The 72,089-nt window shown below is 34.2% G+C and overlaps 1 protein-coding gene and 1 long non-coding RNA gene across 3 annotated transcripts; both read left to right on the top strand.

Annotated features, from left to right (window-relative positions):
* Positions 1-16,107: 16,107 nt before the first annotated feature.
* On the top strand, positions 16,108-18,911 carry LOC131806504 (uncharacterized). 2 transcript variants are annotated; one of them, XM_059130644.1, is made up of 5 exons: positions 16,108-16,215; positions 18,075-18,206; positions 18,263-18,480; positions 18,578-18,731; positions 18,791-18,911. In XM_059130644.1, the coding sequence occupies exons 2-5, from the start codon at positions 18,104-18,106 to the stop codon at positions 18,907-18,909; spliced, it is 594 nt and encodes a 197-aa protein (XP_058986627.1). In that variant the 5' UTR covers positions 16,108-16,215; positions 18,075-18,103; the 3' UTR covers positions 18,910-18,911. The 2 variants fall into 2 exon arrangements, 1 of the variants encoding a protein (XP_058986627.1); XR_009344062.1 differs by lacking the exon at positions 16,108-16,215 and having other exon boundaries at positions 16,233-18,206.
* A 42,018-nt stretch (positions 18,912-60,929) lies between these two features.
* On the top strand, positions 60,930-62,165 carry LOC131806505 (uncharacterized). The gene is made up of 2 exons (XR_009344063.1): positions 60,930-61,814; positions 61,907-62,165. It is a non-coding gene; the product is annotated as an uncharacterized LOC131806505 (long non-coding RNA).
* Positions 62,166-72,089: the final 9,924 nt, after the last annotated feature.

Below are 72,089 nucleotides of genomic sequence, written 5' to 3'. Positions count from 1 at the left end.
ACAAAAAAAATCACACAAAACCAAAACAAAAAAAAAAAAAAAAACTTTTCATGGATAGAGTTTTCCTTTTAAATTAAATTAAATTAAATTAAATTAAAAAAAAAAACTTAAATTCATTTTTAGAAGTTGAATGGAAATGTATTTTTTGATTGAAATTTATTTTGCCACACCGTTTGCTATTGAAGTAGTTGTTGTTAAAATTTTAAATAGACATTTAGAGAAGTACCTTGCAATGGGCAAAAAAAAATAAATAAAAAAAAAAATAAAAAATTACAGCAATCTAAATAGAGGATGAAAGTAAAGCTACAATAAAAATAGAAGACACCTATATCCGCATTTTGAGAATTTTAATAACAAAGTAGCTCAAATGGTTGGATCAAGTTTGCCTCTCATCAATTTTTTTTTTAAACTCTCGTATTGAGATTCCTTGGAATTCGTATACTTGGTGGCTTCGGCAGTATTACTAATAACAATACGATTGGAAGATACGGCCAAGTCCATGCAACAGGGCTATCTTGATAAAAGGACTGTACCAAAACGGGGACATAGCGCTTTTACATAAGAAGAAATAACATACAAAAAAATTTCAAAATTGAATTAAAAATATGGAATAATATATTGAATGTAAAGAAAGTCTGCTGGACCGACTTTATGATACCCTACACAACTTGGCTAAGTTAGTAGAGCTCCACATAAAAATTAAAAGTTTTTCTGGGAGAATTCAATCGTACATCATACGCTGTGATTATAATTATAATTTAAAGTTCAAAGCACTAAATATGCCGAAGCATTTGTATCTTTTAAACTCGGACTTGTATTGCCCATATGATATACATGGGAGCTATATCCAAATATGAACCGATCTTTATAAAATTTGGCAAAGATATTTCTGAGCTATATTTCATATATTACCCTGAATATCGTTGTTACGGAGTGCATATTACGGCTGTGGGTAACAAATATAACAAATCGGATGAACAATATATATGGGAGCTATAGCTATAACTGAACCGATCTTCACCAAATTTGACATACTAGCTTCTAGACTCAATTCGGTCGTGCCAAGTGCCAAATTTCATTCCATTTGACAAATATTAGACGTTTGGTGCAGACGAATTTACTTATGGGAGATATATCCAAATCTGAAGCGATCTCTATAAAATTTAGCAAAGATATTTCTGAGCTGTATTTGATATATTTCCCCAAATATTGTTGTTACAGAGTGCATATTACGGCTGCGGAGGACAAAAATAACAAATCGGATGAACAATATATATGAGAGATATAGCTATATTTGAACCGATTTCAATCAAATTTGGCATATTTATTTTCAGGCCTAATTTGGTTGTATGGACGGACGGACATGCATAAATCGACTCAGAATGTGATTCTATGCAGATCATCAAACGGAACTATGGGTCTATCTCGGTTCCTTTTCCCTGTTACAAACAAATGCACAATGCCATATCACCCTGACCACCTTGTGGTGTAGGGTATAAAAAATGACATCAATCAACGTAAAGTATGAAAGTAGAGCTAAAAATAGAAGACACGTATATCCGCATTTTGAGAATTTAAATCAGAAAGCAATCTAAATCGCTGTCCCTCTTCCATTTTCTTTTTCGAATACCCTCCACCATTTGGAAATAATTTGGAAATTTTCAAAAAATAAAATCAGTTAGAAATTCTGTTAAAATCTTAGAAATTCCGAATATAGCCGTTATAGTAGGGTCTATACGACGTGGACCTACAGGTGAATAATTTCGCTAAAGTGATCGAAATACCGAATATCAAGAGGTACCGTTATATGGGAGCTATACCAAAACGCGGACCTATATGGCCCATTTTCAATACCAAAAGTTCTGCAGACATAGCATACATTTGAGTAAAATTTTATCAATCTACTTCAATTCGTTCGGAAGCTAGAGTGATTTCCACAGACGGATAGACGGACATCGCTAAATCGACATAGAATTTTATGCTGATCAAGAATATATATACTTTGTGGGGCTTAAAATGTGTATTTCGAGGTGTTACAAACGGAATGATAAACGTAATATACCCTCCATACTATGGTGGAGGGCTATGAAACGGGACCTCCCAATATTCGGTATTTTTTTGATTTTAGCGACATTATCTGCCGGAATTATTTTACATTTTGTATTTGAAGTTCGTAATGGATATTATAGCCTTATTTTTATAACCCCCATAGTACCTCCCTATATTCGGCATTTTGATGATTTTAGCTACATTATAAACAGATTTTTTTTTAAGTTTCGCATTTGAATATTGTAATAGCTTGTGACACAAGTTGCCTATGCAAGTCCATGTCTTCGTATAGACCCTAATATAGCAGATACATTCGGTATTTTGAAGATTTTACCAGAATTTTTAACGGATTTTATTTTTTTGAAAATTGCCAAATTTGTACCAAATGGTGGAGGGTATTCAAAGTTCGGCCCGGCTGAACTTACAGCTTTTTTACTTGTTTTTATAGTCAATTTTAAAAGTTTGCGTTATATTTTGAAAATTCCAGAGAATATAATTTTACCTATTAGTAACTTGAATTACATTACACAGCTTAATTTCAAAGAAATAGGAAAAAATTCAAAAGAAGTGTAAACTCCTTCCTATTTCGCACTATCGGTGCTATTTCTAACATTTACAATGTGGACTTGTTTAATTAAATTTCGCAAAACATGTTAGCACTGGCAGAGAAAACTATATTACAAATTTAGTACTAAATCCCAAGGCCTGCATAATGTCAAAATTATAACGCCAAAAGAATAACATATGGGCTCAAACATCCAATTATGACAGCATTATCATATTTAGTACTGCTGCTTTCTTACTTATTTTTGACCATTTATACATAACCCGAACAACTTTAAAGAGTTTCAAATATTTTGGAATGGCTTCACAATATTCAAGAAAGAGCATTAAAATTAGGGTGATTGTCATTGCAGTTAAAAATAGCTCCACACATTACTCATGTTTACAAAGCAAACAAACCCCAATAAAACTTCATAACAATAATATTCGAAATGGTTTTCATGTTTTCTCAAAAGTTTAAGTTTTTGGGATTTTTTGCATAATTCTTTCTTGATTGCTTTCAAATCCGGAAAGTCGTTTCTAAAAGTATTTATTTGTTATCTGTACAATAGTTGAAACTATGTGCGACATAATCCATAGATTATTAAGTTTTTAATCCTCAATGTAAACACTCACAATTCGAATTCGAGAATTGGGAAAAAACAAATAATATGAGGAAATTCTAAATTCCATTGTTTGTGGTTAAATTGAATGGAATTAGTCAAGTAAACAATATTTGATATGAGTAGTTAGTGTATTTACTTTATTTAATTGTTCATTATGTGGAAATGATCAATCGATATGAGATGGAATAATTTGTTTACTCGACTGCGGGGGGGAAAGGGTTATCATTTGTAACAGTTAGATTAGTTGATGCTGGTGGGTGGACGGCCAGACGAAAAGGCTGAAGCTAGAATCTTGAAATTGTGGGTGAGAGTCACTCTTGGTCCGAATGGGTACTTGAACGGTACAAAAAGTATTAAAATATAATAAATATGGTAGCCTTTGTATTTTAGGAAGTAATAGAGCTAGAAGTTTAAAATGAGGGTCACTGATGGCAAGTATTATAGACGTACCAAAGAATTTTTGGAAATTCACACTATAAGTGTACGAAATGTACTACATTTGGTACCAATTTGCATCAAGTGAACGGTTAGGGCTAAAACAAAAACTTGAAATATGGAATGTGGATCAAGATTGAGGAGTAGAGCCGATGTAAGGAGGTAGTTTGGGAAGAGTGCACTCATGTATGCGAAAAGTGCTAAACGGTACTAAATTTAGTACAATTTGAATTTGGAGAAACGGATGAAGCTGGAATCCTGAAATTTGAAATTAATATTACTGGCGGAGTGTAGGATTGGGATATGGAGGAAGTTTTCGAAATTTGTACTTATGTGCACGAAAAGTACAAAATGGTACCAATTTTGATACAATTTCAATTTGGGCGAACCCATAGAGCTGCAATGCTTAAAGTTGGAAATAAGAATACTATTGCATTATAGTACTGATAAATATGGGTAGTTGTGGAAATTCGTACCTATGTGAACTAAATTGTGCTAAATTTTGTAACATTTAAATTTTGGGAGAACCAATAGAGGTGGAATCCTGAAATTTGGAAATAAGAAATAAGTTATGCGAATTTGTACTTATGTACACTAAATGGTACTAAATTTGGTACCATTTAAATTTTGAGAGAACCAATAGAGTTGGAATCCTAGTTCTGAAAATTTATTCTTCTTATTCTTTATACGTATGTACTAAACGGTACTAAAATTGGTACAATTTGGATTTAGGTGAACCAATTAAGCTGGTATCCTGAAAATTGGAAATAATATTACTGTCGGAGTGTTGGGTTGATATACGTGGGTAGTTTTGCAAATTTGTACTTGTATATATTATAAATTTGTACTTATATGTACTAAATAAGGATTGATGCACAAAAAGGTTCTTGGAAATTCGAACTCTAAATTTTGGAAATGTTCTTCAATGGTGCCATTTGGTATTATATGAACGGATAAATCTAAAAACTTGAAATTTCGTAAGAGAATTAAGCTTGCAAAGTAAGTCTGATATATGAAGGTGGTTTTGGAAGTCTGTAAGAGTGAGAACTGTACTAAATGTAAATAGAACAATATTTGAAACGATTATCTGCAGGAATGAAGTTGGACATTTTGTATTGGAGTCCATATTCGTGGTATTTTTGTGATAACAACGTGGGTTTGAAAATTTGTACTACAAGTGCACAATATGTACTAAATAGTGCTATATTTGGTACAATTTGTTATTGGTACTAATTGAAATATGAAATTTGGTTGTTAATGTGTATCATGGACATTTGGAGGTGATTTCGGAAATGTGTACTAGAATTGTAAGAAAAGTACTGAATGGTACTGTATTTGGCATTGGGTGAAATGATAGAGTTGAAATCCTGATATTTGATATACGGGTGAAGCTGAAATTTTGAATTGTGGTAGGTTTGTTATAAAAATGAAGTTTTGGGAATTTGTGCTTCAAGTTCACGAAAAGTACTAAATAGTACTATATTGGTACAATTGGTATGGGGTGAAGAGAGAGTGCCTGAAATCTGAAATTAAGTATTAGGGTCGCTGTCCATGTATATACTGGACATTTGCAGGTGGTCATACGTGAACAGCGACCCTAATACCAAATTTCCGGAAATGTGTACAAGAATTTTAAGAAAATTGCTGAATGGTACTACATTTGGTATTGGATGAAGAATAGAGCTGAAATCCTGATACACAAGTTGGAATTTTAAAACTTTATATTGGGGTTTATTATTCTTGTGCAGTCTGGACATTTGGAGTTGTCTTCGGACATGTGTGCTAGAATTTTACGAAAAGTACTGAATGGTACTCTATATGGTATTGGGTAAAGGGAAAGAGCTGAAATCCTGATATTTGATGTAGATGTCACTGTTGTTGTCTGTGGTCAAGGCATGGAGTTGTTTTTGAAAATATATACTGAAACACGACGTTGGCGTAGATTGTACGGCTTCATGCAATAAAATACCAACGTTGTTTATTAAAAAAAATATAGAATCATTCTTTATTTGTGATTATTTTCTGCTTATTATCAATTCCATCAACTTGGGCAAGCGTGGGTAACTTGATGTTAAGCATTTGATGATCACTACAAGAATGGATGATTTCTTTTAAAATCATTCTCCTTTTATACACATTTTCTCTGCTTACAATTAGAGTAGCTTAAAAAGGTAGTAGGGATTAGAGATGTTAACTTATTGTACTATTTACATGGTTACATTTTAACCGTAGAATTCAAATATTTACACAGATTAGTTAAAACGTAATGTAATAAAATATATAAACTAAGCAATTAGTGGAATTCATTGTTGAAAATATAAAAGTAAAGTGAGATAAATAACTATAATTGTACGAATTTTGAATCACTGTTGGTGTCTAGGATGGAGAAATGTAGATTGTTTTGGATATGCTTACTAAATGTTACTTACTTTGATTTATGTGAAGATAGGCTGAAATGAAATTTGTAATTAAGGTCTCTGCTGGTATCTGGCATTAAGATATAGAAGTGGTTTTGGAAATGTGTACTATAATTGTGCAAAAAGTACTAAATTAAGTATTGGGTGAAGTGATAGGGCTGGAATCCTCAAATTTGATATTGAGGTCACTCTTGGCATATAGAATGAGATATGGAAATGAATGAATAAATTGTACTAATTTTGGATCACGTTGGTATCTAGGATGGACAGGAAGATTGTTTTGGATATGTACACTAAATGTTACTATAGTTGGTTGAAGGGATGGAGCTGAAATTCTGAAATTTAATATTGAGGTCAATGTTGGTTTTTGTGGTTTACACATGGAGACGTTGAAATAGTTTTGTACAGAAATTGGATGTGTGTCCATTGTGCAATGGGAAGATGAAAGGTTTTGGAGACTTTTCGGTGTTAAAGTTAAATATATTCCTATTACCATTTCCGGAAAAGGAAACAACTTGAGTATAATAAAAAAACTTGATAATCTAAGTATTTAGTACGATTTATTTTTAAGTACTGTTGGAACAAATCTAAAATTTTAAGATGGACTTTTCGCTGACGATAGGGCACTTGCCCTAAGCCCGTTATTGCTACCTGTAGCAGGAATACAAAATCAACCCAAGCAGTTGCATATGGGCTGTTTTATTGAAATTAGCTCTAAATTCCAAATACTTGAAACCGAGTGGAATCCTAAGACGAACACCCATGTCAATGCATTTCTGTAAGAAGGTGAAGAATAGCAATTTACGTGGCTAAAACCTTCAAAAAATATTAAACTAGGATTTATGTTGAAAAATTTTCGGAGAAATATTTTCTATTCGCCAAAAGTCCATAACTCCAAATGGTAGTTCATTTCAAAATGCCAACAGGATTTATTTCGACAATCATTAAGCCAAATATACAATATTCCTGAAAATCATTAGCAGTTTGGCAACCCTCTCTGCTCTTTAAAATTTTCGCTTTAATATCAAAACATTTATTTTTTACGGTGAACTCTGACCAAATACTCACCCACAACCTTCGATGGGATTAACGAACGTTATGTCCCATTTATTTAAACATGTGTATAAACGCAAAATATTAAATGCAAATATTCATGTAAAATATTTTATCTCTCACAGTCAGAAAAACAACCCTAAAGCCTCTAAAAAAAAAAAAAAACAAAAAACCCCACCGATGAGTTTTTACTTTATTTACCGTTCGAATATTCCATTTAATATAATAAACCACCAAATCATAGTAAATTTGTTTGTTCAAAGAGTCCAAATGACCTCCATTTTGACACATCCGACGAAATTTGGAGGAAATCGGTTCAGATATTGTTATAGCTCCTATGTTTATGTTTCATCCGATTTGGTGTTTTATGTCCCTCACATACGTGATATGCACTCTACAACAATGATATTTCGAACCAGATATCTCATAGAGCTCGAAAATACCTTTGCCAAATTTTATCGAGATATTCTCAGATTTGCATAGCGATTTCAGGTTTATTGTGCAAATAATCGCTAATATCAGCCCAAATGGAGTGAAATTTGGGACGTACGTTTCCCTTTCATAGAACTCGGCTTTTCTATGGAGGGTATATTAACTTCGTCATTCCGCTTGTAACTCCTCGAAATATTTATAATAGACCCTACAAAGACTATTATATTCTGGACCAGCGTAAAATTCTAAGACGATCTAGCGATATCCGTCAGACCGTCTGTCTGTTGTAATGACGCTATCTTTCGAACGAATTAAGATAGAAGGCTAAAATTTTGCATACATGCATACTTTACCAGTAGGCAGATTAAGTTCATAAATGGGTCATGTCGGGCCACGTTTTCGTATAGCCCCCATATAACGGTTCCTCCCCATATTTAGTATTTTCATAATTTTAGCGACAGTATTTACCGAAATGATTTAAAATTTTGGTATTTGAAGTTCGTAATGGGTATGTATGCTGGTTCACGTCTTCGTATAGCCCCCATATGACTGTACCTCCCAATACTCGGTATTTTGATGATTTGTGGGACATTATTCACCGGAACAAGTTTCGTATTTAAAGTTCGTAATGGGTACTACAGCCTATGACAAAAAATTCGTAAGCTGACCCACTACTTCGTATAGTCTCCATAAAACAGTTTTCATTTAAGTGGTAGTTTCCGTAAGTTTTTTGAAAATTTTCAAGTTCCTTTCAAATGGTGGTACTAAAAGTGCGAGCCGGCCGAAATTAGCAGCTGTTTTACTTGTTATACCCTACACCACATAGTGGTAAGGGTATTATTTTAATATAATACTTCACGAAATGATATCATGCTCTGTATAGCTATGTTATTTGATATAAAAGATTAATGTCTCCGTCAAATTTAATAAAAATCGATCCAGAATTGGATATAGCTCCCCCATATTAATTCCCTCTGAAATCAAATGATTACTGATCTAAAACCAAGAATTTACTTCAAATAAATTCTTTTGTTACGGGAGCTTTACTAAATAAGTATAGTAGTGCAAGGAAACATTAGAACCCATTGTGACCCACAAATACCAATTTTTAGACACATTCGTGGGAAAATGTCGCAAAAATCATCGAAATATCGAATATCGGGAGATACCGCCATATGGTGCTATACAAAACGTGAATCTATACATACAATGTTTCGGCAACAGAGCTAAAACCCATTAGGACACACAAATACCAATTTTTAGACAAATCCGGAAAGAAATGTGGCAGAAATCGTCAAAATACCGAATATCTGGAGGTACCGTTATATGGGAACTATACCAAAACGTGTACCTATACATACAATGTTTCGCCACCGCAACCAAAACCCATTATGACCAACAAATACCAATTTTTAGACAAATCCGTGAAAAATGTGACAAAAACCATCAAAATACCGAATATCGTGAGGTACCATTATATGGGGGCTATACCAAATCGTGGACCTATACGTGCAATGTTTTGCCAAAGGAGCTAGAACCCATTATGACCTACAAATATCAATTTTTACACAAATCTGTGAACAAATGTGGCAAAAATCATCAAAATAACGAATATCGGGAGGTACCGTTTTATGGGGACTATACCAAAACGTGGACGGATATATCTCATTTTCAGTACCAACCATCCTAGACATAATGCAAATTTTTCTGCTAAATTTTGACGCTCTACGTCAAATAATGTGGTCTGTATCGTGATTTCAACAGACAGACGGACATCGTTAAATCGACTTAGAATTTTATGCTGATTATGAATATATATACTTTATGGGGTAAAAGACGAATATTTAGGGATGTTACAAACGGAATGACAAAGCTAATATAACCTAATCCTTTCAAAGGTTGAGGGTATAAAAACGTGGTAATATTTCCTATTTCTTTTGATATTTTGTCCTTGGGCTTTTTCCGAGTTGATGTAAAATAAATCATATGTCTAGAGGCATTACTTTTTAAGAAAATTGTATTCCGAAATTTATGTGCTACAAGTGAAAATGATGCTTCTAAATGTTTACTCATAATTTAACATGTTTCCATTCCTCTATAATTTTTTTGCAGAAAGTATCAGAGAAAAAATTTTCTATATCAATTTTCATTGTGAGTCTCTCAACGAAGAAAATGAAAATGAAAAAAATTATCACCCTTTAGTATATTATTACCCTTTTTTGAAAAAAATAGTTTTTTCTCTTATAGCTTCATTGATCAAGGTATTTTACTTTTTTCTGTTAACGAATTATGTATATTTAAGGGCATCAGACTAACGATTTTTTAAAAGGAAGTCGGTAATCCTTTAAAAAAATCGTGAGTCTGATGTTATTTAAAAACTTCCTGGCCTTAAAATCGTGTACTAATAGAATTGTCAGGACATATTTTAAAACAAGTAAGCAAAGGCTATAGTCGTGCGGGGCCGACCATGTGATACCCTACCACACTACACTTGGTTCCAAGTCCCCTAATGTCCAAACCCATTTTGGAAGATTTCGTTTTCGAAATAATGTTAAAAATAATGCCCCTGTCCTTAACTCTCTTCTGGTGCGAAATTCCGTGTCGATTAGTTTTCAATTGTGGTCTATAGAGCGACTACAAAATTAGAATTTTTTTTTTAGTCCATTTGACCCCTAAATGTACATATTAAGAACAATAGGCTTCAATTCTGACCCTAACCCTAAAGCCACACAAAATTTTGTGAGGATCGAACGATAATTGCGACATGCATAAAATACCCTCAAAACGTAGTGTTGCGGAGTGTAAAAATTCTAAAAATTTACAATCCAAAATTGGAATTCAAATTGAAAAAATTTCATGCGATAAAAAATGTGACAAAAATTAAAAATAAAATGGAACAAAAGATATTAACTTTTTTATTGCTATATTTTTTCCAAGATTTTATCCTTTTCTGGCAATAAAAAATTCCGAATTGATGGGAATTGTGAATATCGGCCCAGCGGTTCTTGACTTATAAGCAGAATAAATAAGATCTATTCTTTTACCTACATAGTTTGCTATATATCCGATTTCTTGGCTATTACCATCACTGTAATGGACAGAAGTGACCAAATTGGTAGGCTTCTGCCCAGTCCTAAACTGCATAATCGTCAAATTTAAATATTGTGCAATCATCTCCAAAAACAGGAGGGTTCTATTCTGACCATAACTCCGCCTCCATTTCCAATTTCGTGACGATCGGGCCATAATTGCGACTTGTATGACTTGATTACCTTCCTTTTTCTTATCAAACTTAAAGTTTGCACGGGGACCAACGTTTCTCCCTAGAAATCCATCTTCCTCCTTCCCTAAACCAGAAATATTCACCTCTAATTCGTGGATATTAAATAAACATTGGAGTGAGTTACTTTCCCTTTTTTAATTTATATATATTTATTATTTGGAATTTTTATTAACTACTGAAATGCAGTTTATTGAAAACAATGTAAATATTTGCCAATATTTAGGGTTTTTTGCTGACTATTAAATTCATAACAATTTGTGTGTAAGAGTCAACCCCTGCCGTTTAATTGAATTTTTCATGTTTTTATTTTATTGTTTTCCCACTCGGAAGTTAATTACTATTTCTGAATAAAACGTTTAATATGAATAGTTTAATAAAAAATAGGTCATTTTATGCATTGAAATTCCGTGAAAAAAAGATAATCATAAATATTAAGGTTTTGGAAATTGGAGTGCATTTCAATAAATATATACAATACAATAAATTATAAATATATTGAAATTATTGTTGTTTTATACTGGTCCGTCAAAGCAAAGATCTCATTTTTATATGCTGCCTTAATTAATATTCATTCAGGTTAATATTCATTCAGGTTAATATTCATTCAGGTTAAGAAAATATGACGCCATCCCAGGACTCTCATCCTGATTTGTTTGAGGAATTTATTAATCAAATGTTGACACATTCGGACTTATTGCAGACATATGTGTAAACTTTTCGAACACCATAAACTTCATGAAGATGTAACGATAACTTTTTAACTAGGACCTCTAAAAATGTATGATCCTAAACGACAACAAATATCAAATTATTTACGGCATATCTTTGCTATTTTGCTATATACATTTACGTAACTTACGCTGCAGTTAAGAAATAATTTTCCCAATATTTGACGATAAATTCACATAAATATGCCTTGTGTGATCAAATCCATAATTTTTGGATTGGGGTCCTTAAAATAAGATTTCTTTAAAATCCGCAATTATGCCATGAAATGCAGGAAGAAAAATATGATTTATTTTTACCAGGAAGTTAAAAAATCCACAAAACTTTGGTCAGAAATATCTTTACTAGAGACCTTTTGGTAAAGATTTTATAAAATCCAAAATATTTGCTAGAAATATTTTTGAAAAATTCAGGACCTGTGCAGCTCGTTTTATATTTTGGTGCAGCTGGTCAAATTGTCGGATAAAAAATACTGCTAAAACTGTGCAATGATGAGGCTATTACGAAGACATAGACAATTACAATATCAAATATGAAACTTGAAATGGTTCCGATGAATAGCGTCGCTAAAATCATCATAATACCGAATATAGGAAAGTATCAATATATGGGTGCAATACGAAAACCTGGGCTTGCTTATGTAATTTTTGTCATAAACATTCCCATTAGGTTTTCATTAGGAACTTTAAACAAAGACCTAAAGTGGTAAAGACTAGACAAAATGCATTTTGAGCAAATGGTTTGTGTCTACAATATATACGATAACAGCTCATGGCAGTGACATGTTAGTATAAAAACCACAATTACAGAAACGAATAACAAATAAAAATTTGAAAAATCCAAAATTTTATTCCATAGACCTTTCCAAAAATGTGCATATTGCCTTAGCGGTTTAAATCACTTAACATTGGTAGCTATGTTGTTACTATATCGTCAGAACAAAGGCATTTTCACAGGGTTGCTATATTTTGACTCTGTCTTGTCCCATCTTTATACTTCTATGTCTTTGCTTTAAATACAAAATTTGAAACAATTCCGGTGAATAATTTCGCTAAAATCATCAAAATACCGAATATCTTGAGATACACTTGTATGGGGGCTATACGAAGACCTGGACCTGCATACGCAAATTTTTGGTCTCGGACTGTTGCATCCAGTACGAACATGCATCAAAGACCTAAAATGGTAAAGACTAGACAAAATTCATTCTGAGCAAATGGTTTGTGACTATACTACCTTGAATAACAGCTCTTGACAGAGGCATGTTAATAGAAAAAAAAACACAATTATAGGAAAGAATGACAAATAAAAGTATGGATAATCCAAAATTTTGGTTTCAAAATTCTATTCCATATACCACCCCAAATAATTGCATACTGCCTTAGCGGCTTAAATTGGTTAACATTGGTAACTATGTTGTTACGATATCATAACAACAGAGGTATTTTTCACAGGGTTGCCATATTTTGACTCTGTCTTGTCCCATCTTTACAGGGATGGGAATCTTAAATTAATTATTTTCTAAAGTGTCAAAAATAAGAGTTTCCCCGTCTTATTTTATTTACCTTCAGATAAAAATGTTAAAAAGAAAATAATAACACTGTGCAACACAACGAGATTTTCGGATTTTCAAAGTTATTCAAAAAGAACAATAGGAATTTGTTTACCTTTAACACCAAAAAGTCGTTAAAATCTTTAATTTTGAAGCTTTCCGAGGACAAGATAAGTAAAACCATTGTACAATGGACCCACATCGAATGTTCCTGCCCACAACTATTTCAACGTCTCCATATGAAAACCAGTAAAAAGGTCCAAAAGTCGGGCGGAGCCGATTTTATGATACCCTACACCACTTTGCTAATTTACTTGAGCTCCACATAACAATTAAAAGTTTTTATGGGAGAATTCAATCATACACTCTATGATTATTATTATAATTTAAAGTTCAAAGGACTAAATATGCCGAAGCATTTGTATCTTTTAAATTCGGAATTGTATTGCCCATTTGGTGCATATATGGGAGCTATATCCAAACTTGAACCGATCTCGATAAAATTTGGCAAAGATATTTCTGAGCTGTATTTGATATATATCCCTGGATATCGTTGTTACGGAGTGCATATTACGGTTGTGGGTAACAAATACAAAAAATCGGATGAACGATATATATATGCCAAATTTGGCAATTTACCTTCTAGGCTCAATTCGGTCGTATGTGCCAAATTCCATCCCATTTGGGCAAATATTAGACGTTTGGTGCACAATAAAAGGTAAATCGGACGAAGTTATATATGGGAGCTATATCCAAATCTGAACCGATCTCGATAAAATTTAGCAAAGGTATTTCTAAGTTGCATTATATATATTTCCCAAATATTGTTGTTACAGAGTGCATATTACGGCTGCGGAGGACAAAAATAACAAATCGGATGAACAATATATATGGGAGCTGTAACTATATCTGAACCGATTTCGATCAAATTTGGCATACTTATTTTCAGGCTTAATTTGATTGTATGTGCAAAATTCCATACTATTCGGGCTGATATTACACGTTTGGTGCACAATAAATAGCAAATCGGACGAATATATTATCTTATTTCAAAATTTTAGAATTCCAATCGCCCAAATCGAAATCGCACCAAATATAGTACCATTTAGTACTTTTCGTGGACATTAGTAAAAGTTGGATCTCCCAAAAAGTCATTAGTACTAAATTTAGTATCGTTAAGTATACATAAGTACCTACATTCCTCAGTCCTAGAATGCAACAGCAATCTTAATTCTAAATTTCAGAATTCCAGCTCTACCGTTCTAGTACCAGTAAGGACTTCTCGTAATAATTTCGAAAACTTCCTCCCAATATCCTAATTTCCCAAGCCTAATTTAAAATGTCAGCATTCCAGTTCCATCCGTTCCTCCAAATTTGAAATTGTTCTAAATTTAGTACCGTTTAGTACTTTTTTCATGAGTATACATGAGTACACCCTACACCCTAACTCGACTCTACTCCTAAACCTTTGCTCTGTTCCAATACCTTTAAGAATCTACTAGTTTTGCAATTTTCTTCGATATTATAATGGGAGAAACGGTTATCGTAGTAAAAACTTTTACTTTCTTGGAGTTCTGGAACATACCAATTTGTGTTGTTTGTAGTGTTATCGGTTTTAAATGCTCTGAAGTCGCTGTAAGGGCAAGAAAATTGTCAAAAACGATTGGTAAGGGTTGCAGCTTTAAGTTTTTTATTAGGATTACTCCATTTTAGTATATTCGGTTAATAGGGTCAACATTGATGTAGCCGGCCTTGCTAGTTAATTTTATTTCCCAATATATTACAACTGAAAACTTGGTTTTTATACCCTCCACCATTCTATGGAGTGTATATTAACTTTGTCACTTCATTTGCAACTCCTCGAAATATTCGTAATAGACCCTACAAAGTATATATATTCAATATCAGCGTAAAATTCTAAGACAATCTAGCGATGTCCGTCGGTCTGTCTGTCTGTCTGTTGTAATCACGCTATCTTTCGAACGAATCTGTTGTAATCACTCAATTTTTCGAACGAATTGAGTTAGAAATATAAAATTTAGCATTAATGCATAGTTTACCAGTAGGCAAGTTTAAGTTCGTAAATGGGTCATCTAGATCATCTCGATCTCGTATAGCCCTCATATAACAGTACCTCCTGATATTCGGTATTTTCATAATTTTAGCGACAGTATTTACCGGAATTATTTCAAATTTCATATTTAAAGTTCGTAATGGGTTCTACAGCCTATGACAAAGGTCCACGTCTTTTTTTTTTTTTTTTTTTAATTTCGTATAGGGATATCCTAATGGTTACTACAACTTATAACAAAAATCTTTGTATGCAGGTCCACGTCTTCGTATAGCCCCCATATAACGGCACCTCCCAATATTCAGGATTTTTATGATTTCATCAACATTATTCACCGGAATCGTTTCAAATTTCACATTTAAAGTTCGTAATGGGAACTACAGTCTATGGCAACAATTTTTGTATGCAGGTCCACGTCTTCGTATAGCCTCATATAAAGGTACCTCCCGATACTCGGTACTTTCATGATTTTAGCGACATTATTTGACGGAATTATATCAAATTTCGTATTTGAAGTTCGTAAAGGGTACTACAGCTAATGACAATTTAAGTGGTAGTTTCCGAAAGTTTTTTGAAATTTTCAAGCTCCTTCCAAATGGTGAAAGGTATTAAATGTTCGGTCCGACCGAACTTAGCTATTTTTTACTTGTTATTACTGAATTAGAAATTCTCTCCACAACAATTCTACGAAACCCAGCTATTACAACTCATTATGATTGCTATTACAAGGTCCATACTCATTCAAAGACAACCCAACATACCAAATAAAAATAAAACTACAACACAACTTGAGAATAATATTATTAAAAAGAAATTTCACAACAAATTTTCAACAATACTTTAGAAATGCTTATTTGTACAAAGGTTTCGCAAGTGTGTCTGAAAATTTTTTGAACACACAACCATTTCGTAGTGAGTAGGCATTGCATTTGTAGATAAATTTATTTGGTGAAAATAATTTGTTTTGCATTTATTGATTAATTTCAATGTAAAAAAAGTTATTCGCTGTGTCTTGCAAAAATTAATTGGTAATATTTTAAAAATGCCTTATAAATATAAAAAAAAGTGTTAGAAGAGAAGCAAAAGAGGTAGTTGAACTTCTTTTTAGTGATAATCAACACAAAAAAATTGTATCAAAAGAACGGTCGGAAACTAGTGAAATAAATAGCGACCCAGTTCCTGTGCAATGTGAAAATGAAAGTGAGAGTGAAAATGAAAGCGACGAAGCTCCAACTATGTCTCCAATTGAAAAACTTAATATTCAAGATGAGTTGGCTAAGTGGAGTGTGAAACATTTAATTTCGAACTCTGCAGTGAATGAACTTTTAACAATTATGAGGAGGATGATACCAAGCCTACCAAAAGATGCTAGATCATAAAAAAAAACCCCTAGAGATGCTCCAGTTATGTCAATTGCAGGAGGTGAATATGTGCACTATGGACTGGAGGATTGCTTGACCGATTTTTTTTCAAACGCTAAATATGAAGGTGACACTATTGAATTAAATTTTAATATTGACGGTCTTCCAATTGCAAAAAGTTCATTGGCACAAGTTTGGCCTATATTGGTAAACGTAAACGGTACAAATCCTGTGTATACAATCGGCGTTTTTTCTGGAAACAGTAAGCCGAAAGACGTCAACGCGTTCCTAACACCATTCGTTGAAGAACTTAATGAAGTTATTAGTTCAAATTTCTCATTTAAAGGCAAAAGTTATAAGGTTAGCTGCCGGTCATTTATATGCGATTCACCAGCAAGATCCCTAGTTTTGGGTATAAAAAGCCATACAGGTTATAATTCCTGCCACAAGTGCACACAAACTGGGAAATACGTTCAGAAGCGCATGGTGTTCACACAAGAAAATAATGATTCTCGAACAGATGAAAATTTCAGAACACGTCACTGTGCAAATCATCATATAACAAACACCCAAATGGCAATAGAAAAGTTACCAATAGACATAGTTCAATCCTTTCCATTAGATTACATGCACGTAGTTTGTCTTGGAGTTGTAAAGTCATTAATGAAGTCTTGGATCCGGAAAAAAAATTGTTCGTTTTCGCTATCTCCAGCACAAATCGAAGTGTTTGATGATCAGCTGCAGACGCTTAAAAGTCAAACTCCGAGGGAATTTTGTAGAGCACCACGAAGTTTAAAGGAATTTGAGCGATACAAGGCAACAGAATTTCGGCAATTCCTTCTATATACTGGACCTTTTATATTAAAAAATATATTGGATGAAAATCGTTATACTCATTATATGCAACTAAGCTTGGCTTTGCGCATATTATTAGATGAAAGCAAATGTAAAACATACAATGAGTGCGCACAAGCGTTGCTAACCAATTTTGTAATGAATGTCCCAGTGAATTATAATGAAGCTACAGCAACATACAACTTCCACTGTCTTACACATCTAGCAAGTGATGCTTTATTATATGGATCGCTAGAAAATATAAGCGCCTTTAAGTTTGAAAACAAATTAGGAAAATTAAAACGACTTCTTAAAAAGAAAAACCACGTATCCGTGCAGTTATATAATCGATTGGTTGAACAAAGTATAAACAGTTCACTTTCTGAAGAACATGTAAAAGTGGAAAGAAGTTCAAATACTTTTATTCAGAATGAAAACATATACTTGTCAATTTTTGCGCCTAACAACTATTATAGTGTTGGACAACATGTTTTCAAAGTTTCATCAATTGGAACAACAGGAACGCAGAAAGTGTTTGGATCAAAAGTATTGTTTTTGGAACCATTATTTTTCTATCCACTTAATTCCTCTCTCTTGAATATATGGGAGACAACGGATTTATCATTCTCAGAAAAAATAGAGACACACTTTTTACATGAGATAGTTAAAATGGTTTCTTTCTCTCAAAACAGCAAAACTGTCTTTCTTCCGCTAATTCACAATGCCTGAAGACTTCACAAAACTATTCTTTAGTCAGAAAAATGTTAACATGGGAGCTCCGCCAATAAATGAAAATTACCATAAACTTATAACAAATTCTGAAGGTAAAAATAATATTTTTTAAACATTTCTCCATAAATATGATAAAATCTTATTTTAGTTTTAGATATAGCTAACCAAGTAATAAGTGCAATTCAGCCTATGTCCATAAGGCTAACAAGCGAAGTGCAAAGCTTGCGTAAGGAGTTGCAGGAGCTCAAACCAGAAAGAAAGAAAACAAAAACTTTAGTAATGCCTTCCGTTCCATTCAAGGATATTGAGCCGTTTCTGGAATTTGAAAAAGGTCTCCAAGAAATAAACGAAGCATTTATTTCTCTTGTAAGTTTCATTCTATAATTTGTTCAGGAAATGATTTAGTTCAAAAACACTAACTAAAACAAAAATAATAATATCACTATGCTTTCCCTAATTTCAGGAAAGCGAACTGAAACTTGTTGCCAAGGCACCAAATTTCGTAAAGAATTGCTGGAAAAAAATAATAACAGATGAATTGGGAGAACGACTCTGCTGGAAAGGGACGGAGACAAAGAGAAGTGTTCGCAATTTTAGTACAACAAAAGCAATACGAAGTATTTCTATTTAACAATAGTATCTGAAAAAAAAAACGCTTAATTTCTATATTTCATAGATGCAACTTTATCATTGGGCTACACGGAGGACACATTCATTAAGGACACGCGCACTTTCTTTCAATTCGCTAAAAATCGCATAAAGCTGCGAAACGATTACAAAAACAAAAAAAAATAAAATGTAAATTAAAAAAACATAATAATATTATAACTTTCACTAATATTAGTTGAACTAATTATCTTAATGTAAAACACAACTGAATTAATAACCAGTAAGGAAAGCTCAAAAGTCGGGCGGGGCCGACTATATGATACCCTACACCACTATGCATATTTAGTAGAGCTCTCGTAAAAAGGTTTATACAGAGCATTTCAGAGCTCTATGAGATATTTGGTACGAAATCAAAATCTATCTAATTCTATCGTGCATTTTACGAATTATAGCTATATCTGAATCGATTTTCACCAAGTTTGATGTATTTGATTCTAGGCTGAATTCGGTCAGATTTCCAAAACCCAGGACATTTGGGCTGATATTGGACATTTGGTGCGCAATCAACACGAAATTGGATGAAGATATATATAGGAGGTATATCCAAATCTGAACCGATATTTGTAAAACTGAAAAAGAAGATATTTCTTGGCTGCATCTGATACCAAATATTATTCTTGTATCGTACATTTTTCGAATTTGAGGGACTTAAAGTACAAATCGGATGAAAGGTATATATAGGAGCTATAGCTGTATCCGACCGATTTTCACTAAATTTGATGTACCAATATTAGCCATTTGCTGCACATTTAATCCGAAATCGAATGAAGATACATATGGGTGCTATATCCAAATCTGAACAGATTTTGAGAAAATTAAAAGCGACTACTTTTGGGCTTTATCTGATATCTGGTACCAAATATCATTCCTGTGAAGAGTATGCTATGCTATACTATATCCAAATCTGAACAGATTTTTATAAAATCAAAATCGACTATTTTTGGGCTTTATCTGATATCTGGTACCAACTATCATTCCTGTGAGGAGTATATTACGAATGTTAGGGACTAAAAGAGCAAATCGGATGAAACATATATATGGAGCTAGAGCTATATCTGAACCGATTTTTACTAAAATGTGTGTACTTGCTTATAGGCTGGTTTCGGTCGGATTTGCCAAAATTCATGCCATTTGGGCTGATATTGGCCATTTGATGCACAATTAACACGAAATCGGATGAAGATATATATGGGAGGCATATCCAAATCGGAACAGATTTTAATAAAATTAAAATCAACTATTTTTGGGCTTAACTTATAACTGGTACCAAATATCATTTCTGTGGAGTGCATATTACGAATGTGAGGGATTTAAAGACGAAATCGGATGAAACATATATATGGAGCTATAGCTATATCTGAACCGATTTCTACTAAAATTGGTGTACTTGCTTCTAAGCTGGTTTCGGTCGGATTTGCCAAAATTGATGCTATTACGGCCATTTGGTGGTCAATAACCCGAAATCGGATGAAGATATATATGGGAGCTATATCCAAATCTGAACCGATTTCGATAAAATTTAAAACAGCTATTCCTGTGCTCCATCTAATACCTGGTACCAAATATCACGGTTGTGGAGTGAACATTACGAATGTAAGGGACTAAAACACTAAATCGGATGAAACATATATATGGTTGCTATATCTATATCTGAACCGATTTTCACTAAATTTGATATACTTGCTTCTAGGCTGAATTTGGTCCGATGTACTAAAATTCAGTCCATTTGGACTTATATCGGCCATTTGGTGCACAATTAACCCGAAATCGGATGAAGATATATATGGGAGCTATATCCAAATCTGAACCGATTTTCTCCAAATTTGTTGTATTTACTTTAAGGCTAATCTCGGTCACATGTGCCAAAATTCGGGCCATTTGGGCTGATATTGGCCATTTGGTGGTCAATTAACCCGAAATCGGATGAAGATATATATGGGAGCTATATCCAAATCTGAACCGATTTCGATAAAATTTAAAACAGCTATTTCTGTGCTCCATCTAATACCTGGTACCAAATATCACGGTTGTGGAGTGCATAGTAGGAATGTGAGGGACTTAAAGATCAAATCGGATGAAAGATATATATGGGAGCTATAGCTATATCTGAACCGATTTTCTCCAAATTTGATATACTTGCTTCTAGGCCGAACCCGGTTGGGTGTGCCAAAATTCAGGTAATTTGGACTGATAGTGGACATTTGGTGCTCATTTAACCCGAAATCGGATGAAGATATATATGGGAGCTATATCTAAATTTGATCCGATTCTCACCAATTTCAATAGGGTTCGTCCTTGGGCCAAAAAAATATTGTTTGGAAAATTTCATCTCAATCGGATAATAAATGCGACCTGCATTTTGTTCACAAGAATACATGGACAGACGGACGGACGGACGGACGGACGGACGGACAGACGGACGGACATGCATAAATCGACTCAGAAAGTGATTCTATGAAGGTTCTCAAAAGTAACTATGGGTCTATCTCGTTTCCTTCTCCATGTTACAAACAAATGCACAAAGACATAATACCCTTACCACTATGTGGTGTAGGGTATAAAAATGGAGTAAATAGTTTTGAAAAATATGTACACTTTTTTATAAATACATAAGCTTACGAAAATATTAGTTTTGTAAGCTTATTCTAAAATTGCACTAGCAAGCTTAATATAATATTACTTTCGTAAGCTTATTCTACAATTACAAGAATAAGCTTATAAATAAGGGTTCCCTTTCGATTATTATATAATTGTTAAACAAGCATTTCTCAATATATTCTCAAGATTTTCTCAAGCTTAAGGCTTATGTTTGTAAGCTTGTTAAAATATTATTCTCAAGTCAATTTGGTATGTTGGGAAGTATATGAAAATGTTGTGCATGTGTGTGTTTTTATTAGCTTGAAATTCAACAGAACTCAAAATAATTATTACCATACATTTCTGTAGAAGGAATTTCTCAGTTTTTTAAATAGAAATTTTCAGAAGAAAACTTGTGTGCTTGTTGTTGTTATAGAATTCCAAAGAAACATTTAGAATAGCAAGTAAATAAAACAACTTGTTGCATGCCATTCAGAGGACACGGTAATGATATTCGAATTTTTTGAACACACACATTGCAGTTTTTTATTTCTTTTTTTTTTCTCAGGAAATTCTATACTACCATTCATGGGAATTTCTGTCTCTTGATTTATGGGATATTGAAAATAAATAAAACAACAATGCAGCTTGAGAACAATATCATATAAATATCATATAAAATTTTTATAACTCTTGAGTAACACTTATGGAGCACAATATTATTAGGTATCGCCTTTGATGACAAATGTAGGACATTTTTAACCCAAATTCTTGAGGTAATAATAATACTGTCTAATAAAGTGTAATTTTTGTAAAAGAAGGAAGGAGATATAGATAATGGACATGTCTATCAAAATTAATGAATAACACGTTAAAAAGTAACATTCGGTTTTGTCGACAGATGTATACCCTTCTTTTTGATTATTTAAATTGTTGACCCTCTATGTAGTAGATTCCCAAGGATTGGGTCAATACTTTTCTCTAGTCGGAACATAGACGTATGATCCCATAAGCAATTCAATTAGAAAACGTAGCATTGTTGGAGTGACACTTACCTCAATTTTGAGAGAAAGAGATGGGAGCTATGTATTAGAACTTAATTGTTCAGTATAGATATACATACGTATCACATTGGGTGTGAAGAGTGAACACAAATGTGTACGAAAAGTACTCAACTTGGCGTTGAGTGTTGAAATTGTGGTATAATTATGATTTTTTGGTATACGGGCTCACTAAAAATGTGTAGGATTTAAACAATTGGGTGATCTTAGAAATTGCGAACTCTCTGTGAATTTTTGTATAAACGTCAATGTGGATGTTTGGATTTAGACAATGAGGTAGTTTTGAAAATTAGTACTTAATGCAGAGATAGAGCTGAAATTATGAAATTCGATACGATGATTCCGTTTAGTGTGTGGGTAGACATTGGGTTGAAAATGGGATGTCATTTAAATTTTTGAGAGTGTAAATATTTTACATGGCACTATATGATCCAGAGCTGTGAATTTTTCTATGCTAAGCTACTACTTCATATCGAGATCAGTTTATTTCGTTAATTCTGTCCGGAAATATTTGAAACAAATACTAAAAAAAAACACATTTTTCTTTTGAACTTTTTAGTCCGTGAAAATTGAGCATTGATCATAACGCCATGCGAACATATAATCCGAAATTGTAAAATTCCGGATTCCAGCTTTATAAGTTGACATTTCTGAAACATTTAATCCTAGTAACTAATTTTCGATCCATCCATAAAATCGATTTATCCCAAAACAAGACACCAAAGATAATAACTTCCATCCATGCACATAATATTTTCGTGCACTTTTAGCACCAATACGATTTTCACCAAATTTGAAGTATTTGCTTTGCCATATTGGGACTGATATTTTGATTGCTACCGTCCATTTGTTGCGTAATAAACCTGAAATCGGTGGAAGTTAAATATGGGAGCTATATCTAAATTTTGACCAATTCTCACCAGTTTCAATAGGGCTCGACCTTGGGCCAAACAAATGATGTCTGGAAGATTTTATCTCAATCGGACAATATTTAAGTGCGACCTTCGTTTTGTTCACAAAAATATATGGACATACAGACGGACTGACATGCATAAATTGACTAAGCAATGAGAAAACGGATATAGGTTGAGGGCAATACTGACTGATACTTTTAAACTTGTTATATGATTTATTTCACATACAGGGTGAGATGAAACAACTGCAACCAACTTCAGACTGCTGTCATTTCTAAGCCACTCGTCGGACAGCTGTTAAAATTATTCCAGTGGCAGCTCATTATATTATTAACAAGCGTACAAAAGCATTTTGGTGAGCAGTGGATATCGTTAGAGCACTCCAGCATTTAAATGTGAATAAATCTTTTGTCTCTCGTACCATCGTTCGTAACCTTGTTTCTGGTAGCGTAGCCCGACGTCAAGGAAGTGAACGGAAGAAAACAGCAACATCAGCAGAAATGGTTCGAAAAGTAAAGAAGCGACTTGATCGAAACCCGCGTCACAGTGGCCGAAAAATGGCTCATGAGCTGAATATATCGCAATATTCCATTCGGCAAATATTGAAAAATGAGCTCGGGGTAAAGACATTGGACATTCCAACAGCCAGACCTTAGACATTCCAACAGGACTCAACACCATCGCACTCAGCACGCGCCATCCAAGAATGGTTACAAAATGAGGTTCCTCGCTTCATTTCCAGCAATGGCCACCAAAATCTCCGGATACCAATCCGTTGTACTATTGTGTCTGGAGTATTTTGGAAAGCAAAGTTGGCACTAAAACATACCAAAGAGTCGATCACCTCAAGCAAGCGATTTGCCGGGAATGGACCACAATACCGCAGAGCAATATTCGGGCAGCTTATGATGGTTTCATTGGCCGTTTGAAGGCCATAATTCGCTCCAAAGGTGACCAATTCGAACAAATCTAAACTAATTCTAAAATATGATGCTATTTCCGACATTTTTTGCTTTCATTCAATTAAATAAAAAAAAAAATAAAAATTATAGAGTTTGACTTTATTACAGTTTCTTACCTCAACCTATAAATTCCAAATATTAAAATTTTATTGTCCACTGATGGTTGGTTGTCAGCGATGAAGCCGTGTATTGTTATTGTTGTAGTTGCTGTTGTTTGATGTTGCTGCTGTTCTTTCCGTCTTTCTTTCGTTCGCTTGCTTTTGATTAACTTTAATTAAGTTAATAACACCACTCACTCACTCATTCACTCGCTCGCTTGACGGCATGACGCTTCAATTCACAACGTTCATCACAAAGCTCAAGCCGACGAAGGGGACAGGGCCAACGACGAAATGTATCAGCAATGAACACCAGCACCACCACCATTGCCGATGCCGCCTTGAGTATCGGAACAGCCACCACAGATGCATTAGTCCTGCGAGAACACGTAGGCTTTGTGTACTCCTCCATGGAGCAAGTGCCGTGGCGGAATTGTGTTGCACAGCTGCCGGTAATTCACCTGCAAAGAATGCGAACAAAAGAAACGATAAAAGCAGAAGGCCAATTTGCATTTCGAGTCGAGTCAACCACACCGCGCCAAACATTTCTTGGCGGCACATTTTCCTAACCTCAGTGCAAACATGAATCGCGGTTAATTAAAGCCAAGAATTAGCAGCATGACTAGGCCATGCCTTCATCAAAATGAAGGTAGGGTAGGGAAAGGAGGGTTCGGAGATGTAGTTAACAGATGCTTGCAATGAGTGGGAAAATATTTCAAAATTTATGTAAATGTTAATAAATTTGGATTCGACAGATAAGAGTATAACGAGAGCTTGTTGTGAGTGAAAGCAATGAAAGAGGATGTTTGCAGTGGGGGGATTTGAAGTTAAGTATCTAATCTATCTGTTTGTGGCTAGCCAATGGGGTGTAGTAGTTATGGGGAGCGTATGAGTTATGTGAACGAAAGACAAAAGCGTTTTGTATACGCAGTGGAGAACCTCTGGAGGGATATTCAAATAAAAAGGGGAATTGAGTTCTGTGGAAATTTGAAATTAATTTATGAAAGGCAAATTGAATGCAAAAGTAATATTCAGTGGAAGTTAATGTATGATGAACAACAGTCAATGGGGCAGAAGTATATTCGAAAATTTTAGGCATATCTAATGCTAATAGAGATACGATTTTCATACTAAGTAAAAAATCTAAAAAAATTAAAAGCAATTTTGCTCTTGGTTTAATATTTGAATTTTAAGAAAAGAAAATTGGAAGTCAGCTACTTTAAATCCAGATTAAAATTCGACTCAATTTAAAAATTTGCATTCAATAAATGCCCTTGGTCAATGTGAACCAGTAAAGAAAGTCTTAAAGTCGGGCGGGACCGACTTTATGATACCCTACACCACTTTGCTAATTTAATAGAGCTCCACCTAACAATCAAATGTTTTTATGAAAGAATTCAATCATACACGCCATGATTATAAATTAATGTTCAATGGACTAAATATGCCGAAGCATCTTTTAAATTCTGACTTGTATTGCCCATTTGGTGCACAATTAATTTGAAATCGGATAAAGATATATCAGAGCTATATCCAAATCTAAACCGATATCGATAACATTTGGCGAAGATATTTCTGAGTTGTATTTGATATATTTCCCTAAATATCGTTGTTACGGAATGCATATTACGGCTGTGGGTAACAAATATAACAATTCGGATGAACAATATATATGGGAGCTATAGCTATATCTGAACCGATATTTACCAAACTTGACATACTTTATGACACACTGTTGCAAATTGTTTAGATAGTTAAGCTTTTAATTGCATTAAATTCAACGTCGAGCGAAAATGTTCATTCTTTTCAGCAGGGACGGGCTTCACTTCACTTCGCTTCGGATCAGAAGCATAGTCATATTTTTGTGACTTAACAACTAAGCCGGCATTTAAGTTTATTATTTAAGTGTGTCAGTTTGTTTCATTTTAGCCCAGCGGAGGGGAGGGTTCTGTAACAATGGATAAATTAAGAAAACTTACATACCGTTATTGTGCGGCAGCGTCAGCCGTTGTTGTTCCTGTAATTATTGTTTGCCTACACTGATGGTTGGTTGTCAGCGATGATAGCTTTTAGACTCAATTCGGTTGTAAGTGCCAAATTCCATCCAATTTGGACAAATATTTGATGTTTGGAGCACAATAAAATGGAAATCGGACGAAGTTATATATGGGAGCTATATCCAAATCTGAACCGATCTCGATGAAATTTAGCAAATGTATTTCTGAGCTCCATTTGGTATATTTCCCCAAATATTGTTGTTTCAGGGTGCATATTACGGCTGCGGAGGAAAAAATAACAAATCGGATGAACAATATATGTGGAAGCTATAGATATATCTGAACCGATTTCAATCAAATTTGGCATACTTATTTTCGTTTGGCATTTGGTTGTGTGTGCAAAATTCCATACTATTCGGGCTGAAGATATATGTGGCACATATATCTAAAATTTGACCCAATTTCAATAGGGTTCGTCCTTGGGCCAAACAGATGATCTGTGCAAATTTTCATCTGGACAGGGCAATAAATGCGAACTGTACTTTGTTTACAAATAGACGGAAGGACAGACAGACAGGCGGACGTATGTCCGTCCGTCGACTCAGAATGTGATTCTATGCAGATCATTAAAAGGAACAATGGGTCTATCTCGTTTCCTTTTGCCTGTTACAAACAAATGCACAAAGACATAATACCCTGACCACCTTGTGGTGTAGGGTATAAAAATTGAGTTAATATCAAATGCTAGTTAAAATAGAAATTGGGTTAAAGTTTTTTAAAATTTCAAAAATTTAATCGTTCATTTAAAGCATGAACTATTATCTACATTAAGAAAAGAGTATAGCAACTGACTGACTAAAATTGGTACGATTTGGATTTGGCTGAACGGATTGGTCTGGAAATTTTAAATGTTGATATTGGGGTCTCTCTATCTCTGATGGGCAGGGTTAAGATAAGGACTTGGGTTTGAAAATACGTTCAGCAAGCATACGAGAAGTTCTATATTGGGTATTGCGTTAACGGATACTGCTTGAAATCTAAAATTTGGTATTAGGATCAGGAGATGGTTTTGGAAATCCGTACTAAAAAGTAAAATAAGTGGGATTAATTCTTGTGCGGTTTGGTTGATACATGGCGGGGATTTGATTATACAAACAAACAAGTTAACAAATGACAAGGAAAAAAGGTGTAAGTTCGGCCGGGCCGAACTTTGAACAATTTTCAAAAAAAAATAAAATCCGTTAAAAATTCAGTTAAAATCTTAAAAATACGAATTTAGCCGTATATTAGGGTCTATACGACGACGTGTTCCTGCATAGGCAACTTTTGTCACAAGCTATTACAATATTCAAACGCGAATCTTGAAAAAAAATCTTAATCCGACTTTAAAGAAATATTATCTTTTTTCAGAATTATTTAATATAAATGTAATTACCTGTTGTTTTGATTTTTTAGCGTATATCTGAACGATGGTTGCACGCAGTAGATATAGTAGTTTTTTTTTTTATTTATTTATTTTTGTCGATTCTAGGTTTGATTTCACGTCACAATTTGGTTTATTTCGAAAATATTTTGGTTTATTTCGAAATTATTTTGCTTTAAACTTTTGTGCGAAATGCCGCCGGCGTTTTCGATTTGGCATTCTTGGTTATATATTTGACACTTAGATATTTATATTTATATTGATTTTTTTGTTTTAGATATTTTTTAAACTTTTTTAGCTTTTTTATTCCAAGACACCTCTTTGGTATTCCACTATTTGTTGCGATTTCAAAAATCTTATTTGGGTTTTTTCACTTAAATCGACAAACATCACTTAAATCAAAATCACTTTTTCCCAATTTTCCTTTCATTGAAATGATTTTCCTCGATGTTTTTCCTCGTTTATACGAATATCCATTTGATTGATGTAAACAATTTGAAAACACTTTATTCAAAGCGCCACTACTATTCCATGGTTATTTGTAGAAAACACACAAACACAAATTGCTTTGTTTATGTGCATGTGTGTGTGTGTCGTGCACAAGTATATGTGTGCGTGCATGTGTGCCTGTCTATCTTGCCTATCTGCTGTTATATAGGTCAGTTTAGCGGACGTCTATGTGTGAAACATTGCAAAGAGCATCCATCGTTTGAAGAACATTTGACGCGGCGCGACGCGTTATCTTCTACCGTTTTCCCATTGGCAATGATGCTGTTTTAACGAAAGCGTTGAATGACTAAATCGGGGACATTTAACAAAGGCCGCCAGAATTTGAAAAACTTTGCTCATTTTACATTTGGTAGCAGAGCTGGGCAAAAACAGTAGTTAATATTGCTGTGAGTTGTTTTCGGCATTACATTGCTGTTAACAGTTTCCAACATCCAGCCTGCAATGTGTGTAACATGCTACGGGCCAATGTGCTTAGAGTCTCTTTTGGTAAGTCTCTGTTGAAGGCATTACGATGCTATTTGCAGTGTCACAAAGCGAGACTAGAAGAGAAACTAATGTGTCAGAATTACGGTTATTAGAGCAAAGAGAGACTATCACACGAATATGTTTTTTGTATTCGCAAATAAATCTCTTTTCGTTTTCTTTTATTTTCTCTGAGTAATACAACTGCTCTTTCGTCAAAGTTGACTTTCCATTTTGGGTTTCTCTTGGCCCCTTCGCAGCCTATAAATGGTATAATGTGGTTTTATGGTCAGTCAGTAATTCTCGAACTTCAGTGGCAAACGCATGTACCCCAAGTTTGGATGCTTCCGTTTGCAATGAACTAGTTTTGTTCTCATTTTATTTAAAACCTAAATTTAAATGGAAACAAAAAGCGATATTAAATTTGGTGGATTGGAATTATGTACTACTACAAAGAGGTTGGAGGACATCTTCAAATTTTACATGCACAATACATATTGAAAAAGCGTAAAAAGTCGGCACAAATAGTTCAGGCTCTCGTGCTTCGATGAAACCAAAAAAGGAGACAAAACAGAAAACATTTGGAATAATAAACGATAAAAAACAATTTTTTTACGCTCCACCGTGTAAAAAACATAATCTATGCTTGAACGACTATCCTACAATCTGGATATTCCGTTATGTCGGGCTATACCAATATTGAATATATTTTTTTATAGAAATTAAACTGCTCAATGTGAAATCAGACAATTAAATTACAGCTGATTTGGTTGAAAATTCGAGGGTAAGGGTTTCTCCTGTGTTCCTGTGACAATACATAAATTTGAACATTTTCAATACTCAACATCCAAAGAGTAAGAGAAGTATCTATATGCCACGGACACGTTAAAAATACTTTAAATAAACGGGATCTCCTGCGAACATTTCGTTGCTGTTGAACGGAATGACAAATTTAAAATTGCTTTCATTTTATGATGAAGGGTATAGCGACTAAGAGATGGGTTAAGTTCCACTAAACGGTACTTTGTAAATACATACATAATAAGAAAAGCGTACCAGAAGCTTGGACCTACATAATCCCACTTTACATTAGTACAAATATTACGATGTGCGAAATATGAATATAATTGGTTATTATTTCGCATTTAATGAAAGTTATGATTACACTGTACGACAAAATCCATTATTTATAACCCCCAACATTCTATGAAGGTTAATATAACCTCGTCTCAATACTCATGTTAGACCCTACAAATTATATATATTTTGGATTAGGATAAAATTCTAAGTCGATTTAGCGATGTCTGTCTGTCTCTGTCCTTCTGTTGTTATCAGGTTATTTTTCGAAAGAATTGAGATAGACGCCTAAAATTTGGCTCACATGTGTATTTTGCCTAATAGGCAGGTAAGTAACGAATCATGTTGGTCTACGTTTTCGTATAGCCTCCACATAACGATATCTCCCGATATTCGGAATTACGATGATTTCAGAGACATTATAGACTGAAATTGTTTTAAATTGTATATTTAAAGTTCGTTACATGTACTACAATCCATAGCAGAGAATTGTCTTTGCAGGTCCACGTCTTGGCATAGCCGCCATATAATAGTACTTCCAATATTCGGTATTTTGATGATATTAGCGACATCAGTCACAGGAATTGTTTCAAATTTGTATTTTTAGTTCGGAATTGATATCATAGCCTATGACAGAAAATAACTTATGCAGGTGCACGTCTTTGTATAGCCCCATATAAGGGATTTCGTTTAGCCGGAATTTTTCGACAGATTTTTTTATTTTACTTGTTATACTCTCAGTGATGCAGAGGGTATATATCAAAAGGTGTTTCATCGAAATAACTGTTTTAGATCCTAGGTCTCTTTGGACCAAATTCGTTTCAGGAAATTTGGAGTCGATCTAGAGATGTCTTTCCGTACATCTGTCTGTCTGGTTGATTGGTGCACACGTTAACTCTCGAAGGGAGTATCCGATTTTGGTCCAAACTTGGTTCATCGTAATATTAAACTTTGCAAATCCCAATTATTTAATCAGTTTTATTTTGGTGCAAATAGGCAATATAAATTCACACCATCAAGTACCTCCCACATAAAAGGCCAAAATTTTGAATAATTATAACTTGTATAAAATATGAAATAATCTTTCATCTTTCGCACATCCCTATATTTCTACCAACGTAAGATCTTGTGCAAAGATGGGATATATCGGTCCACTCCTGCTGGTACCTTCCCCACAACGGGTCCAAATTTTGAATAGCCACGAAGTTCGTCAAACGCGAAATGGGCATCCTAATCCTTTCAAACTCTGCACGCCTCAATATTTCTGTTGTGTACATGGTGGATATCGACCCACTCCTTCTTGTACCTCCCCACAAAGGGTCAATTATTTGAATATTCCAAACGATCATAAAATGCGAAGTAAGCATCCAGTTCTCTTAAAATTTCACATAATCCAGTATTTCTACTAACACAAGGTGTGAAGATGGAAAATATAGAACGTTTGCTTCTGACACCTCCCCCACAAAGAGTAACAATTTAGACTAATTGAAACTCTTACAAAATGTTAAATAGGGTTCCATTGTCTCCAAATTTCGAACATCCAAATATTATTATTAACAAAATATCTGGTGCGAGGATGGGATATATGGGCCACCTTCTGGCACCTCCTCCGCAACGGTCTAAAGCTTGAACGGTGAAAAGCTTGAATAAACATAACACAAGTCGATTCAAATGTAAACAAACAGACATTACCTGAGGGTATGCACTTTATAACTTTTTCATACTAATTTTAACAGTTTTTGGTAATTTGAGTTCGCTGTAAAATGAAAAGAAAATAAACAATATAGGTCCACGTTTTGGTATAACCTTCATATGACGGTATCCATGATACAATTGATTTGGCTCTTATTTTGCACTTGATTTCGAAGGGGGTAGAAAAACTCTTCGCAGAAATTGTTTAACGTTTTGAAGTAGCGCCCATATAAATATACCTCTTAATTTGACTATTTCCTGGTCTTGACAGCATTTATCAATCGATTTGGCTACAAATTTAGGCTAATTAGTTGATTCTAGTACACGTTCTTAACTAATATTCTCTGGGGGTGGAAAATTCCAAATTCAGGAATTTAGTGCGTAATTCTCTACCTGCACCTGATTCCCGTACATGGTGACCAAATTTGTATGAATAAAAAAGTAATAAACTACTCCTCCATTTTCAAAACGCACGTGTTTACAATGAAAACAACGTATTTAAGGAAAACCATAGAGTAGGTTATAACAGGTCATTGGGTGTGAACACCTAACTAAGGTCAAATATATAAAGGATCTTAAAATAAAAGCATGATCTACGAAACTAGAATCCATTTGGTGGTTTGGTGAACTGACAATCAACTGCATAGGCAACTTTTGACACAAGCTATTACAATATTCAAATGCGAAACTTGAAAAAATATGTTTACAATGTAGCTAAAATCATCAAAATATCGAATATAGGGAAGTACCATGGGTCTATAAACGTGGGCCTGCACAAACAATTTTCCGTCATAGACTGTAGTATCCATTACGAATTCAAACGCAAAATTTGAAATAGTTCCGGTAAATAATGTCTCTAAAATCATTAAAATACCCAATATCGAGAGGTACCGTTATATGGGGCTATACGAAGACGTGGACCTACACAGACACTTTTCTGTCATAGGCTGTAGCATTCATTACGAACATCAAATTTTAAATTTGAAATAATTCCGGTAAATAATGTCTCTAAAATAATCAAAATACCCAATATCGGAAGGTACCGTTATATGGGGGCTATACGAAGACGTGAACCTACATGGCCCATTTTCTGTTTTATGCTGTAGTATCTATTATGAACTTCAAATAACAAATTTGAAACAATTCCGGTAAATAATGTCGCTAAAATCATCAAAATACCACATATCGGGAGGTACCGTTATATGGAGGCTGTACCAAAACGTGGACCTACATGGCACATTTACAATACCAAAAGTCCTGCAGACATAATACACTTTTGAGCCCTCTTCATTTCGTTCGGAAGCTAGAGTGATTTCCACAGACGGACAGACGGATAGACGGACAGATGGACGGACATTGATAAATCGACATAGAATTTTATGACGATCAAGAATATATATACTTTGTGGGGTCTAAAATGTATATTTCGAGGTGTTACAAAAGGAATGACAAACTTAATATACGCTCCATACTATGGTGGAGGGTATAAAAATTAAGTTCGGCCGGCTAAACTTTTTGTACCCTCCACCATAACTTTACTCAATGGTGGAGGATATTAAAAAGTTTTTTTTTTATAAAAGACATGTGGATTTAAACGTGTTCCAATATAAACTATAATACCATTGGGATAATGCTGTTAAATTTTTCAAAATCCCAATGGGAACCACACAAACTAGAACATATTATGACCTAATGGTCACCAAATTAGACAAATCCGTTTTAAAATGTGGCAAAATTCATTAAAATACCGAATATCGGGAAGTACCGTTATATGGGGACAGACAGACGGACATCGTTAAATCGACTTTGAATTTGATGCTGATTATGAGATGGAAAAACTGCAACCAACTTCCGACTGCTGTCATTTCTAAGTCACTCTGCAGACAGCTATTAAAATTAATTAATTGACAGCTCATTTTATTGTTTACAAGCGTACAAAAGCATTTTTGTTGAATTTTTCAGAAAAAAAGTTATTCGTGATGGAATTCAAGCGTGATAGTGTGATTTCTTTATATTTGTCTGGAAAATCACAAGCGGCTATTGTTAGAGCACTCCAGCATTTAAATGTGAATAAATCTTTTGTGTCTCATACCATAGCCCGTTACTGTGATACTGGTAGCGTAGTCCGACGTCAAGGAAGTGGACGGGAGAAAACAGCAACATCAGCAGAAATCGATCGAAAAGTAAAGAAGCGACTTGATCGAAACCTGCGTCGCAGTGGCCGAAAAATGGCTCGTGAGCTGAATATATCGCAATATTCCATTCGGCATTCGGCAAATATTGAAAAATGAGCTCGAGCTAAAGCCATTTGAATTCCAAGAAATGGCGAGTGCTTACACCTCAACAGAAAGAAAATTGACTCAAAAGATCTAAAAGTCGCTTAGCTTGGCCAAAAGTGGTGAACTACCGAATTTGGTTTCTCCGATGAGAAAACATTCGTTTAAATTATGGTGTTTATTTGCTAAAGAGCTCAGCTAAAATTGTGCATCTTCGGTTGGCCACCAGAACTCAAGCCTCAGGCCGGCCATGGTGATGTTGTGGGCCGCCATAACAGCCGTTGGGCGCTCTCCGCTCGTATTGATCGACCATGGCATCAGAATAAATGCTGAATATTATAGCAAAAAAATATTCTGGAGGGTGTATTAAAGCCTTGGGCACGCAAACATTTTGGCCGCAGACCTTGGACAATCTACCACGACTCAGCACCATCGCACTCAGCACGTGCCACCCAAGAATGGTTACAAAATTAGATTCCTCGTTTCATTTCCAGCGCACAATGGACACCAATTTCTCCGGATACCAATCCGTTGGACTATTTTGGCTGGAGTTTTTTGAAAGTAAGGTTGGCACTAAAAAATACTAAAGAGTCGATCACCTCAAGTAAGCGCTTCGCCGCTGAGCAACATTCGGGCTGCGTGTGACGGTTCCATTGGTCGTTTGAAGGCCATAGTTCGTGGCGAAGGAGACCAATTCAACGAATCTAAACTTATTCTAAAATTTGAAGCTATTTCCGACATTTTTTGCTTTCATTCAATAAAATTTAAAAAAAAAACAAGTAAAAAAGATGTAAGTTCGGCCGGGCCGAACTTTGAATACCCTCCACCATTTGGTACAAATTTGGCAATTTTCAAAAAAAAAATAAAATCCATTAAAAATTCTGTTCAAATCTTAAAAATACCGAATGAACCCGTATATTAGGTTATGTACGACGACGTGGACCTGCATACGCAACTTTTGTCACAAGCTATTACAATATTCAAATGCGAAACTTGAAAAAATCTGTTTATAATGTAGCTAAAATCATCAAAATTCCGAATATAGGGAGGAACCATGGGAGTTGTAAAACGTGGACTTGCACAGACAATTTTTTGTCATAGGCTGTAGTATCCATTAGGAACTTCAAATGCGAAATTTTAAACAATTCCGGTAAATAATGTCGCTAAAATAATCAGAATACCGAATATCGGGGGTACCGTTATATGGGAGCTATACGAAGAAGTGGACCTACATAGCCAATTTTCTGTTTTATGCTGTAGTATCTATTACGAACTTCAAATACCAAATTTGAAACAATTCCGGTAAATAATGTCGATGAAATCATCAGAATACTGAAGATCGGGGGTACCGTTATATGGGGGCTATACGAAGACGTGGACCTACATGGTCCATGTTCAATACCAAAAGTCCGGCAGATATAATACACATTTGAGTAAAATTGTATCAACCTACTTCATTTCGTTCGGAAGCTAGAGTAATTTCCACAGACGGACTGACGGATAGACGGACGGACATTGATAAATCGACATAGAATCTTATGCTGATCCAGAATATATATACTTTGTGGGGTTTAAATGTATATCTCGAGATGTTACAAACGGAATGACAAACTTAATATACCCACCATACTATGGCGTTATTTTGATAATTTTAGCGGCATTGTTAACCAGGATTGTTTCAAGTTTTTTTTTACCCAATTTACATTTCAAAATTGAGAAGTCCTTAATTCTTAGAAATGTTCCCTAATGTTGGTATACAATATTCGACTTGTCCGACTATAAATTTCTTAAAAATTCAGAAAAAAATATAAATAAAAAGACATTTCTAAATTTAAGTAATCCAATCCATGTGTGTTAGACATTATGCATTTATTGACATTCTTTCATTTGATATGAATTGTATTTGAATGCACATGAAGGATATGTTTTTTTTTTTTTTTTTTTTTGATGTGTTCACACTAAACAGACGTCGACATATTGACCCAGTCTGACAAACAAAAACTTAAGAATTCTTTCAATGGCAGAGTAAGAGAATTTTGCCTGACACCCAGGACCTTTCACTTTCAATGATGTTCAACGAGGTTTCTCTTTTTAATGTTAAAGGAATCCTTCTCTTGTGAGAGGGAGCCTTCTCTTTAAACCTATTGAATTTTGCGCAAGTCTCTATTTGATGTGTAAGTCTTTCTCTTTTCGAATCTCTTTTTGGCACAAAAATAATCATTTAAATGAAAACAAATACGAGTCATTCATTTCAATGGTTAATAAAATTTTGAGTGTGCCAAAAAGAAATTTGAAAAATTATAGTTTTCAAAATCTTCAAATAAATGAAAGTTTAAATATGTCCCTTCCCATTCACTGTCAATCCCACTTAAAATATTCCGCTTTGAATGTGTCCCACTGGAAAAGTAATTGATTGCTCTTTTGTCCTCCATCCATGCAGTCGCTTAACAAAGTGAACCAAACTGAATGCCATAAAGCCGTAAACAGCACCTATGGGATTATGCATCCACTGAAAGTGGGTCAATGCTTTCTTTGTTTTGCCTCCTTTTTGCGATTGGGCATTGAATCAGACAAATGAAAACGAAGAAAGTGCACAAAAAGGATTTAAATTGCATTTAATTTTGACTTAATATTTTCTCTTGTTTTTATTCTGCCTTCCGTTAATGGAAACAATGAGGTAAAGTAAATGCTGTATTATCTGGCAGAGGAGTTGATATCATAAATCCCCCGCCACAAAGATGCTGATTTTTAAAAAGGAATTCTCGATATTGGCATCGATGCATATTGTGTTGAAACCACAGGCTAATGAGGCGCGGAGAGCCAAACCCGACAAATATGATACCACACAATGCATATTTACCTGTATATCAGGAATTCGGGTGGAAGTAATATATGCGAGCTATATCTCAATTTGAATCAGTTTCCACTAAATTATACACAATGGCAAGGAGGACAAACTGAATGTGTTACTTCGTTACTTTGAAACATCCCTACATATTTGCCATTTATAACACCCCTACATATATATAATTTTAAATAGATTTAAAGATGTTCGCCCGTCTGTGTGTTGATACAGACCACATTTATTTTTGAACGAAAGCAAAAAATCTCGGAAATAGCATCAAATTTTAGAATACGTTTTGATTTGTTCTAATTGGTCACCTTTGGCACGAATTATGGCTTTCAAACGGTCAATGCCAATGAAACCGTCACACGCTGTCCGAATGTTGCTCTGCAGTATTTTGGCCCATTCCAAGCGAAGCTCTTGCTTGAGGTGGTCGACACGATCGAGAACATTGTCTGAAAAAGGTTCACGTTTTCCTATAACCCCGATATAACGGTTCCTCCTAGTAAACGAAATTTTTATTACTTAGGTCCCATTTACCATCGGATTTGTTAAAAAAATTGATATGTGTAGTTCATAGTGGGTTCTACATTAGGAGTTGAAAATGTGTAATTATCCTAGCCATATTTTTTCAAGGAATTGTTACAAATTACAAGATAACAATCTTTGTATGTAGTTGTCTATATAGGTTACCGTTTTTAAGCCTTACATGATGGTTCCACCCTCTTTATGTTACTTTGAACACTTTATCTGCATTCTCCAACCGATCTCACTGGCATGTGCAGTTGAAAGTGTAACAAGTCTGAATCCAGATACTTTTATTAAATAAAATTGCATAATGTTAGAGGGCAGTGCAAGTTCGGCCAGGCGAAATAAAATAACATATTTTTATACTCTACACCACAAAGTGGTCAGGGTATTATGTCTTTGTGCATTTGTTTGTAACAGGCAAAAGGAAACGAGATAGACCCATAGTTCCCCTTGATGATCTGCATAGAATCACATTCTGAGTTGATTTATGCCCTTACAACGGGACAAAATTGTGAATAGCCATGAAGATCGTAAAAAGCGAAATGAGCATCATATTCCTTTCAAACTCGTCACACCCCAATGTTTCCACAAACACAAGACCTGGTGTGGAGATGGAATATATCGGTATACTCCTTCGTGTTAAACTTTTGATTAACAATTCCTCTCTAGAATTGTAAATAAGTGTTCGATTTTCTTTACATTTTGCACATCCCAATATTTTTATCAGTCCACTGCATCTGGTACATCGAGCACCTTTTTCAGAAATTATCGTATATCTTCTTCTATATCTATAAAAGAGGAAAATGTTTGTATGTTTGTTTGTTTGTTTGTAATTTATGGACTCGAAAACCGCTGAATAGATTTTCCTGAAAATTTCCATATATACTTCAACATCGCCTGAAAGTAACATAGGCTATATACATTTTTGAATTTCCACTTAGAGATATAGCATCAGAATCGGAGGTACCTCCCAAAAATTTAGATTTTATATGCACATATCTATTGATTGGTTGAAGATACAGTCTCCAAATTTGGAATACGTAACGGAATTTGGAACAAAAATAAGTTTGCCAAATTATATTGTAATCGGTTCAGATTTGGATATAGCTCCCATATATATTTTCGACCGATTTCGTTCATTTGATGCCTCAAACACAATATGAATGTTCGATTCCAATGAAATTTGGAATGTGTGACGGGATTTAATCCGAAAATAAATTTGTCAAATTATATTGAAATCGGTTCAGATTTGGATATAGCTCCCATATATATTTTCGGCCGATTTCAAGCATTTGATGCAACAAACACGCTATGTATCCCCAATTTCAATGAAATTTGAAACGTGTGATAGATTTTATCTAAAAAATTGATTTCACAAATTATATTCAAATCGGTTCAGATTTGGATATAGCTCCCATATACATTTTCAGCCGATTTCATGTATTTGGTGGACCAAACACGATATTTATTTCCAATTGTAATGAAATTTAAAATAAGTAACGGAATTGGGAGCAAAAATGAATTTTTCAAATTAAATTGAAATCGGTTCCGATTTGCATATAGCTCCCATATATATTTTCGACCGATTTCATGTATTTGATGCTCCAAACACGCTATGTATCTCTAATTTCAATTAAATTTGGAATGTGTAGCGGAAATTAAAACAAATATACATTTGTCAAATTATATTAAAATCGGTTCAGATTTGGATATAGCTCTCATATATATTTTCGACCGATTTCATGTATTTTATGCACCATACACGATATGTATGGTCGATTCCAAAGAAATTTGGAATATGTAACGGGATTTTGATTAGAAAATAAATTAGTCAAATTATATTAAAATCCGTTCTGATTTGGATATAGCTCCCATATATATTTTCCGCCGATTTCACATATTTGATGCACAAAACACGATACGTATTTCCGATTCCAACGAAATTCGGCATGAGTGGCTAAATTTGGTACAAAAATATATTTGACAAATTATATTCAAATACGCTCAGATTTGATTATAGCTCCCATATATATACTTAGCCGATTTCACATATTTGATGCACCCAAAGCGAGAGAGACAAAATCTGGCACCAGAAAAAATTGCCAAATTACATTGAAATCAGTTGAGGTTTGGATATAGCTAACATATATACTTCGGCCGATTTCAAACATGTTATGCACCAAACATGATATATATGACCGATACCAATGAAATTCAGAATGTGTGGCGGAATTTGATTACAATAATAAATGTGACAAGTTAAATGGAAATTAGTTAAGATTTTGATATAGCTCCCATATATATATATATTATCGGCCGATTTCACATGAAAGGTGTGGCGGAATTTGGTGTAAAAGTAATATTTTTAGAATTATATTTAAACCGGATTAGATTGGGATATGATTTTAATAAGAACCATTGACCCACAACGCCTTAGGCTAACACTAAAAAACAACACAACAATTGATTTGAAATACGCTTATTACGGCGAAGTATGTTGCTATCTCGAATTCACTAATTGCAATAGAAATGACACTCAACTTCAAAAGATTGCAGTTTACTGCACGCTTGGTATTTGCTATGAAATAAATAAATCCGAAGGACAAACCCTTCGTGTATGTATGTCATGTTACTGCTTTTCTAATGGTTTTTGGTTATTTACGCATTAAAGTAGTGCAATAATTTTTTTTTTTTAATTTTTAAATTAGTTTTTTTTTTAACCAACATATATTCGTAAATAAAATTTTGAATGCATATAAAATCAAAAGGGGTAGCGAAGCGCACCGGGTTCAGCTAGTTTTCTATATAATAATTTTAGTTATTGCAAGGGATTTCAATATATTTTCCCATATATTCTCTTTGAAGGTAGTTTTAAAACATTTTTTGAAGGACCAAAGCTACGTAATTGTCGACCAAAATATTCCTGGTATTGTTATCAGCAATATAGCCGAATATATATTTTATGGGTAATATATACATTCCCTTAGTGATTTTCGCTAATCTGAAATATTATGTGATTTTAACCATTTCAGGGTTTTGGTATATAGATTTAATTCTAGCGAAAATTTCTTAATATATTGTCACTATTCGATCCGAATCCGTATTTGATCGAAAATTCCAGGATTTCACTGCACCCTGTCTAGGATTGCAATTAAAAAATGTTTGGATCGGTTGGGAATATTTTCCAATGTTTTTATTTCCTCATGGTATAGCTAATTCAATGTACTTCAACACGCTTTCCCCCATTCTTTGATTTTACCTATTTCAATACATGATATCCCCAATATGGAAGTGCATTTCATTATTTCAAATAAGATTACTACTCTTACCGCCTCCCATGCTTTTTCTTATTGTACATAATTTATGGCTGCAGTAACTAAAAAATCTCACAATTTATGGAGCAGTTTCTTTTTTATTCTGAGGATATTGTAAAAATATATATTAAGGCATTGACCGCCAGCAACGCTAGTGAAGCAACTAACTTTAGTTGCAAAGTTTCTTTGTCCAGGAAGTTTTAAATATGATACATTACTGGCGTATAAAAGTCGTGCAGGTAATCCAAATAAATGTTGAAAAAAATGAATAATAAAATTTAAAAGGCAGCATGAACAAATAACTAAAGAAAATAATGTCCCAAAAATACACAAAAAAAAAATAGAAGACATATATGCGTGTTCCTTGAACTTCTTGCATTTTACATAGAACCTTTGACATACAATTTTACTACAGGTAACAAAATACATTAAAACTGAACATCTTATCCAAATGCCAAAAAATTATATATATTAGAAAACTAAAACTTATGGAATGTTTTCTTATATAAATTTGTATAGAATATTTTATGTTACTATTATGAATCAACTAAAAAAAAAGAATGAGGAAAGTTGAAAAAATAGGACATATTTATCTACATCTATGAAAGAGGGAAATGTGTGTATGTTTGTTTGTAATTTATGCACTGTAAAATCTTCAAGTATACTACAACATCGCCTGAAAGTAACAAAGGCCATGTACATTTTTGAAATTCCACTTGGAACTGGAGATATAGCATCAAAATCGGAGGTAGCTCCCAAAAATTTACATTTTATATGCACATATCTATTGATAGATTACCAATACAGCCTCCAAATTTGAAATCCGTAACGGAATTTGAAACAAAAATTAATTTCCGAAATTATATTGAAATCGGTTTAGATTTGGATATAGCTCTTATATATATTTCCGGGCGATTTCAAGTATTTGATGCATGAAACACGCTGTGTACGCCACATTTCAAAGAAATTTGGAATGTGTGATGGAATTTGTCTAAAAAATTTGTTTGCCAAATTATATTGAAATCGGTTCAGATTTGGATATAGTCCCCTATATATATTTTCGACCGATTTAGTTGAATTGATGCAGCAAACAAGATAGGTATGTCCGATTCCAATAAAATTTGTAATATGTGGCGGGATTTTGATCAGGAAATAAATTTGTCGAATTATATTGAATTCGGTTCAGAGGTGGATACATAAATAAAATGACAGCTATATCCAAATCTGAACCGAATTCAATATAATTCGACAAATTTATTTCATGATCAAAAAAAATATACAATAAAAAATTTGACAAATTAATTGGAAATCGGTTTGGATTTGGATATAGCTTCCATACATATGTTCTTGACTGATTTCACTTATTTGACGCACAACTTTCAATGAAATATGGAAGGCGTGACGGAATTTGGTATAAAAATAAATTTTGTCAAATTATATTGAAATTGGTTCAGATTGGGATATGATTTTGTTAAATACCATTGACCCACAACGCCTTTGAAATGGTATAGGCTAACAGTAAACAATTACACAACAATTTAATTTTGGATACGATTATTACGGGAAAGTATGCTGCTACCTCGAAGTCATTAATTGCAACGGAACTCCCACTCAACTTCAAAACATTGCAGTTTCCTGCACGTTTGGCATTTGCTATGAAAATTATAAAGCCCAAGGACAAACCCTTCGTGTATGCAGACTAAAAGTGTCATGTTCCTGCTTTTCTCATGTTAGACCGAGCTATTTATTTATTTACGCATAATTTTTTTTATTTACGCACAATATTTTCTTTTAATTTTTGAAGTTGTGTTATTTTTATACCCTCCACCATACTATGGAGGGCATATTAATTTTGTCATTCCGTTTGTAACTCATCGAAATAATGATCTTAGACACAACAAAGTATATATATTCTTGATCAGCGTAAAATTCTAAGATGATTTAGCCATGTCCGTCTGTCTGTCTGTTGTAATCACGCTATCTTTCGAACGAGATAGAAGGCACACATGTTTATTTTGCCAGTAGGTAGGTTAAGTTCGTAAATGGGCCATGTAGGTCCACGTTTTCATATAGCCCCCATATAACGGCACATTACAATATTCGGTATTTTATTGATTTCAGCGACATTATTCACCGGAATTATTTTAAATTTGGTATTTGAAGTTCGTAATGGATACTACAGCCTATGACAGAAAATTGTCTGGGCAGGTCCACGTCTTTGTATAGCCCCCATATAACGGTACCTCCCAATATCCGGTATTTTTATGATTTTAGCGGAATTATTCACCGGAGTTGTTTCAAATTACGCATTTAGAGTTCGTAATGAGAACTACGGTCTGTGAGAGAAAATTGTCTATGCGGGTCTTCGTATAGGCCCCATATATCAGTACCTCCCAATATTCGGTATTTTGATGATTTTAGCGTCTTTATTCACCGGAGTAGTTTCAAATTACGTATTTAGAGTTCGTAATGGGAACTACAGTCTGTGACAGAAAATTTTCTATGCAGGTCCAGGTCTTCGTATAGGCCCCATATATCAGTAATTCCCTAAATTCGGTACTTTGACGATTTTAGGTACAATACTCACCGAAATTGTTGGAGATGTCGTATTGAAGTTCGTAATGTATGCAACAGACTGTGAGAGAAATTTTACTAGGTCTTAGAATAAGTCCGATATAACGGTACCTCCCTATGTACCGTATTTTGATGATTTTAATTGCATTATTCACTATTTTTTTAAGTTTCGAATTTAAATATGGAAATGACCACGTCGTATAGACCCCAACATGTTTTTAAGATTTTAACAGATTTTTTTAAAGAATTTAATATTTTTTTTTGAAAATTTCCAAATTCAGATTTGGATATAGCTCGGCCCAGCCGAACATTGATTATTTTCATTTTTATTTTATTTTGCAAACAATATTTGTTTGGTCCAAGGACGAGTCCTATTGAAATTTCTTAAAATCGGATCAGATTTAGAAATAGCTCCTATATATCTTCAACCGATTTCGTGTTAATTGTGCACCAAATGGCCAATATAAGTCCTAATGACCTGAATTTTGGTGCATCCCACCTAATTCAGTCAAGAAGCAAGTACATTATATTTTGTGGGAATCGGTTCTGATATAGCTTCCATTTATATGTTTCATCCGATTTGGTGTTTAAGTCCCTCACATTCGCAATATGCATTCGACAAGACAGACATTTAGTACCAGATATTATATAGAGCTCGGAAATACCTTTGCCGTTATGATTCATCCGGTTTGGTGTTTAAGTTCCTCACATTCGTAATATCCATTCGACAATAATGATATTGGTTCGGAAATACCTTTGGCAACTTTGATCGATACCGGCTAAGATTTGGATATAGCTCTTTACTATCCCAAATCCGATTTCAGCCCAATCTAATAAATGTAGCCTAAATGTAGTAAATTTCGGGGCGTAGGTTTTCATTTTCTGGAACTCGGCTCCGATATATATATATATATATATATATATACATATATATATATATATATATATATATATATATATATATATCCTATATATATATATCCTATATATCCTATATATATATATATATATATATATATATATATATATATATATATATATATATATATATATATATATATATATATATATTTTTTTTTTTTAATATAATCCTTCTCATGTAATCTATAGCAAAGTTATTTGGTGAAAAGATTATATATATATATATATATATATATATATATATATATATATATATATATATATATTTTTTTTTTTTTTTTTAATATAATCCTTCTCATGTAATCTATAGCAAAGTTATTTGGTGAAAAGATTAAAATGTCTCTGTCAAATTTAGTGAAAATCGATTCAGAATTGGATATGCCTCTCATATATTAGTTCCCCCTGAAACGAAAGTATAACTGCTCTAAAACCAAATGTTGATAGGTGGTATGATCTACTTCAAATAAATTCTTTTGTTACGGGAGCTCTACTAAATACGCCTAGTGGCTTAGAGTATCATATAGTCGGCCCCTTACGATATTGACTTTCACTTACTTGTTAGATCTGTTTTTCCTGTAATAATTTTAAGTCACAATACTGTTTTTGAAGATTTTCGTACTTTCTTACAACATAATTTAAGACCATACCAACAAATCGAAATTTTGTTTTAATTCGAAATTACGTCCCGTATATTCTATTCAATCCATGTTATGCATTAAAAAGGAAAATAGAAAAAAAATTGCTGTGAACTTTGTTCATTGGGCCCAACAAAAAAGTTCTGCAGACATTCGCCATACTCATATGTAAAAATTGCCCAAATAAAAGTTCATTGAACTGAAAATTCATTTTTTTCTTTCAATTGAATCTCCGACAATTGAATGTCATTGCGACAACAAAGGTTGGCACACTTAAAAACAATAGCCTTTACAGAGAACTTCAAATGGCATAAATATTTATTTCATGTGAAATCGTTATGGGCACTAAAATGTTCTAGGAATAACAAAATGTGATTTTTTAACACCAGATGTAAAAATTACGATTGCTGCAGGAAAACAAAATTGGAATAGTCTTAAAATTGGAAAATTTAATGAATTACAATTGAAAATTAGGGCTACGTAGCATATTTGTAATAAAACATACGAGCCGGTGATACCCTATAGACCTGAAACCTTATTAACTACAATGAACGAATTCCTCATGGCATATCAACATATTTGCTTATTTAAAACCAGTAAGGAAAAGTCAAAAGTCGGGCGTGCCGACTATATGATACTCTACACCACTATGCATATTTAGTAGAGCTCCCGTAACAAAAAAATTGATTTCAAGTAGACTATACCACCTTTCAACCTTTGGCTTTAGAGCAGTTATAGTTTGCTATAGAGTGCATGATATCACTTGGAGAAGGATTATATTAAACAAATATATATCGGAGACGAATTGCACAAAATGGAAACGTACGTCCCGAAATTCAATCTATTTGGGCTGATATTAGCCATTATTTGCATAATAAACCTGAAATCGGATGAAACATATTTATATTGAAGCTACGCCGATTTTCACCAACATTTGAAGCACTTGCTTTTAGGCTGAATTCAATCGGAATTGCCAAAATTCAGTTCATCAGGGCTGATATTAACCAATTTTGCACAACAAACCTGAAATCGGATTATCTTAGCCAAATCATTTGACATTCGGCAAGATTATTTCCGAGCTTTATAAGATATATGGTACCAAATATCATTGTTGTCGAATGTATATTACGAATGTGAGGGAGTTAAAGACCAAATCGGATGAAACTTATATATGGGAGCTAAGGCTATATCTGGACCGATTTTCCCCAAACTTGATGTACTTGCTTCTAGACTACTTGCGGTCGGAAGTACCAAAATTCAGGACTTTTTAACAGATATTGACCATTTTGTGCACAATTAATACGAAATTGGTTGAAGATATGTATCTGACATATATCCAAATCTGAACAGATCTTGATAAAATTTGGCAGAGGTATTTCTGGGCTGTATCTAATAACTGGTACCTAATATCACTGTTGTCGAATGCATATTACGAATATGAGGAACTTAAAAACAAAATCGCATGAAACTTATATATGGGAGCTAAAGCTATATCTAAACCGATTTTTACCAAATTTAATGTACTTGCTTCTAGACTGAATTCGGTTAGATGTACCAAAATACAGGTCATTTGGACTTATATTATCCATTTGGTGCACAACTAATTCGAAATCGGTTAAAGATATATGGGAGCTACATATAAAGCTGATCCGAATATCACCAATTTCAATAGGGTTCGTCCTTGGGCCAAACAAATATTGTTTGCAAAATGTCATATCAGTCGAAAAATAAATGTGAACTGCATTCTGTTCATAAGAGTACATGGACAGACGGACGGATAGGCGGGCTGACATTCATAAATTGACTCAGAAAGTTATTCTATGAAGATCTCCAAAAGTTACGTTACGATACATAATACCCTTGTGTTATCAGTGTATTTGTTGTGTATCCACACATCTATTAAATATCATTGCCAAATCGATTAAACATTTTAAAGTTATAAATTATAATTTTTGTCTACCGGTCCAATATAGCACCAACTGGTGTCCAATAAATCGTTTAGGTTTGAAATATTTTTTAAATGACCTCATCTGGCCATGTGTGTGTGTACGTCCAATGGTCAAATTGCTTTATTTGAAACGAGGGAAAAATAAAATATTTGTAAAACGAGGGATAATAACTTGTTTAAATGCCATAAAAAAACATAAATTTATCACCAAGGAACGGAGAACAGATGGAATGATTCAAAGATGTTATCATCTTTCAATAATATGCAATTTATTTGAGAAATATTTTTTTCTTCCTTTTTGTTGTTAAATTTTTAACAGCGTTTGGATTTACAAAAGGCATTCATTGTATAATAAATATTCTCAATAAAAAAACAACAGTATGGAAAAGTCAAAAGTCCGGCGGAATCGACTATTTGACACCCTATACCACTATGCACATTTCTTACAACTCCCGTAACAAAAGAATTCAAATTGGGAATTTATGTAAAGTTGATACCTACTATTAACCTAATTTGAATGAGTATCATGGCTTTAGAACAGTTATAATTTGGTTTCAGGGGGAACTAATATATGGGAGGATATGACTCCCCGAATCGATTTTCATTAAATTTGACTGAGGAATTGTTCCCTTTCATACCAAATAACATTGCTATATAGTGCATGATATCACTTCGAGAAGGGTTGCATTACAAAATCTTAGCCGAGCTCCACGAAATGGAGACGCATGTCCGAAACTTGACTTCATTTGGGCTGATATTAGCCATTAGGTACACAATAAGCCTGACATCGGATAAGGATGTGTATGGGAGCTATATCCAAATATGAACCGACCTTGATGACATTTGGCAGAGGTGTTTCTGAGCTCTATAAGATATCTGGTACCAAATATCGTTGTTGTGGAGTGAGTATCACGAATGTAAGAGACTTAAAGACTAAATCGGATGAAACATATATATGGGATCTTTAGCTATTGCGATTTTCACCAAATTCGAAATATTTGCTTCTAGGCACTCCATTTGGACTGACATTAGCCTTTTGGTACACAATAAACTTGCTCTCTGCAAGTTTTCAAATTTTTATATTATATGTTCCGAAATATAACTCAAAGTATTGGGGGTCCCTCTGTCCCTCTGCCCAAATATTTAAATGGAGTTTTCTTTAGAACTATTACACATTTTTGTCTATGTGTTTATTTTTACATTTAAGGGAAATTTCGCCTTTGGTATTTTCTGTCAAATATGAATTTTATGTTAATTATACTCTCCACCTTGGAAAGGAGGGTATATTAACTTCGTCGTTCCGATTGTAAAATCACTAAATATTCGTCTCATGATACTCATGTCAGACCCAACAAAGTACATATATTCTTGATCAGCATAAAAGTCTAAGTCGATTTACCGATGTCCGTCTGTCTGTTGAAATCACGATACAGTCTACATTATATGACGTAGAGCTTCAACATTTGGCAGAACGATTTGTATTGTGTCTTGGATGGTTGGTATTGAAAATGAGATATATCGATCCATGTTTTGGTATAGTCCCCATGTAACGGTTCCTCCCGATATTCGGTATTCTGATGATTTTAAATACGTTTTTTCTTGGATTTATCTGAAAATTGGTACTTGTAGTTCGTAATGGGTTCTTACCCTTGTGGCGGAACATTGTATGTATAACGGTGGTATAGCCCTCATATAATGGTACCTCCCGATATTCGGTATTTTGATGATTTTTGAAATATTTATTCACGGATTTGTCTAATAATTGGCATTTATAGGTCATAATTGATTCTAGCTCCTCTGGACCTTATTTCTTCAAAAATGACCTTATTTCTTCAAAAATGAGGCAAGAGCTCGCGTTGCGGTCAATGGAGATCGTTACCGCACCATGATCAATGATTTTTTGTTTAAAAATATGGATGACATTGATCCGGTTTCAACAGGATGGCGCTACGTGCCATACGGCGAATCCAACCATCGACTTATTGAAACAAAATTTGGCGATAATTTGATTTCGAGAAGTGGACCTGATAATTGGCCTCCAAGGTCGTGCGATTTGACACCTCTCGATTATTTCCTGTAGGGCTACGTAAAGTCACTGGTTTATGCTGATAAACCAGCAACAATTGACGCCTTGGAGGCCAGCATTGTTCGTGTTATTTGTGACATACAGCCAGCAGTGCTCGAAAAAGTGGCAAAAAATTGGACGTCCAAAATGCACTTCGTCAAGAACAGCCGCGGTGCCCATATGCCCGAAATCATTTTCAAATGTTAATGTCACGTATTGATCTTTCGAACAAAAAAAAAAAATGTTGATTAATATTTAATTTTATTATTTTTTACAATTACAAGTTCAATGGGGCTTAAAAAAAACACCCTTTTTTCTACAGAGGTTCCCGTCTTGATAAGAAGAATTTTGCATAAATAAATATTACAGTGTAAATTTAACCCTAAATATTAGTAATATTTCCTTGAGGTAACTTGGCAATATAGCCATTGCAAACACCGATAAACGTGTTGTATAATTTTAAATCTACTACCAAAATCTACTGCATTTTTCTAGTGTATTTGAAGACTTTCCTCTGTGTCAAAATCAAAATTAATTATTAATTCGCCGAAAAATATCTTATGCATTTCCACCGAAAGAGTGAAACTGGGTTGACACATCGTTTTGTTTGACATGTCAACTTCTGTCAGCCAAGTGTTTTCCAACATTCAACTCAAATGCTGCACAACACAACACCCGATATACGTACAAATAAAACGCCGTTTAAGCGCTTTCAATGGAACCGAGGAGTGTGCGTGTGTGTGTGTGTATTCCTCTTCAGTATTAGAGTCCTTTTATGTTCGTTTAGGGATATCTCTTTCCCTCGTTAACAATGTATTTGTGTGACAATCAGCAATTACACTCAAGTGTATTTGCCAAAGCCAAGGACAACGTTGTCTGTTCACACCAATAAAAATCTGTGTAACGTCCGTTACCGTCGGTTGCAAGGGGGTGAGGTGTGGTGTGGTAAGGGGAGAGAAAAGAAGAGATGACAATTGCCAGTTTTTATCAGCTTTTAAATCAAAAGCGCAAATCTCGGATAAGTTTTGTTTTGGGGTTCCGTTTTGTTTTTTCTTTTTTGCGAATTCAAATAAACACAAACAGCCATTACGTGGTTCGAGTGGAATTAACAAAATTAGGCTGAAAATTAAATTAAAGAAGCTTTTATTTAAATTGCTAAATAAGAAATAATGTTTGCTTTGTTTTGAAAAAAACTCCAAATGGTGAAAAATTCTGAAAGCATTCACGGCGAACCAAAGGTTATCAGTGAATTTCTGTGTAAATGTGATATGGATAAGGAATACGTGAACTAATTGCAAATTATGTGGCAAAAAAAGTGTTTGCGGAAAATTGCGGGGGGAATTGACAAGGACATGCATACGTGCATATATTAAGCTGTATTTTTGGAGTCGTATATTTTAGATGAAAAAGAATTTCATTAATTTAAGTGTTGTTTACATTTTGTGGTCTCCCCGGTGTTCTCAATAAGGTTTCGGCTGCAAACAAACACCAAATTTAAGTCCTCGATTAAGACCTTAGCAGTATGGCTATTGCCATAATGTCTCTGTGAAAGACAACTTTCTCTGGGACAACTGTTTGGAATATTTAAATTTTGTAATTTGTAGGACCACATCCTTGTAAAATTATTACTTTGATATATTTTTTAAATATTTTAACGATAGATAGGGTAAATGTGCCTAGTTCGGCATGTCCCAGTAGTCGGCACTTTTTATTTTTAAACCCAAATAAATGAAACTATTATAACTAAATGTATTATGTTTACTTCAAATATATCTATCTTTCGCTAAGAAAAGATGATTTATTCTAATAAAAATTAAATTTTTGTCTGTGAAGGTCCTCAACAATCCATATTCTTAAGAAAAGTAAAATAAAGACGTCGAATCAGTTTAACTAAACAAAAATATTATATTTTAATGAATTAATTTATTATTATTATTAATTATTCTTACAAAAAAAATTGGTATGCCGACTGTTGGAACATGCCATGCCGACAATTGGCAATTGGCGCCGACTACTGGTAAAAAATCACTATTTTAAAAAAAATTACAAATATATAAAATTTAATAAAAAAGTTATTAAAACTTTATTTATTATTGCAAAAACTATACAAAATTTCGAATCTGAATAAATTAACTTTGTAATAATTGAAATGTTCCACACAGAATGGTGAGCGACTAAAAACGCAAAAATCCTAAAAGTGCCGACTACTGGTACACTTACCCTATTCACTGGAATTTTTCCATTTCAGCTCTTGGCATCCACCATAGTAAGAATTTTCCAGGAATATACTTATTCGTGATGGAATTCAAGTGTGATAGTGTGATTATTTGGCTGGAAAACCACAGGTGGCTATCGTTAGATCACTCCAGAATTTAAATGAGAATAAATCTTATGAGTCTCGTACCATCGCTCGTTACCGTGATACTGGTAGCGTAGCCCGAGGTCAAGGAAGTGGACGGAAGAAAACAGAAATGGTTCGAAAAGTAAAGAAGCAACTTGATTGAAACCCGCGTCGCAGTGGCCAAAAAATGGCTCGTGAGCTGAACATATCGCAATACTCCATTCGGCAAATATTGAAAAATGAGCCATTGAAATTTCAAAAAGTGCAAGAACTTACACCGCAACCGAAAGAAAATATCTCAAAAGATCTATTAAGTTTCTTCGCTTGGCCGAAAGTGGTGAACTGCCGAATTTGATTTTCTCCGATGAGAAAACATTCGTTCTCCAGCAGTTTGTAAACAAAAAAATTAACGTGTTTACTTGCCAAAGAGGTCAGCTGAAAATGTGCGCCTTCGGTTGGCCAAGCGCGGGCCATGGTGATTGTGTAGCAGTTTTTATACCCTCCACCATAGTATGGAGGGTATATTAAGTTTGTCATTCAGTTTGTAACACCTCGAAATATACATTTTAGACTCCACAAAGTATATATATTCTTGAGCATCGGTTTGGTCTGATATTGGTTTGGTCTGATATCTGTTTTGGGTCTATCACGGGTCTTGAACCAAGAATTTCGGATCAAATATCCGGGCTCCGAGTCCGTCCCCTAAGAAAAAAAATATTTTTTATAAAATAGGTATTCCCTGCCTTACCCCCTGGTAAACATTACCATCGTTCTCCACTAATAAACAAACGTTGTTTTTATAAAAACAACAATAAAGGGATAAAGCCAGACCATTTTGCAAAAACAAAATACTACGGTATCCCGAACAAACAAGCCACACTGTTCTATTAATGGACAAGGCACGGTCGACGAAGGGGTTTTTGTTGTTACAGACAAAACCAACTTACATGGTTATGCTACTTCGTTCAGGCTGAACGAAAGCATAACAAGTGGAGAAAGATGTAAATGTTTATAAGTGCGGTTGTAAGATTTAGAAGACTTTCCAAGAGAATTTTAGTTCTATTTAATTCTTTGGTTCCTCTTCTATTGAGCTTACGATCTCGTCACTTGGGTAAAAAATGTTTTTTGTCATAGAAGTTATTTTTAAAATAACTTCTGGGGAGAATATCCCAGGCAAAAACAAGGGAACTGATGAGGATTGGTGGCTCTTTCCGAAACCTAGGTATTCCCTGCCTTACCCCCTGGTAAACATTACCATCGTTCTCCACAAACAAACGTTGTTTTTATAAAAACAACAATAAAGGGATAAAGCCAGACCATTTTGCAAAAACAAAATACTACGGTATCCCGAACAAACAAGCCACACTGTTCTATTTTTTATAAATATTTTTTATTCAGGTTAGGAATACCTATCCCTGGAAAAGAAAGAATCCGAGAGTTTTTACTAAACTAGAGTTAAGTCAATTTTTTTAATGCCAAGATCTAGTACTCTAGCAGTGTCGTGTCTAGTACTATAGCAATATATATTATTTCTCTTGTTAGGAACTTGTAAAACCAAATTCCAAAATATTAAGTTGAAAACACAACAAACTACCGAAAGAAGTCACCTGGGTCCACGTCTTCGTACCAGGGGCCATAAAATGTTCAAACAGGATCTTATTTCATATTGGTGGACTCCACAAGGTCCATAGATCACTTGAGTCCTCGTTTTCGTACCTCCCCTATAGCTGGTAAAAATATCCAAACGGGGTACTATCCCAAGACCGCGTGGTACTATCCCAAGACCGCCACCTCCGGAGCTGATCAAAATTTCTAAATAGGGCTCTCTTCGAGTAGCAAATTTCGTATTTGAAGTTCGTAATGGGTACTACATCCAATGACAGAAAATTGGCTATGCAGGTCCACGTCTTCGTATAGCCCCCATATAACAATACTTCCCGATTTTCAAGAAATTTCGTTATGAAATGTAGCTAAAATCATCCAAATATCAAGTATCGTCAAAACCATTATGTATATGAGAGCTTGCGAGGACGTGGACCAGCATGGACAATTTTACGTCATAGGTTGTAGTACCTATTAGTGGAAGGTTTAAGAATATATATACAAGAAAAGAAAACCCCCATGGGAGAGTCACCGGTAAATAGCAAAATAAAATATTTTTTCGAATCTAGCTGGCACTTCATGTCGTCCAAATTAAACCTAACCCGACCTCGTCTATAAACCTTGTTAACATATAGTTGTTGAAACACATTACCGTCATTGTCAAGCATTCCTTAATGTAAGATCCTAGTTCTTTTGGAACGACATCAAAACGGGCCTTAAACAAATAAGGGTAAATGAATTTAGTAAATTAACTGAACCAAAGATTACTGCGGACATCTTCATTTGGCATGAAACTCCCAGTCTATAGTGCACATGTGGCATGCCTGCCTACTCTGACCTTTTGGATGAACTACCCAGCCCAAGTCCCATTAAATATTTACTTTTACCCTTCCACTTGTAAACGAATTGATATTCAATTATCATTTATGTAAACTCACTGAAATGGTATTTGACAAATAAAATTGAATTTAATATATCCCTTTATTTGAATGTGAAAGAAAAGCACAACAACAAAAATAATTCAAATAAAATACAATAATTTTTTGTTTTCTTTTTGTGACATGTTCAGATTTTGTGCCACAGAGACATCCCAACATACCAAAAATACAATACAGCTTGAGAATAATATTATGAAAATAGTTTATCATAAGAATTTTTCAACAATGCTTGAGAAACACTTTTTTGCACAAACTTTTCTCAAATCTGTCCTTTGTTGACAAATTTGTTTTGATTTTTTTTGTGAAAATTGTCAACAAAAAATTATTTTCTTTGGTTAAAATCAAAATCACGCGAATTTAGGACCCATTTCCGGACGAAACTCTAAGGTAATGATGAATAATAAATCTGGGAATCTGTAGTATAAATTATTTCAATCTCATTTCAGAATGGAGGCGTCAAAAAGTTGCAGGAATTCAACAGAAGTGAAGAATAAGTGGAGGAGATACAGAAGCTCAAATAAGGGGAAAGAAAGCATCTAGGTATCAAGGCAACAGGATGCAGTGACAGCTGGGATGGCAATCAATGAATGAAATGTGTAAAATAATTAAAAAATGAATAAATAAATATTTTTTACCATTGAAAAAATAAGCTTTATAAAATATTACTTTCGTAAGCTTATTCTGCAATTACAAGAATAAGCTTATGAATAAGGGTTCCTTTTCGATTATTCTATAATTGTTAAACAAACATTTCTCAATACATTCTCAAGATTTTCTCAAGCTTTAGGCTTATGTTTGTAAGCTTATTAAAATATTATTCTCAAGTCAATTTGGTATGTTGGGATACATACTTACACACACACATGTACGTATGTTTGTATATAATGAACAAAAAACGGAACACTTTAGACTTGTGAACATATTTGCCCGACGCCAACTGTGCCAACAGTTTTCAGATTGCCGCCCTTTTCCTGTTCTTTTTCGTTTCGTTTTTTGTTTCCCTTTTTTCTTTTCTTTTTGTTTGTCTCGTTGTGTTGGTGTTTTTAAAAACGTTTGAAGTGCGCTTTGATGAATGACAATATATGCTTAATATAAAATAAATCTTATTTAATGAAATCTTAAACTGTTTCATTTAAGCGAGAGAGAGAGCGAGAGTGTGAAGAAAAATGTATATGAGGTGCCTAAATTGGAGGTTTTGTGTGGATTTTCGAAATGTAAATATCAGGTCACAACTTTTCGAATTATTAAAGACGAATAATAAAATATTAACTGTATTTTGATTCCATTGTTGTGGAATGCATATTACGCTTGTAAGCGACTTTAAATTCCAAATCGGATAAAACATATACATGGGAGCTATAGCTATATCTGAACCGATTTACACCAAATTTGAAGTACAGATTTATAGTATGAATTAAGTCGTAATTGCCGAAATTCAGTCCATTTGGGCTAATATTAGCCATTTGGTGCACAATAAGCCTTATATCGGACGAAGATATGTATTGGAGCTATATCCAAATCTGAAACTATCTTGAAAAAATTTGACAGAGGTATTTCTGGGCTGTATCTGACATCTGATTCCAAATATCAGTCTTGTGGGATGCATATTACCACCAAATCGGATGGAACACATATGTAAGGAACCGATTTTCTCCGAATTCGATCCACTTTCTTTAAGACTGAATTCGGTCGGATGTTCCACAATTCAGGACTTTTAGACTGATAATGGCCATTTGGCGCACAATTAACTCGAAATCGGTTGAATATATATGGGAGCCATATTTAAATCTGATCCGATTATTACCAATTTCAATAGGGTTCTTCTTTGGCCTAGGAACCAAAGAAGTATTTTTTGCAAAATTTCATCTCAATCGGATAATAAATTCGACCTCCATTTTGTTCAAATGAATATATAGACGAACGGACTGACATGCATAAATCGATTCAAAAAGTGATTCTATGAAGATCCTCAAAATTAATTATGGATCTATCTCGCTTCTTTCTCCATGTTACAAACAAATGCACAAAGACATGATAACCTTACCACTATGTGGTGTAGGGTAGAAAAACAAATCTGCCGAAAAATGCACCTTAAATGAAAATCGTTATGTGTGGGCTATAAGAAGAGGTGGACCTGTATAGACCATTTTCTGGGATAGGTTGTAGTACCCGTTACGAATGTCAAACACTAAATTTGAAACAATTGCGATGAATTATGTCGCTAAAATCACCAAAATACCGAATATATGAAGATACCCTTATTGGACAGACCAACATGGCCCATTTACGAATTTTACCTGCCTTTTGGCAAAATACACAAAATACACAAATGTGCAAAAAATGTAGCCTTCTCAATATGACATCGCTACATCGACTTTGAATTTTACGCTGATCCGGTAAATATGTACTTTTAGGGTCTATAATGAGTATTTCGAGATGTTACAAACAGAATGACAAAGTTAATATACCCTCCAAATACTCCCACCCTCTTCAATCTTCGCATTTTAGGGACATAGTATCTTCGGCAATATTGATTATAAGTATATCGTTTTTTTTTTTTTTTTTTTTTTTTTTTTTTGTGAAACCTTATACAAATTTTCAGCCAAATCAATTGAAGAATGATGTCAAGACCCTCGCATTAACTAAAATCAGTTAGCATCTCTATTAAAAAGAAAAAGTATTAAAAGAAAAGTAAAGTAATCGACTGTCTGACTGACTTAACGATTTATCAACGCCCAGATGAAACGGTTTAAGATAGAATCTTTATATTTTGGGTGACGGTCATTCTTGGTCCGAAGGTGTCAGATAAGGCTGGGAGTTTGGAAATTTGTATTAGAATGGTCCGAAAAGTACTAAATATGGTACTCTTATACTTGGACTAAAACTCTTATACTTGGGTCACTGATGGAATCGTACTGAAATGTACTATATTTGGTACCATTTCCAATCATGTAAAAGGTTAGAGCGGTTAGATTTGGAAATAAGATTATTATTGCATTTTATGATTGTGGTATGTGAGAAGCTTTGGAAATTCGTACTTATGTGTACTTAATGGTAATAAATTTAATACATTTTAATTTTGAGTAAACCCGTAGTGTTGAAAATTGAAAATACGATTTCTATTGGGCTGTATGATGTAGCTAGTTATGGACATTTGTACTTAAGTGTAATAAATGATACTACATTTGGTGCAATTCGGATTTGGGTGAACCAATAAAGCTTCTATCCTGAAAATTGGAAATAAAATGACTGGCGGAGTGTAGGATTGGGATATGTAGGTACCTTTAGAAATTTGTACTTATATGTACTAAAATGAACTTAATAAAGTACAATCTTTAGTTGGGCTAACCAATAGGGGTGGAATCCTAAATTTTGGAACTGAGATTACTGTGGGAATGTAGGAGGCTTTGGAAATTCGTTCTTATATGTACTAAATGGTTCTAAATTTGGCACGAATAGGAATTGTTGGACTGTTGGAGCTAGATTTCAGAAATTTGGAATGAGGATCACTGAAGCAGTGCAGGATAGATGCACCAAAGGGTTATTGGAAATTTGAACTTTAAATTTAGAAAATGTTCTAAAATATTACTAAACTTCTAAAATCGTGCCATTTGGTATTACGACTGTATATGGACGGCTAAAGCTAAAAACTAGAAATTTCGTATGAAAATCAGGGTTGGAAAGTAAATTTGATATATATGAAAGTGATTTTGGAAGTGTGTACTAAGTGTGCGAACTGTACTAAATGGTACTAACTTTGGAATAGTTTGGTGAACAGAAGAAGCTTTAATTTTAAGATTTTACATTAGGATCCCAGTTGGCGGTCGGTTTGTGAAAAAATAGTTTTAGAAATGGGTACTACAAATGCACGAATAGTAGTAAATTGTGCTATATTTGATATATTTTGGTATTGAGTGAAGATAATGCTTGAAAGGTCTCTTGAAGTGATTTTGCAAATGCGTACTATAATTGTTCGAAAAAATTAAGTTTGCTAAGTTTTAAGAAAAGGGCAAAACTTGAAAAATATATAAAACCATACAAGTCTTAAAATTTAGAAGGCTGTATGAGGTTTTGAATAAAAATTATGTCGGACTGAACATATTGTGCTTCAAGGATTCCGAGGAATTTCAATCCGAAATTTTCAAAAATATAAGAGATGGAGGAACTTTCCCTCTCTACTCAAAATAATTTGCGATATTTGTTTTCAAAACGCCGATGCAAGTGTCTTCTATTTTTAGCTCTACATTCATTATCTGCTGAGTCGTTCCTGTAATTATGGAACAAATGATTTTTGTCGTACCGTATTAGTAAGGAGTTACGATATATAAAATAAAATATATACACAATATATTAAAATAATAAAAACCAACTGTCGCCATGATACAACCGTAGCAGTTAAATCCCCATTCGAAATCGTATCATATTAAGTTCTACAATCAAATCCGAAAAAGAGTCTCATGTTTACATTCTCAGCTCAACTAAATTGGATAATAGTTTAATACTTGTCTAGTGATAATGTGTGTTTCTTGTTTTTGTTTTTCCCTCTCTCTCTGACAGTTTCCATTAATTTCACACATTTTCTTTAAGCCACAATATTTGGCCTTGTCATAAGAAATAAACATTATGGCCAATGAATGTCTGTGGTACAGTTTGTGAATTAGACAATAGCGAGAAAAACAAAACTGATAAACTTTTGCTATTGTTGGAAGGGCAACGTGCATTTGGTATTTGTAGAACTAAGCAAATCCCTTAAACAAGGGCTTAGCTGACACTTTACTAGGATGTAAATTTGAAATCTCTGATTTGAAAGTGTTTTTCTTTTCTACGCCACTGTTATGTTGACGACATGTTGGTTAGTCAGATTGCCAAAACAAAAAAGATTTTAGCTTAACAAAATAGGATTTTCTAGCAAACTTAGAATTGAACAAATAACTTTTCAAATAAAAAATTAAACTTTTATAAATTAACATATACAGTTTGAGAAATTGTACACATATGCTTTTCATAGAGATATGAATACATATTGTTAACTTGGAAAAAATTAATCCAAAAATGTATATTCTCTCCAGAATACTGCCTTCATCTAATGTTCACAAATCACTTATTTGGTCTAAGGAAGAATTTCATTGCAAATGGTGGTAATCGGTTTAAATTTAGATATATCATTTGGTACATAATAAATTTGGAGATAATATAGCTATAGAACTCATATATATTTTCAATCCGATTTCTTGTTTATTGGGCACCACACGTCCGAATTTGTTCATGAACATATTGTAAAAATTGTTTCATATATAGGCCCCATCACCGAGGTAATAAGGTGGCGGGCCGCTAAATGGTAAATTTGGTACCAGGTCATAATCCTCACGGAAATAATCTCCATTACAATTATGGGGATTATGATCTTTTTGGCGGTTGTAACCCCACAACGGTTGTAGGAAGTAGGAAACATAATCGCCATAATAATTGGGATTATGTACGGGCTAAAGGAATTTTGTTTGAAAATTTAATTGACTCCAAATAGATATTAATTTCACTTAGTTTCCCTGCGATAACAAATAGCAGGTGAGCAAAGGCTATAGTCGTGCGGCAATATGTTAGAAGCTCCCTTTTGGATATCTATTTTGGAATATTTCGCTTTTGAAATTATGTCACGGAGCACTTCCCAGATATTACCCTCAGCATTTTGAACATTTACAGCTAAATATAATCCAATTGTCATCCAAAATACTAGAATTCCTCCCTGTCTTTAACTCTCTTCTCAGGCGCGTCGATTGGCTTCAATTGTGTTTTCAAGCATTTTTTTCTGTTTTTGGTTCATTTGAACACCTAAATATTTTGCTACCATCTCCAAAAGCAAGATGTCCTTTTGTATCTCCAAATTTAGACTTATCTATATGATTTTCTGGCCTACGATATTTGGCTATATTCGTCAACGAAATCAGCATAAAGAGCCAGAAGTTCGCCATTTATGTATTTCGGATATCACCTGTGGGTAATGTTGGCATTTTTACATACAAAAGTAGTGGTCCATTCTACCCGCTGTCCAAAACTCTAACTTCATCCGAGATTTTGTGTCCTTTGGTTTCTATTTGTGACCTTTATAACGGCTGCAAAGTCAGGAACATTTTTAGTTGTTGGTCCATTTCAACGCCTAAATATATTGCGGGCATCTTTGAAAACAATAGGCCTAGCCCTTCTGAGCCTAACCCTACCCTTTTCGTGAGGATCGGACGATAATTGATAATCTGTATAATATAATATATAATCTGTATAAAATAATCCCAACCTGTGTTGTAAGGTGAAAAAATATCACAAAATATACACCTCAATATTATAAGTCAAATTGAAAAATTAGCATGCGATAAAAAATATGAAAAAATAAAAAAAGTCACAAAATACTATAAAATCTATATTATCATCATTATAGGCATCTTTTTATTTGATTTTTTTTTTTGGATTTAATTATTTTATGCCAAGAGGGCATTCTGAATTGACAACATTTGTCAAAAGCGGTCCAGCCATTCTTGAGATATAAGCATTCTAGCTAATATCCCCTTCCTTTGTATATACACATTGTACATATTTCTCTATAAATATCCGATATATTTACTATCTACATCGACGTAACGATCAGAATTGACCTGTTTGTCTATTTGTGATTTCGCGGGGATCAAAATTATTCGCGGTTTAATGGTAAATTTGACTTTTATTTATCACAAATGTTATGGTATATTTCACCCACTAAATATTGCCCGATTACCATCAAAATTGGAAGGCTACTGCCCAGCCCAAAATTCTAGCTCCATAGTAACATCCGCTTCGATTGGTCTATAATTGTGAACTGTAGAGCAACTGGAAAATCAGGAAATTTTTCAGTTTTGCGACCTGTAGAGTGATTACAAATTAACATGGACAGAGGGACAGGCGGACGGACGGACATACATAGCTAGATCGACTCAGCTCGGCGAGATAGGAAGATCCATATATATTTTCCTATGTGGGAAACAAATATTTCGAGGTGTTAAATAATTTTTGGCCCAATCAATCTTATAATATAAAAAAATATATAGAATTCATAATTAATAAAAAAAGTTGATTTATTGGCAAATATTCAGTAATAAAATCATAGATACGAATGTATTTTTGATGGAATGTTCATTCAAACTCAATTAATATTTTCAGAGAAATTTTTTTGTGTAAACAACAAAAAATTCTCCAAATTAAATTCTTAGAAATTTCACCATATTCTTAGAAATTTCACCATATACGCCAGCATAAGGTGTCAAACTTTGGACTTTGCTTAATACAACGCCTACGTAAAATTGAGTTTTGGTTCAATGAATTTTGGCTTGTTTGCATGGACATTCAACCATCTGTTATGGTTCTATCCTGTGAAGAATTTGGGACGAGCTGTTCGGCTGCTCAGTGCAACTCAGGTAGAGTTCCAACCCACTCAGTCCCCTTTGAACCTGAACAAAAAAAAAGGTATCTTTTTACTCAAAATCACAAACCCCTCTCTGCACTAGAGACTTGGTGAATCTGTCTCACACTGGCCCTCCCAACCTAGGCTTATAACATCCGTCCAATTCTTATTACAAAGCCCCACAACATTTTTACAAACACATACCAGTTTAGTTTACCTTACGGAATCCTCCCCAAAATTGACGACACTTAGTGTTCCATATTTGGCGCTAGAACGCTGACATTTTTATATTTAAGTATACTAAAAATACAACATTTAATTGACAAACAAAAAAATAATTTATGTTACACTAAAAAAATCTCAGAGACCTACAAAGTCCAAAGGTTTGCCCATTTGTTGGCCGTAAATCTAACGAAAAATTTCCTGCCTAAAAGAGCTCACTTAGGCTAGTAATGAGATGGTTCATTCGTACCAAAAAATCCTATTTAAAAACAAATGACTTTGTATATCCCATCTAACATTTTTTTTACCTATACTAACGATACAAATACACAATCTACTATTAAAACTTAAAATTAGATATATTAAAATTCAATCCTTATACCTAACTTAGATTATCTCCTTCTCTCCTTCCCTTGTTGCTACTATCTTGCTCTTTTATATATATATATATATTTTTTTTTTTGATACGCGTGATTTTGTTTTGATTCTTTAGTTTCAGTATATTTTTTTATCTGAATATCAGAAGGTACTTTTACGATTAATTTTATTGTCCTTAACTTTTTCCGTCTTCTCTCAGGACCTGTTTCACTTCTTCAATTCTTTATAACTCTGATTTTGAGGTATGTTATTAAATCATTAGCGAGTACTTTAAGGTTTTAAAAATGTTATCTTCTTACTACACCATTATACTTATTCATTTTCTGGCCTGTAGTCCTTTTTCGGCTATGGTGGAACTTTTATTCGGATCTTCGGGTATCAAACACCATCCACAAAAATGAAGCCCTTCGGTCAGTCTTAGTGCAAGACTTCTTAGGTAGTCTCTTGGTGCGGTGTGATTTGTTTAAAAGGGTGCTTTATCTCCCAGCCCTGTGTTTCTTATTTCCTGGGTAACGACTCTGTGGTCACTCGCTCACTCAGGCAATTTTCATTTAAAAAATATTTAATATATCCTTTTACTTTTATTTTCAGCACACACATCCGGATATCTTCCAGCGAGGCCAGAAATTTAAAATTTCAACTTCTATTATTTTTAGCAAAAAAAATTTTTGTACTTCTTTAAGCACTACTAAATTATTGAACACCGCACGATTCTTTGCACAACTGACTCAACGCGTAGGAAAACGTGGAACTAAATAGAACCCATTATGAACTGCAAATATCAATTTTTATCAAAATATCGAATATCGACAGTTACCATTATATGGGGGCTGTACCAAAACGTGGACCTATACATACAATTTTTCGCCATACGAACTAGAACATATTTTGACCCACAAATACAAATTTTAAGACAAATTCGTGGGAAAATCTGGCAAAAATTATCAAAATACTGAATATCGGGTGGTATCGTTATGTGGGGGCTATACCGAAACGTAGGCTTATATTCGCCGCCGGAGCTAGAACCCATCATGGCTAACAAATTCCAATTTTTGGACAAATTCGTGGGAAAATCTGGCAAAAATCATCAAAATAACGAATATTGGGATGTACCGCTATATGGGGGCTATACCAAAACGATATTTTTGTAGGATTTTTGGAAAATTTTATTTGCTCCAAGTTGCAATTAATTTCGCTTGGTATTCTTGGAAAAATATATAGGATTCACAATAAATAAAAAATTGATTTATCGGTAAATATTCAATAATAAAATCATTAAAGAAAGGTCAAAGTCGTACTGGGCTGACTTTTTGATACCCTACACCACTTTGCATATATAGTAGAGCTACATATAACAAATAAACGCCTTTAGAAGGAATTTATGAAAATAAAAACATACCAAATATGATAGTTTTTAATGCGTATTATTCATGAAAATACATCCTATTTGAGCTGATATTACACTTTATAGGCGCAGTAAATGTGAAATCGGATGAAGATATATATGGGAGCTATATTCAAATCTGAACCGATCTCTATGTAATTTAGCAAGGATATTTCTATGCTGTATCTGATAGTTGGCACCAAATATCATTGTTGTGGAGAGTATTTTATTATTTTTACGAAATAATTCTATGCAGATCGTAAAAAGGAAATATGGGTCTAACTCGCTTCTTCCTCTATGTTACAAAAAAATGCACCAAGTTATAATACCCTGACCACAGTATGGTGTAGGATATAAATATGGAAGACGGTGGAACTTGTCCCTTCAACTTTGGATCATTTGGGGGATACATTTTAAAAGCCCTGATATTGGGATGTGTGAAATTTGAAGATAATAGGACTCTTAAATCACATTTTATGAGAGTTGTAATTATTCAAAATTTTGATCATTTGTGGGGGAGGTACTTGATGGAGTGGACCCATATTGTCCACTTTCACACCTGACCTAGACCTGACGCAAATATTAGGATTTGCAAAGTTCGAGCAAACTCGGACTATCCTTTCTCTTTCTGTGCAAAAAATATATTTTTTGAAAATTTCGACCTTTTGTGGGGGAAGTACCAGAAGGAGTGGACCGATATTGCCCATCTCCGAACTCGATCTAAGCTTGACAAAAATATTACGATGTACCGAGTTTGGACCAATCGGATACTCCGTTCGAGAGTTATCGTGCACGGACGGACATCGCTAGGTCGGTTCCAAATGTTCTGAAACGGACTTGGTCCAAAGAGACCTAGGGTCTAAAACCGTTATTTCCACTAGGTACGTTTTGACCGTATCTAATTGTATATACCCTCTGAAGCCATATGGCTGATGGTATAATTAATCACTTTCATTAATTCTTCACGAAGCAAGTTTACATCGTTTCAAGCAAGCATGTATCATAATTTTAAAGAACCTATTTAAGCTCTACATTATCTGACTTAAATACCTATTTTCACTATAATCTACTTCGAAGCGACGAAGCCACAAGCCAACACCCAAATGACAACAAGGGCTGAAAGTCTCAAACAATTAATTACAGATATCGTTTGAATTTAATTACTTCGAAGAATTCGACAAACTCGACGAAGTGTATTGAATTTATTGTGAAAATGCCGGAGATGCCATTAAAGGTGAAGACGATGCAGAGATCAACTTAACTCATAAGCACCCAATCTGCAGTTTATGCAGAGTTATGCCAATATTATACTTTATCGCCAATAAATGCCAATAAAATTGGCCATTACTATCGACTTGCATTTAATTAAAATTACATTAAGGGATACCTCAATTTTCATAGCTTAAATAGGTATTTAAGAAAGCGTGATTTAATATCTGAACAATTTGTTAAATGTGTGATGGTGGGACAATAGTTCACGTTTGCAGTGATTTCAAAGAAGTGAATGTCATAAATGTGTGTTTCCACGGGTAATGGGGTCAATATATTCTGCTGTAAATGAACAGTTAACATTTACACGTTAAATAATATTGAGAAAAAAAACAGTAAATTTTTCTCTTTCTTTTTAAAATTTTGCCAAATGTAAACAACAGACCGATAGTTAATATTTTTAGCAAAGATACCAAAAATGCTTCTGTTTAAGACTTACAACCTTCTAGAATGGAGGTGTTGTCGCTTCGAAATTTTGCTCAGACATTTATATTGTATTATATTTTATTAAAAATGGGACATATCGGTTTCGGTATGACCTCCATATAGCGTCACTCCCTGATTTTCGGTATTTTGAATGCTTTGACCACGATGTGCACCATTATGTGAGGGCTATACGAAAACGAGGACCTATACATAATATGTTCCGCCACCGGAGCTAGAACCCATTACACAACTACAACTACCAATTTTTACACAAATCCGTGAAAAAATGTGTCGAAAATCATCAAAATACCGAACGTCGGGAGGTACCGTTATCCATCCTAGACACAATACAAATTGTGCTGCCATGATACAGTTAAAACGACTTATAAATTTATGCTGATTATGAATATATATACTCTTGGGGTCTACGACGAATATTTAGGTGCGGGGTATAAAAAAAATTAAGCTCCCAATTTCAACACAAACGTGCAATAAAAAAAAAACTAAAGAAAAATTAAACCGTAGCTGAGATATTTCTTATTCCGTGGCTTGATGGGAACTCATGTTATATATAGTCCTATCTTACAAGTAATCTTTACATAAATACTTAGACGCATGTACTTAAATATTCCCTGTGACCAATATTCATTATACACAGCGCCCATAATGTACTGCGGCTATCATACTATATACACTAGGTGTCCGAAGTCTACGCTCAAGAAGTTAAATAAACGTGGAGTTTACTGTTACCATTATCTTATCCTCCACCATAAATATATAAAATTTGTCATTTGTCAAAAAGTATAGTAGTATATATTCCTGATCGGAATTAAGTTATAAGCCGATTTAGCCCTGTCCGTCTGTGTGTCTGTTGAAATCTCTTACGTTTGAGCTCTTACGTTTTAGACAACGGTTTTTAAACAGGCTCTTTTTTATTAAAAATGAACCATATTGGTCCACGTTTAGGTATAGCCCCTTATAACGGTATCTCCGGATTTTCGGTATTTTGAAGTTTTCTCCCACAATTTCCAACAAAAGCTGTTAAAACTTGACATTTGGTGTTATTAAAAAGTCTATTGTTCGCTTGCTAAAAATGTTCGATTCAGAACCACTTATTGTATAGCCCCATATAATGGTACCTGTATTTTGAATTTTTCTGCCACAATTTCCACCAAATTAGATGATAACAAGTTAAAAAGCAGTAAGTTCGGCCGGGCCGATCTTTTAATACCCTCCACCATTTGCAACGAATTTGGTAGTTTTCAAAAAATAAAATCCTTAAAAAATTCTGTTAAAATTTTAAAAATACCGAATATAACCGTTATATTGGGATCTATACGACGTGGACATACATATGCATTGTTTGTCATAAGCCATTACCATATTCAAATTCGAAACTGGACCCAAACCGACAATTTTCTGTCACAGACTGTAGTTCCCATAACGAACTTCAAATACCAAATTTTAAACAATTCCGGTTAATAATGTCGCTAAAATCATCAAAATACCGAACATAGCGAGGTGCCGTTATATGGGGGCTATACGAAGACGTGAACCTGCACAGACAATTTTCAGTCTTAGGGTGTAGTATCCATTTGGAACTTCAAATACCAAATTTGAAACAATTCCAGTGAATAATGTCGCTAAAATCATCAAAATACCGAATATAGGGAGGTACCGTTATATTGGGGCTATAGGAAGACGTGGACCTGCAAAGACAATTTTCTGTCTTAGGGTGTAGTATCCATTTGGAACTTCAAATACCAGATTTGAAACAATTCCCGTGAATAACGTCGCTAAAATCATCAAAATACCAAATAGAGGGGGGTTACCGTTATATGGAGCTATATGAAAACGTGGACCTACATGGCCCATTTACGAACTTAACCTGCCTACTGGAATAATAAACATGTGTGCAAAATTTTAGCCATCTATCTCAATTTATAGATTAGAAGATTATAGAATAGAATTTATAGATAGAGTTATTACAACAGACAGACGGACAGACAGACGGACAGACAGACGGACATCGCTAAATCGACTTAGAATTTTACGCTGATCAAGAATATATATACTTTGTTGGGTCTGACATGAGTATTTCGAGGAGTTACAAACGGAATGACAAAGTTAATATACCCTCCATAGTATGGTGGAGGGTATAAAAAATATCAGTCAGTTATGCCGACAAATGGACCGAATTATATATTAGACCCATGGTTAATAGGAATATTGAGTTGGACAATGTTTGATGAAGGTACCAGAAGAAGTGAACCGATATATTCCCTTTTCACACGAGATCTTGAGTCATTGAAAATATTAGAATGTGTCAAGCTTACAATGAATAGGAGGCATATTTCTCTTTATACCCTACAACACTATGTGTTGGGGGTATTATAAGTTTGATTGGGCCAAAAATTATGTAACACCTAGAAATATTGATTTCCCACATAGGAAAGTATATATGGATCTTCCTTTCTCGCCGAGTTGAGTCGATCTAGCTATGTATGTCCGTCCGTCCGTCTGTCCATGTTAATTTGTAATCACTCTACAGGTCGCAATTATGGCCTGATCTTCCCGAAATTTAGAATGGAGATGGGTTTAGGGTCAGAATAGAAGCCTATTTCTTTTGGAGATGATCGCCAAATGTTTAGGGGTTGAAATGAGAGAGAGAGGTACCACAAGGAATGGGCCAATATCTAACATTTACACAGTAGATCTGGTGTGTACAGAAATATTGTGATGTGCCGAGCTTGAAAGGAAGCGGATGCTAATTTCTTTTTTTACGAGCATCATAGTTATTAAAAAGTGTGGATTATACGGACGGATTAGATTGATTACATATGTCTTGAAACGGATTGGCTCCAAAGAGACATAGGGTCTAAAACCGTTATTTCGATGAAAGATGAAGAATTCCACACTCCTATGGGAAATAATTCATGTTCGTTCGAAACTTTTTCAATACGGTGGAACTTCTCCCATTATCTAAGAAATCTCCTCTTGGTTATTGAAATTGCCTAAGTATTTCTCCGCAGGTTTTCCAGTTTCTAGAATCAGCAAACCACCCTTATTTTGTTTTCAATTTGTCCTTGCTTATAATTTAAGCCCAAATTTAAGTTTTTCTCTTTCGAAGACAACAATTTCCGAAAATAATTGGTATTTGGGTTCACTTAGCATAATTTAGTCATTCTCTAATAATTACAACCGGTTGCCATGCATAATAGCTTTTAAATCTTCTTGTATAGCGTTTGTTTATCACATTTATATGTTTATTGAATTTGTTAAAGAAATTGTTTACGGTTAACAAATTGACAAGGGTCAGAAGTTGTTTTGCCTTTCAACACCACCAGCGCACTTTGTCGTTTGGTAAAAATTGAAAACAGATTTTCAAAAGGGGGAAAAAGAACTTATGTCACGCATATTTATGAAAAGGGGTTCTCAAACCATGCAAAGGTCTTTATTTTCCAGAAGTCTTTATTTTCAAGTAAGTAATGAAGTGACAATAACACAAAAATTAATAGAGATTTTTTTTTTGCCAAGAAAATTGAAGCGGACCAAATTTGAGAGGTGGGTTCGGCCTGCCCCATGTAATTGTGTGGAGAAAATATGTACCAAATTCAAGGTTATAAGAAGGCAAGGAATAGCAAGTAAATCAACATAGATTATTGGCCCTAAAAGAGAGAAAAGGACTCGAAAACAATAGTGGACAATAAACGCTACGTAAATATGGCAAATGGAGCTCGGAGGGTTATTATTCGTCTCTGCAGACCAAATGACTTCATGCCATTTAAAATAGTAATATTTCCACTATATTTTTATACCCTACACCACATAGTGGTAAGGGTATTATGTCTTCGTGCATTTGTTTGTAACATAGAGAAGGAAGCGAGATAGACCCATACTTCTTTTTGAGAATCCTCATGGAATCACTTTCTGAGTCGATGTATGCATGTCAGTCCGTCCGTATGTCCATTTTTGTGAAATTCAGGTCGCATTTAATATCCAATTGAGAAGAAATTTACCAAATAGACGGTTTCATTGGCCGTTTGAAGGCCATAATTCGTGCCAAAGATGACGAATTCGATCAAATCTAAACTTATTCTAAAATTTGATGCTATTTCCGAAATTTTTTTCTTTTATTCAATAAAATTTAAATTCAATCCCACAATTGCTTCATATTTTATAAGCGTTGAGATTATTCAAAATTTTAACCCTTTGTGGTGGAGGTACATAATGGAGTGGACCGATATTTTTATTATCACACTTGCCCTAGCAGTGATATGCGGTAAATTACTTTTGGTTAATATGTTTACCTTTAGTGAGGGAGGAACCAGAAAAAGTGGACCGATATTACCCATCTCCGAACTCGATTTAAAAAAAATGTAAACATTTTTGCGTTTGACTTTGTTGCAGTTTTTTTATCTCGCCCTGTATATATCTTCACCTGATTTCGGGTTAATAGGCACAAAGTGGCCAATATCAGTCCAAATAACCTGAATTTCGGCACATACAACCGAATTCAGCCTACAAGCAAGTACATCAAATCGGTTGGGATATAGCTATAGCTCCCATTTACATGTCTCATCCGATTTGAGGTTTTAAGTCCTTTACATGAGGTTTTAAGTCCTTCACATGAGATTTTAAGTCCTTCACATGAGTAATTTGGAGAATAGTATTTGGTACAAGAAAACCTAAGGAGCTCAAAAAAAATTTTAGCGAGATCGGATCAGATTTGGACATAGCTTCATATCGGCCCAAATATACTAAATTTTGCCAATGCAGACTGAATTTATCCTAGAAACAATTGCTTCAAATTTGGTGAATATCGGTTCAGATATAGCTATAGCCCCCATATATATGTTTCATCCGCTTTGGTTTTTAAGTCTATCACATTCCTAATATGCACCCCACTGCAATGATCTTTGGTACCTGATATAAGATACAGTCCAAAAATAATTTTGTAATAATCGGTCCACATTTCGATATAGCTCCATATATATCTTTATCCGAATTCTGGTTTATTGTATTTCAAATGTCTAATATTAGCACAAATGGACTGAAATTTGGCACTTTCCACGGAATTCAGCCCAGAAGCAAGTCCCTTACATGCGTAATATGCACTCCACAACATCAGATGCAGCACGAAACTACCGATGCCATATTCAACCGAAACCCGGTTCGGTATATACAGGGTGAGATAAAAAAACTGCAACAAAAAAAAAAAACGCCATAATTTGTACATACAAACGGCCAATGAAACCGTCACACGCTCCCCGAATGTTGCTCTGTGGTATTTTGGTCCATTCCCGGTGAAGCGCTTGCTTGAGGTGATCGACGATTTGGTATTTTTTAGTGACAACCTTGCTTTCTAAAATACTTCAGCCAAAATAGTCCAACGGATTGGTATCCGGAGATTTTGGTGGCCATTGTGCGCTGGAAATGAAGAGAGGAACCTCATTTTGTAACCATTTACGGGTGGTGCGTGCTGAGTCCTGTTGGAATGTCCAAGGCCTGGGGCAAAATGTTTGCGTGTCCAAGGCTGTAATACACCGTCCAGAATTTTTTCGCGATATTAGCATTTATTCTGATGCCACGGTCTATGATTTCGAGCAGGTAGCGACCATCGGCTGTTATGGCAGCCCACACCATCACAATGGCCGGCGTTTGAGTTCCGGTGGCCAACAGGTGCACATTTTGAACTCAACTCTTTGGAAAGTAAACACGATCAATTTGTTTGTTTACAGACTACTGGACAACGAATGTTTTCTCATCGGAGAAAACTAAATTCGGCAGTGCACCTCTTTCGGCCAAGCGAAGAAACTATTTAGCTCTTTTGAGTCTATTTTCTTTCTGTTGCGGTGTACATTCTTGCACTGTTTGGAATTTCAATGGCCGTGCTCATTTTTCAATATTTGCCGAATGGAATATTGCGATATGTTCAGCTCACGAGCCATTTTACGGCCACTGCGACGCGGAATTCGATCAAGTGCTTCTTTACTTTTCGAACCATTTCCGCTGATGTTGGTTCTTTCCTCCATCCTAGTCCTTGACGATATGTTCAGCTTAGAGTTGTCTAACGATAGCCACTTGTTGTTTTCCAGCCAAATAATGAGCTGCCACTGGAATAATTTTAACAGCTGTCGGTGGAGTGGCTTTGAAATGACCGCAGTCTGAAGTTGGTTGAAGTTTTTTCATTTCACCCTACATATTGCTATAATAAATATTTGTCCGTCCGTTTGTCCGTCTATCCGTCTGTGGAAATCACGCGAAGTCGATGCAGAGCTTGATATAGTTCCCAAATCGTGACTACTCCAAAGCCATGATACACATTCAAATAAGATTTAAATTACCAATGTAAAAATTTCTTACGGGAGTTCTACTAAATACGCATACTTGTGTAGGGCATTATATAGTCGGCCCCGCCCGACTTTTGACCTTTCCTTATTGTTTTTTTTTTCTCTTTTTTGTTTGGGACCACACACATTGCTTTTTCTTCCGCTTAATGGTAAAAAACCGAAACTACATATTTTATGACAATCATTTTAACTTCTTCAATGACATTTTCGCAATAATACATGCCATTTAATTTGAAGTGAGATACGCATGTTTCTTATAATTACGGTAGACGTTACTTTTCCATTTAACACATCACTTGAACACTGGAAGTTTTGCCCGTAACCCAGCCGAAAACGTAATTTTCATTAAATTTATATTTTGCAACACATATGGTCATTATTTTTCGTGTGTGTGTGTGTGTGTGACGGAGACACCAACATTGTTTTTTTATTTTTAGATCTGAGAAAAACTGCAATTCTAAAGAAAATTTCATGCAAAAGTTTTCATTTGAATCCATAGAAATGTCGTCACATGTGCAATAAAGTACTTTAAAGGGCCCAAGTTTTTCGACAGTCTCTTGCGAAGTTTCAGCATGTGCGATGTCGTCACATGCGCTGATTTGAGGGAACTTTTTTTTTTGAATTCTGTCATTATCAAGGAGATGACTTACAATTTGTTGTTTTATTTTTGGAGTGAGAAAAAGTTGAGTAATGACGAATATTTCCAACTCTACCAAATGTGGCATTTATTGGATAATATCAGACTTACAGTACCCCCACGACATAGTGTTGTAAGTTATACAATTCGGATATTACCGAAATTTCAATAAGAAAAAAGTGGAACAATAAATTGTATTATTCCACGTTTTTTAATATTTATTTTGAAAATGTTGCCTAGGATAATATAAATGATAAGTTGTAGAAGTTACGAGGAGATCGAAAAACTTTATATACCATACCATGAGGTAAATGCAATAAAAGTTTTAAATTTAAAACAAAAGTACAGATGTTGTTGAGAAAGTAATGACGTCATACTTTCATGTAGCCATACATTTAGGACACTTAGTGTATGTGTCACACTTTCGTTTACTAAAGTGTCATTTTAA

This window comes from Musca domestica, unplaced genomic scaffold, assembly GCF_030504385.1.
Source record: "Musca domestica strain aabys unplaced genomic scaffold, Musca_domestica.polishedcontigs.V.1.1 78, whole genome shotgun sequence".
In the NCBI taxonomy this organism is placed as follows: domain Eukaryota; kingdom Metazoa; phylum Arthropoda; class Insecta; order Diptera; family Muscidae; genus Musca; species Musca domestica.
Note: the sequence above shows the minus strand (reverse complement) of the source record. Positions and strands in the feature narration are given on the sequence as shown.

Bases quoted from the DNA above. Each gene is read 5' to 3' on its own strand.
- LOC131806504 (XM_059130644.1), top strand. From the start codon at position 18,104: ATGCCTGAAGACTTCACAAAACTATTCTTTAGTCAGAAAAATGTTAAC. The intron at 18,481-18,577 runs GTAAGTTTCATT...CCCTAATTTCAG, and splicing joins ACGAAGCATTTATTTCTCTT to GAAAGCGAACTGAAACTTGT. The intron at 18,732-18,790 runs GTATTTCTATTT...TATATTTCATAG, and splicing joins TACAACAAAAGCAATACGAA to ATGCAACTTTATCATTGGGC.